Here is a 72,089-nt window from a genome sequence, read left to right on the forward strand (position 1 = left end):
ACCACATTACCTAATTGGAGAGGCGTCACGGTAGACTCTCTTAGGGAGTCTGCTGTGGAGCATGAAAAAAACCTTTTTAGAAAAAGGGAGGAGAAAAGTGATAGGTTAATGACGGTAAGTATACAGGCTCTAGAAAGGGTGCATACATGACCACCAGCATACAACCCATATAACAAGAAACCTAAAGTGATCAGGTGTTTCAACTGTAATGAGGAAGGACATTACATGAGAGATTGTAAAAAGGAAATACTCAATACACAGAAGGGTGGGTCACATAGATATTCTCCAAGGAGGGGATTCACATAGACTAGAATACTTACATCTACCCGCGCATATTACAGGAGCAAATGCTGCGCAGGAAATCAATAGTCAGCGCTAGGGGTCAGGTCATACCTGTAGTCTACAGCCAGTGAGGTTAACTGAGAGTCAGAGTGAAGAACCAAGAATGATAGTTGACATAGCTGGTAGGAAACAAACTTTTCTCGTAGATACAGGGGCGGCCCGATCTGTGATAACCTCTCCTTTCAATCTACAGGTGACCAGTAAAACCATTCCAGCTATGGGGGTAACGGGAAAAGTGTTACATTATCCTCTAACTAAACCTGCTGAAGTTACTATCGGGCCTCTGCATACTAAGCATTTGTTTCTCTTGGCTGCAGAGGCTCCTACTAACTTGCTAGGGAGAGACTTGTTATGTAAAATGGGATGTGTCATATACTGTACTTCTGATGGTGTATTCTTAGATATACCGGAGAAGGTCGCACATGAGGTACAGGATATATTGGACACCCCTCAAAGGTTAATGTTACACTCTCCTGTTATAGAACAAAGTCCATCTCAAGTAAAGGGGATGTTGCTGGAAATACCAGGTTCCCTATGGACCAGAGATGGACAGGACACTGGACTGATGGCAAACGTAGCCCCTGTCATGGTCAATCTAAAAAGTGGTAGGATAGCTCCAAAAATCCCACAGTATCCATTAAAACCGGAGGTGGAACTAGGGGTATATCCTATTATTGAGAGGCAGTTACAACAAGGGATTTTAATTCGTACAGCCAGTACAGCAAATAGTCCCATTTTCCCTGTGAAGAAGAATGGGGGGAGGGGCTATAGATTAGTCCAGGACTTAAGGGGAATTAATAAAGTTGTTGAGAGCCAATTCCCCGTAGTGCCAAATCCAGCTGTCATGCTCATGCAGATTCCACCGTCTGCCAGTCATTATACTGTCATTGAGCTATGTTCTGCTTTCTTCTCAGTCCCTCTTCACCCTGACTGCCAATACCTTTTTGCATTCTTCTACAGGGGAGTGCAATACACATGGACCAGACTACCCCAGGGGTTCATTGACAGACCCAGTATTTTCTCCCAAGCCTTACATGACTGTTTGCAATCCTTTCAACCCCACAATGGGTCTGTTCTAATTCAATATGTGGACGATTTGTCGTTGTGCTCTGATTCTTTTATGTCATGTTCACATGATACTAAATTGTTGTTGCTTCATCTTTCACAAACAGGGCACAAAGTGGCAAAGGATAAATTACAGCCATGTCAGACTAAGGTCAAATACTTAGGACACTGCCTCACTAAGGGGCTAAGACACCTGACAACCGACAGAATTGAGGCCATACAACACATGACTCTGCCGCAGAGCCAGAAGCAGATTCGTACTTTCTTGGGGATGTGTGGATACTGTAGATCCTGGATCCCAGGTTTTTCTATTCTGGCATTACCATTGCAGGAGCTAGTCTCTTCCTCGAAACCAGAACGTGTTGTACACACAGAAGAGTCAGAGCAAGCGTTCTTTAATCTAAAAGATAGTCTGACTAAAGCTCCTGCGGTGGGAATACCTGATTATGAAAAGCCTTTTGAGCTATTTTGTACAGAAGCTGATGGTTGTGCAGCAGGTGTCCTCGCACAGAAACATGGTGACGCTAGCAGACCGGTAGCATACTACAGTGCACAATTAGACAATGTGGCAAGATCACTCCCAACATGTCTCAGAAGTGTAGCAGCAACGGCTCTTCTAGTGAGTAAGAGCGGGGACGTAGTATTAGGACTCAATTCAGCTATCTATACACCCCATGCTGTATCAGCTCTGTTAAATTCAGCCCAAACCAGACATGTTTCTTCAGCTAGATTCACAAAGTGGGAACTAGCTCTGATGGCACCCTCAAACATCACCATCAAACGATGTAGCACCTTAAATCCAGCTACATACCTTCCGTATGTGTCTCTAGAGACACAAAGGGTGGGAAGTGAGGAGACCCTGGTTCATGATGAGTTAGGCAAGAATACTGACACGCATGATTGTATGGAACACCTGAATCAGACCTTTACTGCAAGGCCCGACATACGTGACACCCCCTTAGAAAATGTAGATTTTACGTTTTATACAGACGGAAGTTGCCATAGACAGACAGAGACAGGAGAGCTATGTACTGGTTACGCTGTTATAGACGATCAGGATGTGGTAGAAGCTGAACCCCTTGGCCCACCTCACTCAGCCCAGGTGGCGGAACTAGTAGCACTAAGGAGAGCGTGTGAATTGACAGAGGGTAAATCAGCCAATATATATACTGACTCTAGGTACGCCTTCGGGGTAGTGCACGATTTTGGGGCCCTTTGGCATCTTAGAAACTTTACGACAGCAGCAGGTACGCAAGTGGCACACTCACAACACATAAAAGGACTTCTGACAGCGATACAGTTACCCAGAACAGTAGCGTCATAAAGTGCAAAGCCCATACCTTTGAAGAAGACCCAGTGTCATTGGGCAACAACAGGGCAGACGAAGCTGCTAAATGGGCAGCAGGGCAACCTATGACTGTATCGACCGAGACTATGATGGTTTTTCAGACATTAGACATGCAGAAATTAATTGAAATGCAAGACTTGTGTTCCCTGCAGGAAAAGGCGGTCTGGAAGGCGAAGGGATGTGGTCAAGAGTCCTCAGGACTCTGGAGGTATGGACAAGGTAAGCCTGTAGCTCCCCGAACATACTATCCAAGCCTGGCTGAAGCAGCACACGGCCTGACTCACCTGGGTAAAGAAGGTATGTGCAAACTGGTGAGAGCATACTGGTGTGCTCCCGGATTTTCCTCTCAGGCTGGTAAGAAAGCAATGTCATATCTTACTTGTTTGAGGAAAAATGTTGGGAAAACTATTCCAACTGAGCCATCCCACATCCCTCCTACAGACGGACCTTTTCAGGTAATACAAATTGACTATATCCAATTACCACCGTGCAGGAATTTAAAGTATGTGTTAGTGTGTATTGATGTGTTTTCCGGTTGGATAGAAGCATATCCGGCAGCCACTAATACTGCTGTGTTCACTGCAAAGAAAATTGTACAAGACTTTGTGTGTAGGTTCGGTATCCCTAGAATCATTGAAAGTGATACTATAAAGAACAAGCTGGGTAAGATAATGGCTGAAACTGGGTTGGCATGGCCTGAGGCTTTGCCGTTGGTCCTCCATAGCATTCGAACCACTCCTAGACCTCCTCTTAATCTGTCCCCCTTTGAGATACTGTTCGGACGACAACCTCATTTGATCGTGAGTCCACAAGACGACTTGAAGTGTAATAATGAAGTGACTGTACAATATCTTATAAGAATGAGTAGACAGCTAAAACAACAACAACAAAAACTAAAAATGCTGTCACCTGGTATGCCAGAAACGAACTGTCATGATGTTGAACCTGGAGACTATGTTATGATCCGCAATTTCTTACGTTCAGGTTGTTTAACAGACCGTTGGGAAGGCCCGTACCAAGTGCTGCTGACCAGTACTACATCACTGAAGGTTGCAGAGAGAGACACTTGGGTCCATTCCCCCACTGCAGGAGAGTCCATAATCCGGAGAAAGTGCAAGATAAAACTAAGACCGACGACATAGAGCTGTCACTTGTGAGCCTGTTCCGGGAGACCTAAAACCTGCAGTCGAGACACCTGAACCAGAGATGTTGCCTCAGAATTATCTTTCCAGCGATGGAGTGGCGGTTTTTCTTTTTCTTTTGTTCCAGGATTTTCCTTGTTTTTACTCTTTCTAGGACATTCTATTTTTGTGAAGGAGGATGGAGGACGGAGGAGAGTTCTAGGAGTGATACGGATGAAATGGAGGCCGAAGAAAAGTTAATAGGATACTCAGAGCAGCCCATTATCAAACTTGGTCCAGGGGTTATGAAAAGGTCTGCTAGCTCAGGAACTCGGAGGCAGTATGAGGGGCTATTGTCTGATGAGTATTGTATCTGCAAGTTCTGCGACTCCCTAGTTGAAGAGAGATGCATCCAACGATGCCAGTCCCCCAGTACTCTGAATATAGGCGGGCATCCTTTGGAGGATTATCACTCCCTGGTGGGTAAGGTGCTAAACCAAACCGAGTGTTGGGTGTGCTCTCACGTGCCTCAAGGGCAGCATAATATAGGACTAGTGCCATTCCCTCTAAACATATCTGAAATATTCGAATTGAGGGGTGGGAGGCCCATAGAAGGGAGGTACAATAACACTAGGTCCCCTAGTCTGATGCTTCGACAATACTCCATAGGCAGATCTTTGCTGTGCCTAAACATATCTCATGCAAAGCGCCTGGAGAATTGGGAGGCTCACCTATCAGATCAGACAATGGCTCGCCACACTCATTTTAGAGGGAGACTCACAAGGTCACTACTAGGCAGGAATATTGATGGAAGTCACAGATTAGGGCGTATAACCAAGCATAAGAAGGTATCCATTGGAAAAGTCTCTACAGATAAATGTAAAAATGTCATTAATGCCGACACGTGTCTAGAACAAATGGAGACACTGGGCATGGGTAGTTTTATCAAAACTCTGTGTGATATAATTCATGGGCATACTGCTCCTTATGTTCTCCCTGATGATGTGTATTTTGTCTGTGGGAGGAAAGCTTATTCCTGGGTGACTCCGAGTTCCAAGGGCTTGTGTTTCTTAGCTAAACTGGTTCCTAAAATCATGACTATTACTCATGAAGAAATGGTTGATATTCACAAGACTACATCACCACCATACATACACACACAGTATGAACACCGTGGCAAGAGAAATATGATTCCTGGTGAGGAACCCATAGCTACAAAATTGATTAGCGAAACTGCTGGTTTCCAAGTTATGGTTGCTCTAGATCTCACCAGGACCGCTCGGGGAACATTAAACTTTAAATATATCCAAGACCTAGCCAAATTAATAGATAATATCACCGAGATGTATGATGACACTTTCAGGTATACTGGAAGGGAGCTACAAGCGTACAAGAAGGAGTTGGTGCAACATAGACTGGTACTAAATTATCTCACCTCTATTACTGGTGGGTACTGTGTGACACTGGCCACCCAGTTCGGTGTCAAATGTTGCACGTACATTACTAATAATACTGATGACCCTAAAGAGGTTATAGACCGGAAGATGGATGAAATTCTGCAGCTGAAATGGGAATTTCGAAAGAGTCACAATTCTTCGTTATATGAGGTCGGGGAAAAGGTGGCGGGTTGGTTCTCGTGGTTGAACCCTGTGAAATGGTTCTCTGGTCTGGGGGAGTGGGTACAGGAAATGGTTGCTAGTGTAGGTAAGCTCCTTCTCCTTATACTGGGTGTCATCTTAGCAATTGGTTTAGTTGTCAAATGTGTTCCTACCGTGTTGAAGTGTGGAAAACGGTCTCATAGGAGTAACACTGAGAAAGAGACTGAAAGGGTGGTACCAGATACCGAGATCATGGTCTGTGAAGAAGTATTGTATAATCCTGAACTTGAAACGGTGATTGGGTGATAGTTTATTACACTATCAAAGGGTGGAGCTGTGGAAGTCAGCAAATTGGATAAAGTCATTTCAATTAAAGTCTAGCAAACTTGGTTGTCTTTGTCTGAAAAGATGCGTACGGTACGCATCGACGTACAAGGGCACGCTATGGCGTGAAAGGGCGTACGCATCCACTACACGTGGCAGCAACAGTAATTGGTCTTTTACCATACATTCGCACAAACACGCATACTTGTAAAATAGTACACATTAATGGTAGTTGCAACACATAGTCAGTTATGTCGAAATATAGTAGTATTTATATGTTATATCAGAGTTACATACATATTAGTGAAATACACGGAACGGGTTGAAGGAATAACATCATGAGTGGTATCATACTGAACCTTGTTACATATCCTACTGTTTGATTCACTCTGCGAGGGAATCGCAGAGTGCATACACAAGTTATGAATGATAGGGAATTATGAACTACTTAAGACTAAGGAATCTTGGCGGGAAGAGCAGAGCATGCCCCCTGCAGAGATGACCCCCTCCTTTGGATTCCTTAGGATGAACCAGCCAATGATTGACAACCCCTTGGACACTCCTGAGACCTGGACCAATAGATGCAAGCTATACCATCTTCATTGTATTACTGTATTTGATTGTGTATATAAGCAGCAGCTTGTGATCCAGCATGCAGACATCTTGTCCCCAGACTTCAGGATTGAATGACTGCACTGGATCCAGAGCGCCTGCGATAAGTAACGGCTGTATTTACTAGTACTTCGCTTGAGCATATTATTCTACTTATTGCGAATAAATCTTTGTGCTTTGGAAACACAAATCGAGGTTCGACAATCGTTATTGGTTAGCGACAATACGCACATAACAAAGATAACCCATATGTTGAAGCTGCGTAGGATATTTCAATTGTAACAAATGTCAAATTGAATACGTCAAAAAAAATAGTAAATCTGTTAACCCTGATTTCACTGTCATACAACAATTGTCTCCCACAGCAAAGTATTCCCCTGTCATAATGGCAACCAGCCCTAAGTAGTCAGCATTCCCTAGGGAGTTATGACACCCCCACCCATCCCAACATAGGGGTTTCCACCCATGGGCAGAAAATAATATATCCCTTCATTAAGCATTGTGTGTGTGTTTGGGGGGGAGGGGGTAATAATCTTATCAGAATGAAACTTGACACTTGTCCAGTATAGGTCCAAGGATAGCCAGATTGACCCTAAGTAGCACTAGTGCTACAAGGTCAACAATACGCCATGCCTGCCTGGCCATGCTGTGACCTAGAGGGCCGGCTTCCTGAAGGAAAGCCCAACCAATGTGTCACTTGGAATCTTTGCTAAACCATGTCACAAAGCAAGGGGTAGCAAATAGTGTATTATTTGAAACATAAGGAAAATACTTTATTTTTTTCATGGTAAGCCCCCAAAAATTTACACCTTTGTGTATACACTGACATATCCAGAGCTAGGACAAGCACTACCCCAATTATAACTCTGTGTCACGTTATCACAGGAATTCCCATAGACTGATGTTAGCACTACTAAACTAAGAGGCGTGGAGTCTAACGCAGCCCCGGTGTTCGTTAGGGACCCAGGGATTAGGCAACGGGACGGGAGAGACTGCCCGAAGGTGACCGTCTCCGGCACCTATGTGGGGTGCGGAGGCGGTGCCTGACACTCTGTCCCCACATTGTACATTTACCCCCCCCCCCCCCCCTTCAATGCTACATGGTTTGGCCAAACTGAATAATGACTCATTCTTTACAATTACTTTCCTTAAGGAATTAGGGCTATAGGGTATCAAAGAAACCTGCACATTCAACACAGACACCAGTTCAAAAATCCTTAGACTGATATAAATTATGAAGTACACACATTAATGGTCACCACATTAAGGAACATTCATCTATAATTGTGTCTTTATTTCTCAAAATATGCACCAACTATTTCATGTCAAGCACAAACCCAATTAAGCATCCATGCTTCTCACTATCCAAAGTACTAGTGTACTCTTAGGTTACAAACCTGCATCCGTTCTTTAAACTGTTTTTAGGCAAACATTTTAGAGTAGCATTTTGAAATTTCATTTCAGATAAGTGTTATTGTGTGTATGGGGGAGGGGTGGAGATGGTTGTGTATGTGTCTGGTTTAACTCACCCAAAAACCATCAAATGATATAACCCTTATATCTTTGAGGCTGAAATGCTGCTTCATTTTACTCCTAAACACATATTTGGGGGCTTGTATATTTCTGCTTAAACTTATGTTGAGTCTGTGTACGAAGTTTTGGGGAACTTGCCAAAATCAATCTGTTGCCAATGTCCATTTTTGAATAGTATTTGGTCAATAGACCACATTTTTATAACAATCTCCAATTTTATTTGCAATTGGCAATCTAAAAATAATATTTTACAAATATATCTGCAAATAAAATAATACTAGTTGTCTCTTGGCGGGTGATTTTTTTCTTGGCGGGTGATTTTTTTGTACTTTGGGATTAGCTTCTGGTGACCCGTGATGTGGAGGGCTTGGAAAAAGCAACAAAGGTCAATTAGTCAGCAGGGTGTGACCAAGGGTGTGCCGAAGGGGCAGGAGGGTAACCAGGTAGGAAAGCAGGGTCATAGCCATGGTGATAGGCATGGGGGTAGCCAGGGGTGTAGGCATAGGGGTGGTAAGGGTGTGCTGAGGGGTGGCCAGGAACCAGATAAGGGTCAAGAGGCGGAGAAGGGGCAGGAGCCATTTAAGGGACAAGAGTTGGAGAAGAGGCAGGAGGCAGAGAAGTCTTGAGGTCTGATTATTTGCTTGGTGATGATGATTGAGAGACAGCAGTAAAAAAGTGGGGACTAGAAATGGGAGATAAATGTGTATGATGGGACTGAGGGTCTGTGGTTGCAAAATTAGCCTGTTGGTTGAGAGTGTAGATTGGGCCTTGGGATGAAGGAGTGTAATTTATTGGAGGACGTTGTGAAATGTGAAGCTGCTCTACGAATAGTGAAACCAGGTTGCAGATATTTGTATGGGTAGAATTTATATTGTGGAGGTTCGAATTCATTGTTTCAAGGTGTATGTCAAATTTGTGGTTGAGGATAGTAGAGATATCACAGGTGTGGGATCTAAGGGCATGAGTGGTGGTTTGCAAGTTGTCTGCTAAGTGAGAGAGTCTGCTGCCTTTCTACCTATGCATCCTCCCTCTGAGTACCCTTCACATCACGGGCAACCTCCCCACTGTCTGTGGGTTTGCTGGGTCACTTGACTTATCCACCTCCTTATCCTCTCGAGCTGAAAAAAACATGTAGACAGATGTTTAGTTATTAAAAATATTACCTACAGGTTGCCTATTTTAAATAATGCCAATTGTGAGGCATGCATGTAGATGACTATTACTTGTGAAAATGAAACTAATAGCATACATAGAAAAAATTACAAAACACACTGTATAAATCAGCATATACGAGTTTGCTATTATCAAAGAGGCATAATTATTTGTAGGTTTTAAATTTGAAAAATATTTAAACAAAATACTATATATTGGGAAATTATTGTACTTTATGATGTGGCGGACGAACTGAGTATTATTGCCAAAGTATCATTAAGCCACATACTGATAGAGGTGGCACAAGTTCCAAGACACAACAGAAACATTACCAGAGACGATTATTATAGCGTTACCATGTACCTAGATAATGGCTGTGTTAGAGGTGGGACGCGGCCGGTATCAATTCGCCCCACCCCAACCACACTGTCATCCGACAAACAGGCCACTGCTCTTAGTTCCAGTGGAATGAGGTCAAGTGGAGTGGGGGGGCACCTCTGGTCACTTGGCTGTGGAGCCTCTGGTCCCTGAGTTTTTGCTTTAAATTTTGGTTATAGCCAAACCAGTTGTACAAGATAGAGAAATATATTAAGTTGTTGCCATCTATAAATGTGTACATGCCCCTTATCAATTTCCATTTTTAAGCTACAGACATTAAGCACACTCACACACACAATTCAAAATGTGTGTGCCTTGCTCTGGGTGGATAATTGTAAGAAAGGAACAAGTAAATGTTGCTTAAAACACTTTCCAACTGATGTAAAAAGTGCAAAGTTCAAATAATGCTTTCCACATTTAATACACACACATGCATCTAATGTGCCATGTTAACAGTCACCTGACCTGTACTATGTTTCCAGTAAATCAATATGTTAATTAGTGTAACAAAGTTTACAATGTTATAATTTTTTTTACTTCATTGGCCATCCGCCGACATAGACCCACTGCGTTCACCTGTTTGGTGATTTCATCCCAGATGGCAGTTTTCACTGCAGCGGACAGCTGTCGGTTACTGGAATGAAGCTTTTTCACCAAAATTTCCACAATTATATCAACCTCCCTGTTTGAAAAATTTTGGCGCCGGCATGTGGCTCTTGTATTGTGGGAAGGCTGACTTGGGCCAGCATCCTCATCTGACATATTTAGATGTAATCTAAAGAGAGGCAAAAAGCAAGACCTTAGTCACCTGCATTCAATGGTCTTAAAGGGACAGACAGAGGCCTAAATACTCACTAATATTTCTGATATCACTCTGGTCCACAAATAATAGAAAACTATGGGTCGATTTATACTTCACCAGATTCTGAAGAGAGGTAAAAAAAAAAAAAAAATAGAGGCATAAGGAACAAATGTAAATAAAATGATTGTTGTATTTGAAACTCCCCTAGAAAAAAAAATATATTTCCATGCTTAAGGAAAAAAATGCATTCCTCTGGCTCCTACAGAGTTTTGCAGTGCATGCACTTTAGTATAGAATTGCTATTAATGTTCAACTGCATACCTGCAGAGACAGACAAACTATACCCCTAGAAAGTATATAGAATTTCAAAGTGGCATCTCTAAACTAAGAGCTTTTCATTTTTTCAAACACCTCTGGAGCACATTTTGAGGCATTTTAAATTGTACTCACCCCAATAATGTAGTTGAAACCTAAATGTGTTCTTATTTTCAATCTCAAGTCCAAGGGCTCCAGCACAAAGCCTAAAATAGCAGGAGTGAATGACCTGTAGAGCAGTTTGTAAATGTAAATACTCCATGCAGGTCAGTTTTAATTAAATTAGTCTGTAATTGCATAGATCCGTGACTACCCCCTTCCCCCCACTTTGATAGGAAATGAGGAATGAATGTCAAGCTGACATTTTTTAGACGAGTATGGAAAATATTCGCGAGTGACGTGAGCTTGCCCACACGCGCTCTGAGAACCAATGATAGAGCAGAGCATTGGAAAGTATAGCATTTCCAAAATGAGAGCCAGCACATTCACAAGGCGAGAGCTGTGAGTCCTAGCAGAGGTCATGGACAGAATGCCCACAGGCCGTTACATCTCTAATTATATGAAGGTTTCGAGCGCACCAGAGGGTGCACCGCCGCTGCTCCATTGTTCAGCTACAGCGGCGCTGGAGCAATTTGCACCGACGCCAGCCACAGCTTTTGCAGAAGCGAAGGCAGAAGATTATTATGAGACGTGAGTTCTCTATTAATCGGCTAAAATACTGTAATAAAAATACTTCAAAATTTTGCGAGGACATGCCCTACCCCAATTATTAATGTGTTCCAAGATTTGAAATGTAACTACCTCTCCAATGCAACATGCTTTTGGCCATGTGACAAGTTAATTTGTTAAAGGCATGTTTGGGATTCTAACTCATGACCCCAGTGCTCTGAGGCAGAAGTGCTAACCACTAAGGCAACATGCTGATTTTAACTCCCATACATTTTTAATATAACACTGGTAGGTGTAAGGAAATTTTTGGCCAACGCTCAAAGTTGTGCCAACCTGATTTTACCATATTTCAAGGCCTTAAACAAATTCCTCCTGTAATATGTCTCCCTAATCTATCATTAATTAGATTATATAGTTATTTCTCAGGAAAAATAAAATATTAATTTAGTACTTATTTATACATTTAAAAAATGTAATTTCAACATCCCTATGTCACCTAAGCCAAATCCAATAATTGTTACAAGCCATCTGAAAGTGGTGTGTGTCTTCAATTTTTAAACTTTTTGTTATTAAGACACTCAATTATCTGTTTGTTAATGTATGTTTTACAATGTCAGCTCACATTATTATATGGCTACATGTACGTAACTGTGAAACAGGGAGAACATTTAAAAAGAAACGTATGTGTTATATTTATTATACAGATCCAGCACAGTGGAAGATGGGAGCAGGAGGAGGCCAGGGAGTAACATGAGGAGGAGAATGAGAAGAAGGAGGCAATGGTGGAAGGGCCGCCAAAAGAGGAGCAGGAAGAGAAGGAAGAGGAGGAGGAGTCACCAAGAGAGGAGGAGGAGAAGGAGAAGGAGCAAGAGAAGGAGGAGTCATCAAGAGAGAAGGAGGAGGAGCAAGAGGAGGAGGAGGCAATGGCGGAGGGGCCACCAAGAGAGGAGAAAGAGGAGGAAGAGGCAATGGTGGAGGAGCTGGCAAGAGAGAAGGAGGAGCCGCTTAGGGAAGAGGATGAGGAGGAGTGGCAGGAGGAGGATTTAGGAGAATGTAAGTATTTTTCAAAAAGATTTTGGGGAATTTTTTGGGTTAAGTAGAGCCATTGTACTCATCAGACAGCCTAGCTTTCCCACATGGCATTCATCTCAGACGTTATCCATTCCACAGGTTCCGAACATGATGGGCCTAATAAGTGTTTTAGGAAAATGAAGTCAATGTCACGAGCCGCGGCGGTACTCACAGCCGCCGCGGCTCGCTTCTGGCTCCCCCTGGCGTCCTGGCCGTCACCTTGACGACCGGGACGTCATTTCTTATTCCTGCCCGGCTGTCACCATGGCAACGGCCGGACGCCTCTACTATAGCGCTGCGTCCCGGCGGTAGGCGGGCGCATGCGCATGACAGGCAGCCTGTGGGCTGATTAATCGGAGGTCTGATTTACAGGCATTAGCCTGCATCTGTGTATTTCAGGGACAAGCCCTGATTGGCCCTGCTCTGTATGAGCAATTAGTCTGCAGCAGTGTATCCTACTCCTGATTGGTCTGTATTTGTATTTAAGGCAATGAGGTCTGCTGCCTCATTTCCGGTTATAGTCTCTGTATCCAGTCTGCTGTACCTGCTCTCTGCCCTGTTCCTGTCTATTGGACTTGCTGTTGTTTACCCGTGTATGACCCTTGGCTTGGATTTGGACTTTGCTTGTGAATCTCGTGACCCTGACCTCTGGCTTGAATACCAACCTCCCTGTCTGCTCGTGACCCTTTGACCTCAGCTTGTATACTGGTACTGTTGTCTGCTGCCGGCCCCTGACCTCTGCTTGGATTCCACTCCGCTTGCTTGGGTTCTCCCCAGCCGGTACACACTTCACGACCCTCTGTCAGTCTGCAGCCCAGTCTGTCCCCACCATCAGGGGCTCCAGTGAACACCTGACTGGCAGAGTACATTCCGGGTTGTGTTGTGCCGGCTGGAAGGGTTCCTAACAGTCAACCCCCCCTGGCCAACAAACAAATGTGTATATATATATATATATATATATATATATATATATATATATATGCCACCAAAAAGTATTACTTTGCTTAGCGTTGTACATTGTCTATGGCCGCATACTTACATTTCCACCTTAACAGCAAGGAGAAGACTGTCGCGGTCGGGATTGACGTCATGCAGAGTGGCCGGATTCTTCATTGGTCACGAGCCTTGGCAGTTGCCGTCACAGCAGTTGCCCTGGAGCCAGGACGTGAAGTAGCCGTTAGGGGTCACCGCATCGGGGTAAGTATTGTCGGGGTAGTCATGCTGACTACCACCTCTGTGTATGTGTGTATGTTAGGGAATTTAGACTGTAAGCTCCAATGGGGCAGGAACTGATGTGAGTTCTCTGTGCAGCGCTGCTGAATTAGTGATGCTATATAAATAGCTGCTGATGAAATGATAATTGGCTTGAAGTTTATTAATGTAAATGGCTTAATGTTTGTTAATACAATTGATAGATAAATGACGTTATGCTTATTAGGGGCAGGTTGGGCTGGAGGAGCAGCTACGCATCTGTCCCCCAGCTTGTACCATAGTGGGCTAATTTGGGCTGGGTCACTGGGCCACCTGCATATTTTTCAATTTAAAATAAGTAGCTGAGTTGAGCCTTGTACCCGTGCTAAAATTTGCCAGCCCTCCCCTGATGTTTATTATATATTGTATTACCCTCTAAGATAGCTATAATCAAATATTCTGCTTACACTTTGATTCTAATACTTCTCTTACCACTTTTGAGGATACTCTCCAAAATAAAGTCCTCGGTCTAAGAAAGCTACATAGAGGTCTTTTAGGCTGTATTTTGCAAACTGGTCAATTCAGTTTCTAAAGATAGTGTCATGACAACCGCACAAAGAAACACTATTCAAAGAAACTCTAATCATATTTATTTTGAGGACTATAAGCTGAACTTGGGTTGACAAAATATTGGCCATCTTCTAGTCTATTTCTGCCAAAAGGAAGTTTAACGCTTCCTCTGGCACTGTATCAGCTACGCCCCCCCAGTGACTGCAGGAGGGGGTCACTAGGAGGGCAAGTTAGTGCTGAGATGCAGGCTGAGCTAGAAGTGGTTATACAGGTGGCCGTGTCACTAATTGAGGAGGGCCAATTGGCAAGGCGCACAAATGCCCATTCAGTCGATTGACTGGTCACATGGGGACCTGTATCTATAAATTACTCAGATTTCTTATGTCTAGAAGCTGTATCACAGCTGGGAACCTGAGACGGAGGAAAGGAAGTCTCGGGATCACCCAGCACGAGCAATTTAGGCCAAAGAATGACTCCTATAGAGAAGGGGGACCCCAGAGAAATAGGGGAGGGTTACTCAGCATCGATGCACTAAAGATCCTTAAGAGAGGGATCAGAGATAGACAGACTTTAAAGAGTGGGAGCGCTGCCTCATGCAGTGTGGTATAAGTGAAGTGACTCAGTTAGGGCTGAGAACACACAGAGTAAGAGTATCAGAGCCTAGGGCTGAGAATCCACCAGAGAGAGGGTGTCAGAACCTAAGCTCAGCCAAACGATTGATATCATGATAGTAGAGGAGGTGTCAGAGCTTTGTGTATTGGAGTGGGGGTTTTCAAATCTGGAACTCAGGACCCCCTAACGGTGCTTTTTTTCTATATCTCCTTGCTGGAGCACAGGTCTATTCATTACTGACTGACATAAAACATCCACACATGGTACTAATTATTTTACTTGTGACCTGGAAAACCTGCACTCTTAGGGCTCCCTGAGCACTGGATTTGAGAAACCCTGCATTGGAGAGTTTACATATCAGCATCAAAGCGAGAAATGAAAGGGAGAGACCCAGCAGACTTCTGGACTGTATGGAGCCTGTATGTGTTTGTGGTAAGAGCAAAAGCCTAAACTGTGCCTGCAGAAATGGAGCAGGGGGATGCTGAAATGTAAGTGAATGTGGAACCACTGTGTCCAGGGGAATCTGGTATGTGCTGTACCTTTCATAGACTGCAACCCAGTCATCAAAGTGGGGGTGTATACGATGCAATGCCATACCACCACTTCTCCTACTACCTTTATTATAAAATTATCAAATTCCATTCACTTACATTCCCATTCCATTTTTCATACCTATTCTTCTAATGTCCGCTTTGACCACTTTCACCACTGATGCAACCGTATTGCTTACTGTGATAAGGATTGTGTAGGAGGAAGGACAAATACATATACTATGCCATATACGTATTAACCACTTAAGAAGATGCAACCGTATTGCTTACTGTGATAAGGATTGTGTAGGAGGAAGGAGAAATACATATACTATGCCATATAAGTATTAACCACTTAAGAAGACAAGTAAAGATTTGTATATATCTGTGTTATTATTTGCAACTCAAGTGGATGACTAATGTGAATAAAGAGTTTATATTGTGTGTGGAGGTGGTCAGGCAGTAGAGGTACAGGGAAGGCACAAGGCATGACTGCAGCAGGAGTCAGTAACCTACAAGTTGCTCTGACACTGAACAAGTGTCAGAGTGAGGTTTAAATACACTTGCAGATATGAATTCAATCGCCCCGAAAGCGTGGCTCCGACGGAGAAGGTAGGTAGGGCGCTGGAGCGAGGAGAGATGATTTTTGTAACACAAACACTCTGTAGTATAAATGATGATCATTTGAGGCAGGTATGCAGGTTGTTGGTAACACAGTCCAAAAAGCATACACAGTTGAGCACTTAGAAAGAACAATGGCACTACTGAGATGGGCCAAGAGCCCCTCAGTGTGGATGGAAGAAATACTGAACCAAGAGTAAGTATTCTAGCATGGACCTGTAGTAGAGCTACCTATGAGTAGATGTTCGTAAACCAAACCGTGTAGTCTGTGTCAGGAAATCACTGTAATTAAAAGCCAGGAACCAGTACCAATGGAGATGCAGAGCCAGGGATCAGGAGCGAGAGGTCACCAGCCTGATTCCCAGCTGTGCATTACTATAATGCACAGCCATAAATTAATGTAATATAGAGGCAGAAATCACAGAACCAGTATTAAGAAGCCATGAATCAACTGGAGGAGAAGATACAGGACCAGAAAGCTAGTGTGTTACTGTTATAACCAGCAATATGATGCCAAACAGGTGAGAACCTACCTCAAAGAGACTCCCTGTAGGATTAGGGAGAGGGCCCACTTTCAGCAGTAACTGATCCAATGATCACCCCCAGATGTAAAGAAAGCAACTAATATGAACCAAAATACAGTTACAACATGCATATGAGTGCAAAAGATTGGGAAATGACAAAAATGATCACATTCAAATGACATGCAAAACCTAACAATACTTCACTCCCAACAAGCTAGCTATTATGTAACATTCTTCCTCTTCTGATTGCTGGTGGGAATGTGGTCACCCAGGCTCATTTCTGTATATATTATTGACCTTGTGTAACGGCTCCCACTGGATGACAAATAAACTCCAACAAGGTATGTGAGAGGTCTTCAATTGTAGCAAGTCTTCATTCCCATAGAGTAAGATATGCTCACAGGTACTTGGATGCCCCCAGGACTTGTACTCAGAGTAGTAATAGTTTATCTAGGGTGTCACATAGCTATGGTGTATTGAGACAGGAAGTAATCATGTAGTAGTGGTACACCAGGCGGTATACAAAAGTTTTACCAGAGAGAATGCAAATTGTGAAGGGCAGGCATCGAACAGGGATAACAGGAGACAAGCTTAAGGTTGGGGCAGGCAGGAGGTCCAGAAACAAAGCCAAGTGTCTAAGGCAGGCAGCAGACAGAGAATACATAGGAAGAAGCAAAGGTCGGGCACTAATTAATCAGTAGACAAAGGTTTCAGCAAAACAGCAGGCTTCACTCATTTAGGGCATAGATGCTATCACCAATAGGTATGCTAAGTCCTCCTTGGTATTTAAAGTAATTAGACCTAATCAGAATGCTCTCTAGGAAAGAGACCCCTGCAAGCCAATAGAGCAATTTGCGATCATATAATCGTCTAATACAGAAACAAAATCTGAGTTACCTACAACTAGCTGGGATGGAGGAGGCAGTGTGAGCGGTGCTGGCAAGCAGAAAGTAGCATCACGGGTGAGATAAAAGAAAAGAGCAGTCACCATGAGAAGCGAGGTGGCTCATGACACCTTGTCCCAATATTTATTCTTTCTGGGACTGTCAGGTATCTCCTGTTTTTAAATAAGTCTCTATCAACTTTTGCATACCTATCCTGGCAATTATATCCCCCTCTTCCATGCAAAGAAATTCAAGCTCCATCAAATTGTGAGAGGACCTCATGTACACAGCCCTTTTTAGGTCATTCCACAGGTTTTCAATGGGATCAAGATCTGGGTTCTGACTGAGCCATTTGATCTTCCTTTTCTGAAGCTTTTCCTTGGTTGACTAGGATGTGTGCTTTGGATCGTTATCATGTAGGAAGGTGACATTCCTCTTCATCTTCAGATTTCTGGAGGCTAGTATGTTTCATGCAAAATATCTTGATATTTTGAGCTATTCATTAAAACCCCTATAATAAATAAAGCTCCTGTTCCAGATGAAGAGAAGCAGTGCTAAAAGCATTATTCAACCACCACCATACTTTATAACAAGTATGGAGTTCTTTGAGTAATCAGTTGTGTTGTCTTTGTGCAAAACATATCTTTTAGAATTAAGGCCAAAAATTTCAACCTTGGTCTCATGGGATCATATAGCATCTTACCACATTGAATGTACTTTTTTTTTCCAAATTTAGCATGTATATTTTTTTTGTGAGAAATTACTTCCCTCTTGCCACCCTATCCCAGACATGTGCAAAATACGGAGACAGTTTCCAGATGCAGGAATTGACAGAAATTCCTGCAGCTCTTTAAATTGTGCTGTAAGCCTCATGGTAGCCCCCTATCAGGTCTGGGGTTGTGGACACAACATCAGCTAAGATTGACACAGCCAGAGAGCGGTGGTGTGGAGTCTAAGTTATTACCAGTATTCATCAGTACCCACCACAAAGCAGGATGAATTTGGCTATGTGTAGTAACCAGGTTGCAGTCCACCAAACTGACCCTTAGCGTGATGGGTGGAGCCACTACAGGTATGTAGCTCTGGGGACAGAGTGGTCAGACAAGCTGAGGTCAAAACCAATCTGTAAGCACAGTACGAAGTCAGGATCCAAGTATCATGAAGTCAGCAACAAGCTGGGTCAATAATCAGGAATCAAGTAATAAACAGGATAGCAGGCTCAGTAGCTCAGAACAGCACAGCTGATACTTTGGCAGAGCAGGTTTATATACTGTTTAGAAGTTCAGCTCTCCGCTTCTGTGATGTCAACAATCATCTTATTTCAATTCGGTAAATTTACATCAGTTGGGTTTGCCATGCTGGTCAGTAAGAGTTGAATACTAAGTCCTGCACCTAAATACAGGATTCCTGAAACCTCCATGATAAGTTTTCTCTTATTGCTGTAAACAACTTTGGATCTTGGCAATGTCCCTGTTGTACCACATTTCCACCACTTATTAAAGATAGTCTTCACAGTTTTTCACGGTACATGTAATGCCTTTGAAATTCCTTTAAACCCCTCTTCTGTTTAGTACCTTTCAACAATAAATCCTGTAGATGTTTTGAAAGTTCTTTGTGGACCATGGCTATCCCAGTAGGATGCAACCAAGAAATCTGCTAGGAAATCCTACAGGAACAGTTGATCTTCATTTGGGATTATTCTCAAATATTATTATTATTATTATTATTATTATTATTATTATTATTATTATGATTATGGTTATTATTGTTGTTATTATTATTATTATTATTATTATTATTATTATGTTTTCAGTGCTAAATGTTCTAACAAAATATTGTTTTGCTAGGCTGCACATGGGTGTAATATGTATGTATCAAAATGTTTTCTAATGCATATAAATTGTTCTTTGATACTGAAAGCTTTTTTGAAACATGACTGTATATGTTTATTTTGTTATATTTTTTGATATAAGGATGAAGCTGATCATTTACATAATTGACTACTTAATGAAAACAGGAAAAGTGGTGGTGTTGCCCATACTAACTAATCAGATTCTAGCTATCATTCTGCACTAGATAAATAATAGCTAGAATCTGATTGGTTGCTATGGGCAACACCTCCACTTTTCCTTTTTAGAAGGTTTAATTCATTTAACCCCTGGTGTTTTTCCACTTTACTCCCCACCTATACTTCAATATCTTAAGAGGATATTTTAAAGCTGTACACACAGTTCTGCAGGCCTGAACCAGAATCTGATTATAAGCAGAGTTCTCTTTCAGCTCTGGTGCACCTCAATTGACCAAGGTGAGTTGATATAATATTTTGGGAAGCCACATTATACACCTTTATTGGTACCTGACTTTATTTTTTCAACTACAGCATGACTGATTCAATTTACCACTGCCACTGAACAAACAGTAATATTTCTACTCAGTTGGCCAATTCTACAGCGTTTTTATCTTACTTGTTGGACAGCAATACAATGCCAATGCATCTTGTAGCATCACTGTCCCAAGCAACAAAATAGCTCATCATATTCTAAAAGCTTAATATGCTTTCTTTCATTTTCACATAGTGTCTTCCAATTGTTTTTTGGTGAAATAACTAATAGATAATCCCATGATCTATGTTTATTGTTGCATACTTAAGAGTTTATTGACTATGGATAATCACAAATTATATTAGTGCTCTAATGTTTTTTGTACTTTGGCATACTATTTTTTATAGTGTGTTCATTATACAACTGATTTGGCCCTGTAATCTTCAATTAGATAGTCTGGTTTTACTCTTCAGATTAGAACAACCAGGTTAAAAGGTAACATTGACATCCTTACGTGTAACCTGCTAAGAGGATTCTTAAACGGAAAATCCTTGTTAAAACCAAACTACTATTGGCAGTGATGGTTTCATCACTGTAATTAATATATAGTTGTCAGAATATACAGGTGAGGTTATATAAAGCTATCTGAGTAGCTGACAATTTCAGCTGTTTGGAACATGTATTTAGAAGAGGAGCATGCTTAACAAGGGCACTCAGTAATAATCATTTTCCACATTAAAATATACCTTTTATTAATTACATTTAAAATATAATATTCCCATCATAAACCTAAATGTCGTAGGCAGCGAAATAATAAAAAAAGAGAACAAGTTATGAAAATACAGATTTAAAATAAAGATCTTAATGAAATGGCATTTGATGCCAAGCCTCGCTATGTTATGTTATTATTGTGTATAGAAGTGAATATCGTTTATTAATAGTTCTCATGTAATATAAATCCAAAATTTACCAGAGTATCAGTAAATAAATTCAGATTGCTGGATGACAAGGTTAGTATCCATGCTGTTGACCATTGATGGAACTCATTTCTCCATTCTTATCATCGTCAATAACACTTTTAGTATACCTGTTATGAGGAATTAGTTAATAGAACTTATATTATTTATTCTATAACAAGTTCTCCTTAAAGGATAATGTAGGTTATTTCCATTTATTCATTATGAGTTGTTACTAAGTAACTAAGACATTTAGTCTAGAGAGAACTAGATTTCTCTTTTCCACTTGTATAGTGCTGGTTATCACTGGGTAAATATCAGGCCCAATTAACACTCTAACTTTGGATAATATAAATTTCTATTATAGTTATCTCTTAATTCATAAGGTTTGCAATTCAGAGTGTCTCTATACAATAGGAATGGTATTCCTCTAATAATAGGATTATAATTTATTTCTCCATTCTTAACATCAGTGGTGATATTAATCAATCATTAAAAGTTGTGTTGAATCAATTGATACAATAACTAATTATCCTCTAAAATTAGTATAGGTTTAGTGCTATTGATTAGGTATAAGCTGTTACTATTTACACAGCAAACTCGAAGTTATTGTAGCCTAGGGAGATAAATTTCCTATTGTGTCACTAATCCGATGCCAGATTTAGTTATATGAACGCCATGGCTTAATCAACATTCTAGCATCAGGTGATCAAATTCTTATTTCTAGTTATCCCTTGGTTAATAGGATTGTATATCAATGCGTCTCTATATACAGGTGTATATAGAATATACAGGTGAGGTTATATAAAGCTATCTGAGTAGCTGACAATTTCAGCTGTTTGCCTGTCTATATGTAGAAACACACTAGAAGAGTTGTATAAGTAAAAGGACCAATAAATCACTATCTTTTTCTACAGTTACAAGATTTTCATCATATTCTTATTCCTTTATTCTTAATAATGAAAACCATAATGGCCAAAAGTCAACCACACATAATAATTGTTTGATGATTGTATGATTTTTGCACATAAAAGAATCAATGGTTGATTTACATTTTGCTCCTGGACAAAACTGAACAAAGTCTTATGCATGGAGCACATGGTTTCAGGCATGCCATAAAATTAACTTTAGTTCTTCGATAGATAAGATGGATTCCAGAACTAAGAATACCAGTGTGAGAAGTGTATGTGAAAATTTACCATTTCTAAATATAACCATAAGATGAAGACATATACTTACAAACCAAACATGAAAACATTGGCAGCCCACCACACATGAGGGACATATTCAATTAGCTGGTATGTTCAGCTGCGCACAATGTCAAGTACTACAGTACCTCAAGATCACAGATTATTCCTGGCATCCATATGGAGGGTGAAGATAAATCCGCAATGTTTCATCACCTCGAAGTACCTTTGCAACCATTCTGGAGGCACTCCACGGCTAATTGACTAGCCCTTAAGTGTTATGTATAGTTAGTTCTTCTGATGAGGTGGCACTTAGTCAGGTAATATGTATCAAACATGCTTGAATATTAGATTGTGAAAAATCATATTAAGGCTTGTATACACAGGTGCTTTATCTGCACTTGCAGTAAGTTTTGTCTACAGCTGGGTACACACCTATGCAATTATCATGCAGATCACACGATTCACGACCGTTTGGTCAGATATTGCAAGAGTGTGTATGCTCCCACGATCAAGTTTAATCATACCAAAACATATCACATCTGTTGATTTGGTTTTACAAGCTTCCAAAAAATCACAATCGACGATGAAACAATGACATGCAAAAGTAAAAGTGTGTACACACTCTTGACCTGCAGTGTAGGCAGATATCTACAAAAAGAACTGCAGATCTAATTTACAATTTATTATATTGAATTAAAAAATAAATAAAAAAATAAAAACATCACATATGTATAATTAATATAAAAAATCACATTGAAATGATAATGTTACATGATAAAACATACAAGTAGATAAATGAGAAAACCACCACTCTGTTTAGAAATGTAGAGTTCGATTTGCATGCAAACACACCAAATAGATGGATGTGAGAATCTGTATCTCTCTCTCTGGAATATGTTCCTTTTATATATTTGTGTTATCTCCAATCGTTATTAGCTGTGGTGAAGCAAATATTGTATAAAAATCCACAAGAACGTGTTATATTGTCACACTGTATAGAGGATAAGGAGCGATAGCATAATGGTCAAAGAATGTTCAACGCAGATGAATATACATGTCCCCAGGTCCTGGATCCTACCCAGCTTCCTGGTAAAAGAACAGTTGTCTTACCGGACCTTTAGAAGACGGCACCTGCAATCTGTCTCATCAGGCTGTGATTGCTGAGCCAGCTGGCTCCGTAGAGTTCGTGGGAGTCAGTAATGCAGCAGAAAAAGCAGTCCCTCATGAAACGAGGAGATAAAAGCAACCAGAGTTCTTTGTGCAGAGTGGTAGATAATCTCAGTAAAAGTGATTTAAAGGAAGCTGATGCATTCCATTGCCTCAGGGCAATATGTCTTTGCGGAAATTGCCCTAAGACAATGAAACGCGTCAGCCTACTTTAAATCACTTTGGAAGCATTTTGGAACAACTGCAACTCAGCCATGAAGCAGAAGACCACATAAAGTAATAGCGCTAATGTGCATGGTGTATAAAAGTCGCCAACGCTCTGCTAGTTTCATAGCTAAAGAGTTCCAAACTTCCACTGGCATTAATGTAAGCACAAAAACTGTGCAGCAGGAGCTTAATGGAATGGGCTTCAATGGCTGAGCAGCTGCATGCAAGCCTCACATCACCAAGACCAATGCCAAGTGTCAGAAGGTATGGGTATGGACTATCTAGTAGTGGAAACATGTTCTGTGGAGTGACGAATAACGCTTCTCTGTTTGGCAGTCTAGGTTTGGTGGATGCCAGGAGAACGTTACCTGCCTGACTGCATTATGTCAACTGTGAAGGTTGGTGGAGGAGGGATAATGGTATGGGGCTGTTTTTCAGGGTCTGAGCTAGGCCTCTTATCTCCAGTGAAGGGCAATCTTAATGCTTCCGCATATGAAGTCATTTTGGACAATGCTATGCTAGGCCCTTTTCTATTCAACATGACTGTACCCCAGTGTTCCAAGTAAGGATTACAAAGACATGGTTTGATGAGTTCGGTGTGGAAGAACTTGACTGGCCCGCACAGAGCCCTAACCTCAACCCCATCGAACACCTTTGGGATGAACTGGATGGAAGATTGTGAGCCAGGCCTTTTTCAGTGCCTGACCTCATAAATGCTCTACAGCAGTGGCTCCCAAACTGTGTGCCTAGGCCCCTGGGGTGTCTCGCCGATCTCACAAGGGTGCCTTGCCAGGGCCAGTGGTAAGCAAGGTGGGGGACTACTTGGTAATTATTTTGGCTTAGGGGTGCCTTGAAAAAATTATGCAGGCCCTAAGGGTGCCTTGAACTGAAAAAGTTTGGAATCCACTGCTCTAGAGAATAAATGGGCACACATTCCCACAGAAACACTCCAGCATCTTGTGGAAAGCCTTCTAAGAAGAGTGGAAGCTGTTTTTCCTGCAAAAGAGAGACCAACTCCATATTAAAGTATATGTACTTGAATACAATGTTATTACAGTCCCTGTTGGGTTAATGGTCATACTTTTGTCCATAGAGTGTATGTGCCAAATAAAGATAAAGTGTGACAATCCTACCCATGTTTGTTACCTTTCCCTGTACCTCTGCATTCCTGCGTGGATCACATGACTCATCCACAAGGCGGGTCATTCAATCCTGCTCTATTTAAACCTGGTGCTGCCACCTGTTCAGTGTCAGTGCAACTTGTTTGAGCTTTGAAAAAGCATGTAGTGAAACGCGGGTTGGCGTTTACCCTGCTACTGCTCCCATTCACTCTCTGTTATAAATTGTTTAAACTTAATAATTCTCAGGATACATCAACCCTATATGGGTGATAGATATTATAGATGTGTGTGTGTATGCGTGTGACGGCTAAACGATATGGCTGTAACTTAGAAGGACATTTACTTAACATATAGGTGACTGACCTACAATAACAAAACTAATCCACTTAATGATAAATGGAACAATACATTATCAGTATTACCAGCATATACTGCTAGATCAGAGAGCACATGCTAACTCTGTAGTCTGCTTAGTCCTTGGTATATTACCATATACAGATAGAACGGTCTAAACTTGTGGATTAACAGCTGGGTCTGAGCATATTAAAGTTTAACCCTCACTGGGCTTTACAAGATAATATGTATATGTACTGGATAGGTCAACAATAACGGACACATTTCAAATCTATATGTAGTCTTTATTACATCAGTGGTATGAACAGTGATTAATTAACCACTCTAAAAGACCAAAGTGACAATACATTGTGTCATTTATAAATTAACTGCTTCAGAGTGAATTGAAGCAATGTAAAGGTCCTTATTGAACAACCGTCACCGCAATAATCAATTCACACCACATATATCTTTATTAATGAATGTTACCTCAGAATAACAAAACGTTTTCAATAAGAGAGTGACTAATAATATCATACATTGACAATTTATATATGTTGGTATAAAGTAGCAGGGCATAGCAAATTTTGCTATTTTAACTCACAATTATAGTCACAATTATTTTAATATTTCGCTATCTGAACTAGGAGGGATTATTTTAATGTATATTAATAAAGACATACATATTTTAGTAACTATGATCGCTGAGTGCCTCCAATTACACAATTCTTCCCTATCCTTCTCCTTTTTGTCTCTACATTAGTGTTGGTGTAGGAGTGCACCCACCAGTAAAGATACAATTTTCAATCTTAGAAGTTATAGATATTAAACTGGTAGCGATACCTAGTGCAGCGGTATTTTCTTCTAAAATCAACTTGTTTGCTGGCCTGACTTCATGGACCCCTGTGTAGTCTCTGATCCTTGTGTATTCCTGAACTCTCCTGTTGGATTCCCTGTGGGTGAACCTGCATCATCAACCAATTGCTGGTAGCACTATCATTGGGACTCTCCTGTTTGCAAGTATCTCTATGCATCATTTTACAAGACTTTGTGTCACACGCCAGGTGATCGCACTGCACACCCGATCCCCAGCACTCTTACCTGCCTCAGCCGACCGCTCGCTCCTTCCTGGGTGGCGCCATCTTCACTCCGAGTCTGCGCATGCGCAGACCCGTTCCATTCATTTACTTTGCTCCTCTCCTATTGGCTAGCGATTTTGGCTCCAAAGTTTAAAATGCACCTCCTCTGAATACTCAGTGCCTGTTCTCTTAGTTAACTTCCTGGTATTAGATGTGGCTCCTGTCCAGTGTAACTTACTTGTCCACAGAGCTGACACTCTACGCTACTCTCATCTTCATTCCAGTGTGGTAAACCTGCTGACTTCAGTATTTACACTTCCTAGTGTATCTGCCGCCATCCCATTGGTAACCTGTTTGTCTGCAGAACTGACTACCCAACGCTTCACATCCGTTTCAGTGGTAACCTGCCGACTTCAGGACTGACACTTACCAGTGTATCTGCCGTTCCAAATGGTAACCTGCTTATCCGCAGAGCTGACACTCTACAATACTCTCATGTCCATTCCAGTGTGGCAACCTGCTGACTTCAGTATCTACACTTCCCAGTGTACCTGCCGCTATCCCAGTGGAAACTTGCTTGTCTGCAGTGCTGACACTCTACTCGCTTCTCCTCTGTTCCAGTGGTAACCTGCTAACTTCAGGACTGACAGGTCCTAGTGTATCTACACCTATCCCAGTGGTAACCTGTTTGTCCACAGAGATAACACTTCACGCTATGCTTTTTTGCTGACCATCCCTGCTGATTCCCCCCTAAAGGGCTTCGTCCTGTACTCCTAGTAGGGGCCGCGACATGCAAGACAGACGCAGTTAGGGCCAAACCGCCTTGCGGAAGTCCCAGGTGAATAACGTCTCCTCGTTAGACTCCACGTCCTACCTGAGTAGTGCTAATCTGGACAAACCTTAGAATCTAATCTTCGAAACCGTGACTTTGTTTATATGCCAAGTGTGCAGATTCTCATCATTGTGATACTGAACTGCCATCTCACCAATACTACTGTACAAGAACTTATGTGATACCTTTCAGGCTGTTCCCCTGACGCTGCTATTCCTACACACTGCGGTGATCAGACCCTTACCTTGCATATATGTTGTAGTGCTAATCTCTACTAATTACCCCTGTGGTATCCTGAACATCGTTACTCACCATCTCTACTGTGTACAGAACTTTGCTAGTCTCTATCCTTGTCATGTCTTGTCACAGCTAATCACCATCCAGACTGCATACAGACAGCTGCCAAGTACAAAACCATTGCCACGCTCTGCCATGGCTAATTAACATATACTGCAGTGCATAGAATCCTGTTGTCATCTCCATTACTGTGTCTTGTCGTGGCACCCACTACTTGCTGTGTATTCATCAGTGCTGCGCTCTGGCGTGGCTAAGTCTATTCCGAGCTGGAACAGAACTCTGTTGCCTATTGTCATCTCTCAGTGTCCTGTTGTGGCAATCTACCAACTCTCGTTATACAGAACCCTGCTAGTATTCAGCCGTGAACTCCTTCTGTGCTCAGAGGGTGCAATACATATTCTCTGTGTTTCATTGATACTTGCATTTATGTCCCTTATATATATTCCTTGTGATTTGCAGCACTGCGGTTCCCTGAGAATAACTAACCTTTTTTTCCTTGTGATGTTGTTGCATTTGTGTTCCATTACTGCCCTGTGTAATGCTTAACCATTCTTTGTATTGTTTATATCTGCTTATCTCTAACATCTTATTACAATTGCACTTTATTTATTGTTTATCATGTGACAATATGTACTTATGTTCATATTCATTGAAGTACTTATTAGGCAGACCTATTGTCTTGTGTTCTTATTCTCTAAGCATTGTATGATCCTCACTCAGCTAAGTCACATGCACAGGCCTTCGTGGGAACCGCCCACTAGGCCTGATATTATTCCAGTTCATAACATAAAGAAGCAGAAAAACACAAATATAGTGTAGTACATTCAAAAATATGTTAGCGACACAACCTTTCACCAGACACCCTTAGATTTTACATCTGTTGGATAATTTTGATTGGCATAGTGGATACATTTAGGTTACAATTGTAAAAATGACCAATATGTGTGAAGGGATTAGGATGCTCAGTAATGTGGATAGATGGCTCTGATTAGTGTTGGTTGGTTTAGTCAGTGGTGTAGAATATAGTGTCCTATTGTGGTTCTAATAGAGAATCCTTGTTCATCATCTATATGTTTGGGTGTGTTCGGAATGATGGCATGATCACCAATTCTATATGTGTGGTAAGATCATGTAGACATCCAACTTTAAAGGATTATATGGCTAATTTCTCATATTCTAGACTTTGTTCACTATATACTGAAAAATGTATCTGCAGTATTCGTGATAGTATTTGTGATGTCCTCATTGATACCGAGGGTTATCATGGGCATGGCTTTTTTATTTTGATGTATTAAAGTCATTTATTGTTGATAAGTCAATCCTAATTTCTTGTATGGCATATCAGTACTAGATCTTAATTCTTTAGTTGTAAATGGCTTTTTGTCCATGCCTGCCCATGGTGGGGCTTTGTTGGACCTACATTTAGTGCCAAACTTTTCCCACATATATTTGGATTTCTTGGTGTGTGTAATATATAGTTTAACACTATGTGATTTTAACATTAATTGTGCATACATAAGGTCTATAGTGGTTATAGAAGAGTCATCTACAAGCCTATCAGTCGATTACACATATTAGACTGTATTTCTATATCTAGCCAATGAGATGCAAGACTTGCAAGTGGGAGCACTATATATATATATCGACATAGAATCCACCAGCTCATTCTTCCCTTAAGAAAGTCCTCTTCAGGACGAAACGCATTTCGACATGCCTTCTAACTACCCATTGACTGTATATGAATATCTGAAGTAATGTATGCGGTCCACAGTTAGGGCCTGATTAAGGGTTCCAGCCACCCCAGGCTAACACACCGGCATGTTGCATTGGTGGGGGGTGTAAATTAAAATGTGAGGCCAGGTTTATAGTTAGGGTAGGTCATGTCCTAGGTCAACTTTAAATTGCAGTGTAAACATTTAGCTAGCAAGTATTTGTGTGTAACATTAAAAAACAGCCAGTATTTAACTTATGTGCAAAATAATAAACTAATATGTACCACTTGTATTGTAACATGGTTTTCTTCAAGTGAAAACTTACTTATTTTTTTAATTCCTTAAATTAATGAATCAGGCCTACAGTTTAAAAACACATTAAAATGTCACTTAAGTAAAAATCCACATTCAATGTTAGACAGATTTTGCTGTTCTCTCTTACCTGATCTTGCAGCGTAGACTACCTGATGTCCTCTCTTGCTTGTTCTTGGCGTATTGTTGTCAGTTGGCTTCTGGAACCTTGGGGTCCTGTATTGAAAATGTGCAAAAATGCAAAATGTTAACAAACCCTGAATGATTACAACACAACACTCCATTATGATAAAATAAAACAACCCCTTAGTACAGGCATATATAGATAATAAAAAATATGAAAATTATTTAAAATCATATACTAACATCTATGAACCCCTGACAGTCAGTTCATTAAACCCCCAGCCCTTAGCCAATTTTTAATTTTTCTGCCCTCTGCAGCTTATTAACCCCCCCTCTCCGAGTCATGATCTCACCTCTGGTCCCCATACAGAGAAAAATATTTATCCCCCTGCAGCTTCCCCCCCTGTAATTATTTGTGCCTGTGCTGTCCCCCCCAGCAATTATTTGTGCCTGTGCTGCCCCCCCTCCCAAGTAATTATTGGTGCCTGTGCTGCCCCCCCAGTAATTATTTGTGCCTGTGCTGACCCCCCAATAATTATTTCTGCCTGTGCTGCCCCCCCCAGTAATTATTTGTGCCTGTGCTGCCCCCCCCACACCAGTAGTTATTTGTGCCTGTGCTGCCCCCCACCCCAGTAGTTATTTGTGCCTGTGCTGCCCCCCCACCCCAGTAGTTACTTGTGCCTGTGCTGCCCCCCCACCACCCCAGTAGTTATTTGTGCCTGTGCTGCCCCCCACAGCCTAGTAGTTATTTGTGCCTGTGCTGCCCCCCCCCCCCCACCGCAGTAGTTATTTGTGCCTGTGCTGCCCCCCCACCCCAATAGTTATTTGTGCCTGTGCTGCCCCCCCCACCCCAGTAGTTATTTGTGCCTGTGCTGCATCCCCCGAGTCCCCCCCCACCCGTAGTTATTTGTGCCTGTGCCTGCAAATGCATTACTCCCCCCCCCCCAGGTATTATCACTCCCTGGGCAGCCATTCAATCTTTTACTTACCTGCTGAGAAATGTGATCTGATCTTCTGCTCTTCTCCGGCGGTGACTGTTGTTTCAGTGCGGGTGCGGTCTGTCTGCTTAGGGTGGTCACGTGAGATGTTAACATCTCACGTGACCACACTGAACAGTGCACCGCGCACAGCACTGATGGCAGCTGACAGCTTTTGATTAGCTGTCATCTGCCGTCTTTTGCTTACTGGAGCTGAGCATAAGGTAGGAATTTGGGGGCGGGGCGGGAGGGGACGGGTGGGTTGATTCAACTAAACAGTGCTGCTGCGCCCCCCCCCCCCCCAACCCAGCGCCCCCCCCCCCCCCAACCCAGCGCCCCCCCCCCCCCCAACCCAGCGCCCCAGGCTGCAGCCTGGTCAGCCTGTTGGCTGATCAGGCCCTGTCCACAGTGGAACGCGTCTTCCTACTTCCGGAACCCCAAACATTGCTTGAAGATGCACATCTCCAGGTTAAAGACTCGCTGGGTACCTGGCCACCATCAGGACTCAGGACACAGTAAGTATTTATATCATACAAATAGCACATCACATTAATAATGCTGGAAATAGTCGGGACGCCAGTTTGTCTGTTAAGGCTATACCGTCATTGGTCCAAAACCATACAGGATATTTATTCTTTGCTTAACCCCACTATGGAAGTAACAGACATTGATATCTCTCTATATTGCAATTTTTCGGTGAACTGTGTCATATCTGGAGAATACATTGGATCTAAACCCATTGGAACTTGCCTTTATAATTGGTCAGACCATAACTAAGCAAACCACAAATACTGAGTGGATTCTGTCTATATATGACATTTTTTCATATCTACATTTACTATTTATCCATTATGCATATCTATATATCAATCATTTTAGAGTATTGCAGTACAGGTATTCCTCGACTAGGTCGTTAAGCGAATTGGTCGCTAAGTGAGTACAGTACTTTAATATGCACCTACATGTATTGTAATCATTTATATGGATTCTGAATAAAGAAATGGACTAAAGAAAACTGTATTTTGATAGGTTTGCTTTACTTTGCATAACAGAAAATAAATGTGTACAGTAAAGCTGTACAAACAGCAACAATTATAACAAAGAGGGCCCAGGGAGATCACGGCAAGGATATCTAAGGATCTGTAGATGAATGAGTGGAGGTCCTAGGTGTAGGTTTTGGGAAGTATTCTGTTAGTGTGGTTTGCTTTGTAATTTTGTTCTTTACTTCATAAATTTCACGATAGCATAGTAAAACTTCATTTGTTTTCCGCTCCACTTTTATGAACCGTTCGACATTCGGGTCCATAGCCTGTAGTTCTAACATAGCCGCATTCACTTTTAAAAACATTCCAGCTAACTCTTTTAAAGTGAACTTCTTTTGTACTTCTTCCATTTTTTGCTCTTCTTCATTTTTTTCCAAGTGTTGCTGAGCTTCCAACTACATTAAGTCTTCGTTGCTCAGCTCTCCCTCAACATATTCCACTAATTCTTCAATATCTTTTACTTCAACCTCCAAATTAAGATTGCTAGCTAGTTGCACAGATGTTTTATTTATGACATGTCTACATCAAATACTTCAAAATTATTTGCAAATCTTTTTAGGCATTTTTTCCATATGCCTTGCATATATTTTTCTCCCACTTCCTTCCAAGATGAATCAACATTCTGAATGCAGTAATGTTGTACGACTTCCAAAATTCTCGAAAGGTTACCTCATTACTTTCAGTCTCTGCTACAGCTTTGAAAAAAGTTGTGCGCAAATAGTGCGCCTTGAACGTGGCTATAGCCCCCTGATCCATTGGCTGTAGAATGGCAGTTGTTTTTTTAGGCAGATAAACCACCTTTACATCCAGGTGCAGATCATCAAGATGTTGTGGATGACCTGGGACATTATCAAGGAGGAGTATAATTGTAAAGGCAACTTCCTTCCCCAGACAATATTGCTTGACTTGGGGTATGAAGCAGTTGAGGAACCATTCCTCAAATAAAGCTTGTGTCATCCATGCCTTGTTATTTGAACGGTAGTAAATGGGCAATGTGTGCTTATTAATCTGTTTAAATGCACGTGGGTTCTCAGAGCAATAGATGAGGAGAGGCTTTAACTTGAACCCGGCGATATTTCCTCCCAACAACAGGGTGATCCTATCTTGAAAAGCCTTGAAACCGGGCATTGTCTTTACTTCCTTGTGAATGTAAGACCTTTCCAAAAAAGTCCGGTCTCATCTACATTAAATTAAATATCTGTTCCATACAGTAGCCACTTTTCTCAATGATTTCATCCAATTCGTGAACAAATTTTTCCGCTGCTTCGAAGTCAGCGCTTGCCGCCTCACCACAGGTACTTCATTTATGCAAATTGAATCTTCGACAAAAACGTTGAAATCATCCATTGCTTGCCATAAATGTTTACGTTGATTCCTCTCCTTCACGCTCTTTCAAAGTATCAAAGATACTGCGTGCCTTAGCTTGAATCATGAAAAGGCTCATCAGCATTCTTTTTTGTATCTGGTCATCAAACCAGATTGCCTGTGACTACTCCATTTCATGAATGAGGCCTTTCCGCTGCCTTGTTATAATGGCTTTAAATCCTGTTGAGGCTTTCACTGCCTCTTTCACTCTATCTTTGTCCTCCAGAATTGTTGAAATGGTCGAATGTGCCAGCTCCAAATCCTGTGCTATAACTTTCCCTTTTTTTACCAGCTTCATAGTCTTTAATGATCTTCATTTTCATCTCAAGGTCGATAGCCTTTTTTTTCTTCTTTGACATTTTGTATCTAGGAGTGCACATAAGGGTTCAATTTAGAAACCAAATAATGTACGTACAGTACTGTATGTACTAATTGCAGAAATTGTGAATGCGAGCGAACTTACCGCACGTTGGAGACTGCAAGGGTAATAGATGCGTCTTGTCCTGTCTTGTTCAGCTCAGAAAGACATATCCCGCACTAGGCGGGTAGTACGGGTGTGGTTACATCCCATCGCAAGGGCAGAGGTCATTAGAGCACTAATTTCCCCTGTTGATGAGTGGCAGGGTGCCGGTCATAAAACCGGGTCGTGAATCTGAATGGTTGATAAATAGGTAGGTTAAGTGAGGAGTACCTGTAGTACTAACCTGAGTATCACATTGATAAGACATTTGACACTAGTCAATGAGCACTTAACTTTCTTATATAATATTATGACAGTGGAACCCCCATGGTGTATTTACCTGTAATAGTGTCATCAGCCCAGTCTGTCATAGCCTAGTGCTCGTAACAGCTTTTCAGGGGAGTCCAATGCAGCAGAGAGTTCGAGGACAATTATAAGTCAATAGAAATTAATAGTGGCTTTTAGAATTAGCAGTAATCAAATCATTAACTACCTTAATGCAGTCTTTGTGGAGTGTTGAGAACTATAGTCTTATTGAAGAGGGTTCAATACATTGTGTGAGGGAAAACAAGTATGTAAAGCAAGTGTAGCCATATCTCTCTGGAAGCTTTGAAGACATAGTAGTTGAAACATGGGACAGTAATATGAGAATTTGACTCAAAATACTTCAGAATAGAAGTAATTATCACGTTTGAATAATAATGTAGATACCAATGCAGAGGGAGAGCTTCCATTAAAAATATGTTAGTTACGGTTGTGATGAGCACAGGACACAGAGAACGGCTGATTTGTGAGGAAATACAGGTGCATACTTATGGGGGAGATTCCAGTTGCCCAGAACCCCCCTCACCCCCCCTCCACAACCAAAACTTGCTCTTTAAGGCAGGGATCGACAACTGTAGCACATGTCCCAGATGTGCATGCGGACCAATTTTGTCTGGCACACAGACACTCCACAGCTTCCTCACTGCAGCAGCCGAAGATTACTGAAACAATACGCAGCAGCTCCGTTTCAGCCATCATCGGCTGCTTTAGTTAAACAGCTCCCAGGTTTCGTTAAGGAATGGAAGACTTGTGTGCTAACTCCAAAGTTTGAAGCACACTATGAACTGGTAGCACAACTATGTGGTATACTATGAATTGGGAGCGAATCTAATTGGCATAATATAAATTGGGGGCACAGCTATGTGACATACTATGAATTGGGGGCACAACAATGTGGCATAATATGAATTGAGGACACATCTAATTGCCATAATATGAATTGGGGCACAACTATGTGGCATACTATGATTTGGGGGAACATCTATATGGCATATGAATTGGGGGTACAATTATGAGACATGATATGAATTGAGGGCACTACTGTGGTATAATATGAATTGAGGCTACTACTCTGTGGCATAAATTGAATTGAGGGTACTACTATGTGGCATAACATGAATGTTTATTTATTGGAACCATTACTATTGATATTATGATATAAGCATCATAAAATGGCTATTCGGCAGTCGGCTCTTGAAACCCAGCAGAGTCCTATTATGATAGGAAAAACAATTGTTTCCTCTATTAGAACATGCACTATGTGAGCACGACAGCCAGCAGTGTGTGTGTTAGACCACTGACCACCAGTCTGACCACTCTTGGCAAGTGTGAGCAATAACCACCAACATTTTCGCAAAGTATTTGAACTGCCCCCACCTGGCTGCTTCTTAATGCCATCCGGTTGGCAAAATTTTCTGGGGAAAACACTGTATATACACACACACATCTCTCTCCACTGAGGCAGCCACAATACACATCAGCATAGCCGAAATGGAGCTACTCCGCATGTACAACTATGTGGTATACTGTGAATTGGGAGCGAATCTAATTGGCAGTGGTGGGTGTACTTGGATTAACACTATCAGTGCCTATTCATGGCTTTCAGACTATGTCATTGGTCCTGAATGTCTCAGCTTTAACATCATACTTATCTGACAATCGTGTCTCAGAATGTACTTATGGAAGTGACATATTTCTCCAGATTGGTTGATCTGGAGTATTTGGTTCTTAGTAATTTAGTTTTCGTTAAACAATTTCCTGTTTCAAGGGGGTTGCGAAGGACTTGAATTGTTGCACATTCCCTGACTATGCTAAAACATTTTGAAAAGGCACCAAGGTCTGAAACCATTACCCAAGCTAACTCATTATTTAGGAAATAATTTGGAAACATCCCTTTAAAATTCCCATTTGCCCCTGGGATAGGCTAGTAAAGACAGATAGTAAAGTGGAAGGAAAAGGGTAGAGACGTCAACTTAATTTGAGTACAGGAAGATGTAGGAATAGGGGAAAGAAGTTGTTGTAGAGCACTGGAAAGTTGGTGAAAATTTATATAACGAAGACCTAAGGCTAGGTACACACTACGGAATTTTCAGACTTATGTGTTATGTACAATGATTGTACCTATGAGTGAAGTTCCGATCAGTTGGTCGATTCATGTGCATACACTATATACACATTTTAAGCAATTTTTGCACGACTAACTGTCCGGGCTGTGACTTTTGTCAGTCATAATGTCATCTCAAAATATTGTGACTCCATATACATGGAAACAAAATATGTGGCCTCCCTGCAGCAATATGCCAAACAAATTTAAATAAAGGGCTCAACATCACTGGCAAAAAGCCATGAAAATGAAAGACGTCATTGTCATTCATTCTTTAGCATATCTTTGTGTATACTGTACGTTTTAGTTCGCAACTGCACATTTATTACAATTTAATTTGGACACGTTACATAAGGAAATAAATGAAACTTTAATGAGAATATGTATTTTCACATGTGATAAGAATACATGTTGTATACACTTGCATATAGGAACACATAAATGACATATGAAGCACGTAAAACAGGTTTATTATTGCTTCTCCATTAAAAGCACATTATTCCCATTTGATTGACATTCTGACACCGCACCTCGTGGGAGATGTAGAGACAACATCATAAATTTGTATATACATATATACATGCCCAGAAAAGAGTCGCTGTTTGAGGAACTATCGGCAGTTGGTCGAGCAATTGGTCGTGATTTCGTACACACTGTAGAATTGGAAGGAGGCTGGAACGAGATTTATAGTTCTGCTGCACAAACAAGTGAAACGATGATCGGTACATTGGAACGATTGTCGGTTATCGTTCAAGTATACACACTTATGCGATATTGACCTGAACGGTCGTTTATCGCTCGACTGACACAGTCGGCTGAAAAACCTGTAGTGTGCACTCAGCCTAAGATATGAGGTTTGGTTGAGTTAAAATGCAAATAGATTACTGTGGCAGAGGAGAGATTAGGTGATCAGGTGATAGTATGAGAGAGAGAAAGTTTTAAAGAAATCAGAAACTAATTCAAGAAATAAAGATTAAGGCAGTGACCGTCATGATGCGTAGAAGAGCCAGTCTACTAGAAGAGGCTAACAAACATGAGGTTAGAGCAGTGATTCCCAAACTTTTGCAGTTCGCGGCACCCCTTAGAGTCTCCATAATTTTTTCAAGGCACCCCTCCAAAATAATAACCGAGCAGTCCCGTTTTATAAGCAGTTGGGGCAAAAAAAACGTAATAAGTATTTAGTTCAGGACAGAAATACTTATTTAGTTGTATGCAAAAACAATACACATAAATCCAAGAGAAAAGAATATTTTTATATATTTTTTTCAATTATATTTCTGTCAAAGAATAATTTACAGCTAACTCACACTGTGCCCCCTCTGCCTCTCCACACACTCTGTGCCCCCTCTGCATCTCCACACTCTGTGCACCCTCTGCATCTCCACACACTTTGTGCCCCCTCGGCATCTCCCCTTACTCTGTGCACCCTCTGCATCGCCACAAACGCTGTGCCCCCTCTGCATCTCCACACACTCTGTGCTCCCTCTGCATCTCCCCTTACTCTGTGCCCCCTCGGCATCTCCCCTCACTCTGTGCCCCCTCGGCATCTCCACACACTCTGTGCTCCCTCTGCATCTCCCCTTACTCTGTGCCCCCTCGGCATCTCCCCTCACTCTGTGCCCCCTCTGCAAATCTCCTAGCTCTGTGCCCCCTCTGCAACTCCCCTCACTCTGTGCTCCCTCTACAAATACCCTCACTCTGTGCCCCCTCTGCATCTCCGCTGCCTCTGTGCAACCTCTGCATCCCGGGGGCCAGGAAGAAAAAAAAACAGCAAAAAAACTTACCAATCCGGCGGCGCCCGGGACCCAGCATCCTCCTCTCTCCTGCCGCTTGTCACTGAATGTCGGGCGTGATGACGTCACGCCCAACATTCAGTGAGAAGCGAGGAGGGAGGAGGATGCGAGTCCCGGGCACCACCGGATTGGTACTTTTTTTGCAGTTTTTTTTTCTTCTTCCTTGCCGACGGATTGGTAAGTTTGTGTTTTTTTTCCCTCTTCCCCTGGCCGTGGCACCCCTGGGAGCCGCGGCGCACACTTTGGGAACCACCGGGTTAGAGAGCAGTTTGGAGGCAGGAGAAGGTGGATAGTCAATTAGGATGTTTAAATAACCCAAGATGATGGTGAGGATGTTAGGTGATAAGACATGAATTAAGACAGATGGTTAAACTGTTTAATTGTATTTAGCTGTTCTGTGCTTTCACATTTTGTACATTACATCTACTGTTTGCCAATGGTTAAATGTACAGAATTTGTTTTTGTTTTTTTAAAATATCACTGTTCATTATGCTACTGAAAAATCTAAATTGACTAGTCTCCAGAAAGTTGTCATGTTTGCTCTTTTAACTAAGCAGGCAGCATTTAAGTGCCAGCTTTGCAGACTTGCTGTACATATTGTGGATTGGTTGATTCATACATGGACAGAGTCAGTGATAACTCTGCATAATAAGCATTATGACCTATACGAGGTCACATCAGGATGCTGTCTTAAATATATGTGAGTGTTTCCAACATACACTAACAGTTGCATGTATCAATCACTATAGTTGTAATAAATTAGGCTGCATATTAAGGACAGAGACCACTTTCTCATGTTTTTTCTCTATAGCAATGGCTATAGTTAAAATGCCTCTACATTTTTTCCAAGTGGGGGGAGGGGGTCTCTACAAATATATAAGGCTTATCAAATATGTAATGTGCTGCATCTGGACTGCAGAGATAGACCTCCATGCTAATTAAGGTAAAAGTACCCAACACAGCACTGTTTGTGTCCCCAGTTTATGGATGTGATACTGTCTCTAATTATGTTTTGAAGAGCATCGCAATAATAACAACATATTCCACACAAACAGAAACAGCAGTTTCACCTTTGTTCAGCATAAGATTTGTGTAATCATCCAGGTCAATGAAACAAGTAACAACCGTAACCACACAATGACCTCATCTCCCATATACTGCAACATAGCTGCTTTATGATGAGTGGCTGGAAGCGGAGGCTACGTGCTGACGTCACTAGGCACACCCTCGCAGCTTGCTGGCTCTCAATAAATGAAAGGCGGCCGCGAGGGGCGGGCTTCCGGCGGGAGGGGTAGGGAAGTGACGTGCGGAGCGGGAGAAAGGGTCGAGCCCAGGGAGGCGGCGAGGGCGATAAAGGAGGGGGGTGTGACGTCACGGCGGCCATTACATACAACAGGAGAGGCTAGGAGGCACCGAGCCGGCGCGCTGAGGAAAACCTGCAAAATATAAAAATATCCACGAATATCCGTTCATTTCGTGGGCTTTTTTTTTTTTTTTGGATCCGTGAATTTACGGGATTGGTCAAAATATCGCTTGGGAATTCGTGTAATTTGTTTTTATCACGCCTGTCAAGGATTCGGGCTGGTCCGTTGCCGGCTTGATTAGATCTCCTCCCCCGTGACAGCAGCAAGTGCGGCCTTTCCAATCCATCTCCTCAGTCTCTCCCGGCCGGCCTAGCAGGCCTCCCGGTGCCCGCCTCTGACTACTTCTCAGCATGGACGAAAAGTCGTTTACCAAGGAGCTGGATCAGTGGATCGAGCAGCTCAATGAGTGCAAGCAGCTGACCGAGAGCCAGGTCAAGACTCTGTGTGAGAAGGTATGTGCTAATGTGCCGTGTCTCTGGGTCCACACGGTATAAGGGGCTGCCAAGCTGCGTATACGCGAGATATATATATATATATATATATATATATATATATATATTAGTGTGTGGGCATCTACCAGGCTGTTTCAATGTTATATGTAGGGATCTGCCAGGTTGTGTGTATGTGGTATAGGGTATGTATGTGTATATATACATTTTTAGGTATCTACCTGGATGCTTGTATATCTGGTATGGTATATTACATGTAGGTATTTCCCAGGCTGTACATACATGGTACATTATATCTGACAGGGTGTGTTTGCACCGTATATTAGGTGGTGGTTATGCAGTACCATATATATGACACTATGTGGTTATCATTGTTGCAGAGTGGTCTGGCCCCTGGAATGACTTGGAGGTCCAGTGACAGTAGGGACAGCCCTGTGGCGGATGCATGGACACCAGTACATACTAGCTGGCTCTCCTGGCATGCCCGGGTTACACATTAACCGATCCCAGCTCTTCGTAGTGACGGCAGTAAGGTTGTGGGATATATAAGCCCTCCGTTTTATGGGTTCCATCAAGTCCCAGCATGGCCAGCAGCTGTGTATAGCGTGGGGTCATAGCTATGCCTACGTCGGGGCATTTAGGGTCTGTCCGGGTCACCCTGTGAGCGGTCCCTTCTCCGGGAAGGTAACACCGAAACTATCTGCGACTTAACGTGTACAGGAAAGTGACTTATGATGGAGGAGAGGTCTTCCATGATCTCAGACTGACGGGGCAATGCTGGGGTCTGTTATACGCCTGCCGGCTCATGGCGGCTGCTCTTCTCCTAAGATGGCGTTCGCTCTCCCTCGCCCCCTCCGCAGGAATGTCCTGGTGCGCGCTCACGGCGCATGCGTAGCTTCCTCTTCTGTGATGTGTTTGGGCAGTGTTCCCTGTATGCCCCATGAGTGGTTCAGTAACTACGTTGTCATGGTCTCTAGAAGTGGACCATTCTGTGGTCACATTGAACCCACATGGCTTTCAGTTGTTTGGCAATCTTCAGCCAGTGGAGGTCAACATGACTCTGTTTTTGGACTATTGTAGATTAAATCGGTCAAGAAAATCTGCATTGATGATGATGATGATGATGATGATTGGCCTGTTCTATCTTATTGTGAGTGTCAGGTTTACATTCCAGTGCTTCCAGTACGCTGCTGTTTATAGTGCAGTGGGGTAGTTTGTGTGAATTTTGGACCAGTTTTGTCCTTTTATCTACCTAAAACAGTTTATTTTCCACTTTAGTGCACAATGTTTACTTTAGGGTGCGGAGGGTGCTGTAGCAGGTACTCATTGAAACGGCTTGGCTCCCTCTGTACTCCAAAAATAGCTGATAAGTGTTTTGTTTGTTGTTTATTATAAAGTACCATGGAGATTAAGGTGTTAAAAAAATGAATGCTTTACTTTGGATGTGCTCTTAGCTGAATCCACCAGGGTCCATGAAGACTGGTAAAACTGTTGTCTCTGATCATAGTCTTGATTGGGTTAAGTAAAATATGGGGTTATTTTGGATAGTTTGAAGATAGATTTGTGCTTTAACTCCTGTTTTTGTTGGCAAGTGTAGAAAATTCATTGTATGTAGTTGGTCAATCTGAGCTATTCTCCATAGGTTGAAATAATGTTTGCAGTAAGTCGTCATTTAACTTGCTGTGTAAGCTTTGGGAGTCATCCTTCCTCTGGACACTTGCAGCTGCCCATTGTCTGTAATTATAAGACTGCTGGTTGTGCAAGAGGGTTATCTGGTTTTTGTCCTGTTACAATTGGTGTTCTCTCTGCATATAACTTGTCCCAACCCCCCCTCCCCCCCGGAGTTTAAGGATAGCTCCACACAGAATCTATAATTCTGTGTTTTGTTTGGAATATGCCTTGTTAAAAGTATTTAACACTCACTCATGTCAACTACAGAATCCTCTCTCCTATTTGCTACAGTGAGCCTGTTTTTTGCGTCCTCAGACATGCTGTCAGGACATGTCACAGGGGAGTTGGATTTTTTTTTTTACTGATTATATTGCTGGTGCTTCATAGTAACATAAGTTGTCAGCCATGACCTACTCACCGCAGCTAGGAACAGGGAAGCTGTGTAACACAAGCTTGGGTGGAGCAGCTAGCAAGCCTGCTTGATTTCAAGAAATAGCTCACGTATACATGCAATTTTTTCTCAATTTACCTTATTTCGATTTATACACTGCGATTTTAGGGTTGCTAATGCTTAGACTGAAGGAAGACATTTATTTGCGCTCAATCCACTTGCTGGTTATGCCTCAATGTATCCATGTCCTGTTGTGCAAGGAGTTTTCTATTTCCCCCAGATTACTGGAACTAGACTCATTGTTACTTATTAGAATTGCCTTAGAATCCCAGAAACTTAGTGATATTACTGGCTTGCATCTTGAGAGGGCTGAATATGGGGTTTGATCTAAGGTCCCTTTATCCACAAGCCATTAGAAATGACTTGTGATAGTGCTCTATTGTTAGACTATAAAGAGAACCTGACTCCGGATCTTCATGAAAGTTCTCTTAAAGTTGAATTAAAAAAAATAAAATAGATATGCCCTGCTCCAAAAGTTTGTCCGCATGATTCTTTTGTAAGCATACCATGCAGTCCTACAAAATGTGTGAATGTCACAATTCACTTTGCACCAAATGTTGACCACACAGAGCTGCATCCATCTGTCCTATATCTCACCATAAGACTTTTGCACCTACATAATGTTGCAGCATATCTTGCATGTAAAGGCAATTCATTTTTTTATAAAAGGCCCTATAACTCTGCCAGACACACTGTTTTGTCATTACTAGACTGCTAGATTTAGGACGCTTTATAAACAACACAACTTCTCCACTAATGTAAAAACCCCTCCAGCCTAAAACCTAAACAAAAACATCAATATATCAAAAGCAACCCCATTTTTCATATATCACTGGCAGGCTACAAGAAGCTTGGCATTAAAAAAAAAAAACTTCAGGCTGCTATATATGGTTTAATTTTTCATTGTTTGCACAATACCATGTGACAACCATGGCAACCACAGTCATGACATAGTAAGGGGAGAAGCTTTCAAATGCCCCTCTGCGCTCAGTGTCCCTTCTGCCATCACATTTCTTTTAAACTGTTCTTGCCTTATATTATAAAGTAAAATCAGTACAATATGAATAGTATTTAATAGGCAAGATGAAACTTTTTAAAAAGCTGTAAATACTTACTGTGGTTAGAATTAGCAGTACAGAGAATAAGACTGAAGACATACAACATTAATGTGTAGAAGTGTAATTTACTGACACACAAATGCCTTCCAGCTGAGATTGTGTGTGACTGGCAGCCAGAATTGTCATTCCAGAGAGCATTTGAAAAAATTAATTTGTAGGACAGTTATGGAGAGTGCGCCAGACACATGCTTTAAAGGTACTTCACATTTTGTTCCTTTAACTAGTTATGGGGAATGCTGCTTTAAATTAAGGCAAACCTTTCACTCTGGCTCACATGTTTATCCTCCTGCGGTCTGGATATGTTGCATCTGATGGAAATGATGGATTATTTTTTTTTCATTTTATTTTTTTTAACCAATATGAATTGTCTGGGAGCAAACTGCATGTTTTTTATCCAAAAATCTGGCTTTGTTGGATATTTGAATACTGCTGTTCTAGTGAGACTGATGGGAGCTTCAGCATGTTCAGGCTTGAATAGGCAAGACACTGGCATATGGTTTTTGTGATTCCTGTAAGTGTCACACTTCATGGGTAGTTCACAAACCTTTATAATCCAACCTTTAAGGCTTGTGAAACTTCAACACATGAAAATCTAACCCATTTTACTTTTGTAGTAATTGTCACTGTCAATGATGTGGGTCAGCCTAAATAATGTAAATATGTAAACACCAAGTAGATATTGCTGATTCATATATTCTTTATTGTGAAATAATGGTTCTTTTTCTTAAGGTTTGAGACATGTTTTGTGTCATCCTTGTAACTTTAGTAAAATAAGTGGTTCCTTTTTATTTTGTTTGCTTACAATAAATCATGTTTAAGTAGCCATTATCGTTCATAAGGCAGCAAAGATCATCATTTATTTATATAGCACCAGCAAATTCTGTAGTGCTTTACAATTGGGAGCAAACGGTAATAAAATACTTGGTAATACATACAGACAGAGAGGTAAGAGGGCCCTGCTCGTAAGCTTAGAATTTGTGGAAGATCAATTGATAGTGTTTACATAAGATGAAGTTGCAAATTAAATTCCAACATATGGAAAGCACTTAGTAATGTTTTCTAATTTATTAGCTTAGTTGTTCAATCTCTGGATTTTGCCTAAAGTGACAGGTGGTATAGTTCCGTATGCCGGTTCCAACAGTTGATATTCTCTGCAAATGAATTGCATACTTGCCATTCCAGTTTTAGCAAACCATAGGGGCTCAGGTTGTGCTAAATGTGTTCTGTATGCAAATGTGTTGAAAGCAAAGCTAATTGTACTTCTTGGAGCAGCTAAGCACACTTGCATTTACTTGATGTTGCAAGATGTACCTTTTTTTTCTTTAAAACGCAAAGACTAGAATTCAAGTTACTTTATACATTCTCAAAAGCTTTTTTATAATTGACATGACTATTTGAGAAAGCGACACGTTTGTTTTTCCTTTTGAAAGAGCTTCTTGGCCATTGAAATTGGAAGCAACATAACACATTGACTTTTCATTACATTTTGCTGCTTAGCAAATATTCCAATTTTTATATTTGGACTTCCTACGTTAGAGCACATGAAGTCTTATCACATGATCTACCATGCTATGTACTGTAGATATCCTGCTAGGGTATAGTGTGTTAAAAGAAGCCGTTCATTTAGCCGTTCATTTGTTTTGCCTGTGTAGAAAGAAAACATACATTAAATAGTTTGGCCTTTACAATCTGCGTAGTATTTTTGAGACTATTGGTTTGTGACTTGAAACAATAGAACTTGCATGGCAACTTTGCCTTGTGTTGTAGCAACTCTAAAGTACTCACTCAAGCACTACTGCACATTGTTGCTATGATTCACATGTCTCGTGTTTTTATATATAAATATATTTCTGATTTTCACACACTATGCTTTTTGTTTCTGTGCATTTTTGGTTGGTTTGGAACTTGCTGTTTAACAGAGGCACTCCTGTATGTCACTGTCCTGTGTGTACATTTTAATAAAAGCTCCATTAACCCATAGATCATGTCTTGCAGGCAAAAGAAATCTTGACAAAAGAATCAAACGTCCAAGAAGTGCGATGCCCGGTCACAGTGTGTGGAGATGTTCATGGGCAGTTTCATGACCTCATGGAGTTGTTCAGAATTGGAGGCAAATCACCAGATACAAATTATTTATTCATGGGAGATTATGTTGACAGAGGCTATTACTCAGTAGAAACTGTAACACTACTAGTTGCACTGAAGGTAAGGGTAATTTGTGGGTATTTAGGTGGGGGGTTGCTTCCACTTTTGTAATTTCTCATGACTCTAGTCACCCAAATGCCCAATGGGGAAATTCACTGATTTGGAAGTAACTTTATTTAGATTTTTTTTTTCCATAAGGTTTCTAAATCTGCATGAAACTGTTACAATTTTGAAGCAGGCAAGTACAATAATGTAAATAGAGTTCATGACTTGCTATTTTGTCAATAGGTACACATTTTTTTTTTTTACCCCAAACTCTTACCATTGTAGCTATTTAATTTCACTTGTAGACTTTTTCTCACTTAACTATTGACAACTTTTCTTTTTATACAGGTTCGCTATCGTGAACGTATAACAATTCTAAGAGGCAATCATGAAAGCAGACAAATTACACAAGTATATGGTTTTTATGATGAATGTTTGAGAAAATATGGAAACGCAAATGTATGGAAATACTTCACCGATCTGTTTGATTACCTTCCGTTAACTGCCTTAGTGGATGGTCAGGTATGTTTATCCATAAGTAACCTCAAACTATCCAACTATGGAAATTTCATTTTTTTTTAGTCTGACTACATTGAGTGTAACTCGAGGTTTCCAGTTATATCTAGGATGAAGCCAAAAACCCAAATAAATAAATATATATATATCTATATCTATCATGTCAGATCAGTGGTGGAGTTAGTAATGCCATGCCTTTAGCGCAAGTTAACCAAAGAAAATCATGTTTGTATATGTCGGACAAGAAATTATCCTGCAACAGTGTACATTCATATTAATGAACCCTTTTGGTGCTTATATTATAATTTACACATCTGACACATGAGTGTGCAATTTTTGTGTTGTGGATTGTATAGTTCTGTCTTGTATTAAACAGTTGGCTAACTACAATAAGCTGCTTATACAGACTTGCCTAATTGCATATTCTGTAGAGATACAGGCGAAGTATGATGGTGCAATTGGAAACCTTGTGGGGAGCTTCATTTTTATTTAGGTGATAAGTAGATCAGAAACCGAAAAGGCAAAAATGTCTGACAATTTCCCAAAAATTTGCAGACTATAAATCTTCCCCCTGTGCTTACGGTCAGGTCTGAAGAGGTGTAGGAGCCACTAGTTTGTCACAGGCATTGCTTGGCTCTAAATGTTGGACTGCTGGTCCTGCATACAAGATCTGCTTTTGTTTGTGAAACATTCTTTGTAATCTGCTTCATAAATACTGTACTCTATTGAGCACTTATTAAAGCAAATTAATTCGAAAAATACTTCATGTTTGGACGTATATTTGCGTAGCAAGTCCAAATCCAAATGACCCAATAGTCCACACCTTGAGGGGAGTGCAGGGACAGGCTAACATTGGCAATCTGTAGCCAACTCAAACCTTGGGTTTATTGCAAATACATTTGGTTTCAGCGTTTATCGTATGCAGCAGCTACAGAAGTGCAGAATGTACACTGCATTGTCTTGTCTACAAACTAGACATGGATGCAACTAGCTAGCACATAATATGTATGCTAAATGCATTGTATGTACCATACGTATTGAAAGCCTCTTGATTTATGTAGTGAATGTAAACTCTTTGAAAATCTATTAATGATTATACAATTGTTTTTATAATTCAATATGTAATCTGGTGTTATCTATTACTTAGATGTGTGCTAATACTGTATTTTATTCTGTCTGTATACATAAGGCTAGTACCAGTTAGGCAGAACATACTTGCACCCAGATTCAAATCAAAATGCATTTTGAGATCCTTTGATTTGAATATGGTTGAAACTACGCAAGTTCTCAGTTGGGCCCATAGTCTCTCCCCATCCAAATGTGTAAAGCCAGTACACAATTGTATTGGTGTGAATCTCTCTAGACACCACGTAATTTTACACTTGGTGTTACAACTGTACAGGAGAAACTAAAAATAACCTTATTACACGCATAAAGTTGGTCATCTAAGGCAGCCTTGAATATTAAGTATTGTGTACAGGCAGGATCATGCTTGCTATGCTCTTAAAAACATTGTGTGACATCATGCAGCCTTTCTGTTGGCTCTGAATGATCATGTTATCAGTGCAACTGGAATTTCTGGTCACATAAACAGCTATTTTAAATAATGGCCAATGCATTTATAATGGGTAGAGCAGTTCTATAGTAGATTTTCTCTGTGGTATGTTATTGACAAGATGTTGTAATTACAGGCTGTACTGTTTATCTATTTAACTCCATGACTGATGCATTCAATATTTATGTTGCCTTTCAGATGCAACTTGCATTTAAAGAGGCTTTATTAAGATGTACTACTAACGATTTACTATTAATGTGGAAGTGAATAATGATTTGTAATTCTAAGGAAACAATAACTTGATATTTTGAGGAAGGAGCGTACTGCTGTTTCCAAGTATTCAGTGTAAAATATATGCAGAATGGAAAACATAATTTCACTTTTTTTTCTCCACAAACAGATATTCTGTTTACATGGCGGATTGTCACCTTCAATAGATACACTTGATCATATTCGGGCTCTTGATCGTCTGCAAGAAGTTCCACATGAGGTAATGTTTCATGGTCTTCCTGCTTTTGTAACACAAGCATATTATACTTTTTTGTGGGTGGAAAAATGTAAACTTCAATGCTGCATAAATTACCCCCCCCCCTTAAATTACAGTGGTGAAAGCACTGCTTTTATTGATCAATGTAAACAACTCTAGCATTGTCCTTCATGTTCTGGATAAATTGCTTCAGTAGTTGTCATTGATCTTAAAGTCAAACTACTACACTGTATCTTCTGTTTGAAAATATTAAGTTTTGTCATTCATTGGTAAATTGTGTATAACCCAATAGGTCAGTCTGAAGCACCAGAACATAATGCATGTTTCTTGCTCTGTCCCAATATTTAAACTGCATTTTTCTTGCATGATTACCAGAATGCTTTCTATTTTTTTTTATTTTTTTTTTCGAGTTCTGCAAAAATATCTAAATGAGCTGTTTAAAAATGGTTTGACAAGCAAACTGGCTATTTACACTTGCTAGTATAAATAGGAGATGTAGAAATTAGTAGTCTGGAACTTAAAGGCATACTTGGCACTTACGGGGAATTCAGTTGGTACACGGGCCACATTACTTTCACAAGTAGAGGCCCGTGCACTATTGCCATTCAGAGCGGCAAGCAACATTCATTGTTGAAATTACCGTACTAACTGTAATAATGCGCCCTATTACTGTAGTAATGTTGCACAGGCCACGTTACTTTTACAAGACATGCAGCCAATGGAATTTTCCCCTTAGTCATGGAACAATCTATTGAAGTTTTATGTGAAAGCGTTTTAGCTGCTTTAACATCTCACTTTTCTTTTTTAAGCCTGTACTTGGACATAGTTATGTGCATTGAACAGTTTTGCTCTTGGTTTCATACATTGGTGAATTTTCTAGGTTCATACAAGTAATGGGGTGTATTGGTATTTACCATCACTGAGCAATGAGTAAACTAGCTGACCCTTGTTGCAAAAAGGTTTTCTTTCTGACAAGCTTAATATGAGTACTTTGCCTTGGGCTTTATAATCTTTTAGCTGTAAGAATGTTATACACTTACATGATATTTGGAATATTGTTACATTGCTTTCCAAGCTAACTTTTTTTTTTTAAACCTGTTACAGGGTCCAATGTGTGACTTGCTGTGGTCTGACCCAGATGACCGTGGTGGCTGGGGTATTTCACCTAGGGGTGCTGGTTACACATTTGGACAGGACATCTCTGAAACTTTCAACCATGCCAATGGCCTTACCTTGGTTTCTAGGGCCCATCAGTTGGTGATGGAGGTAAACGTTTAATCCTTTGATTGTTAAACTTGCAATAAAGCTGAAAATCCTGTAATACTTTGACATATGAAAATAAGTAAAGGCCAATTCAAGGAGATTGAAATGCCACCAGACATAACAGCAAAGTTTGGCTTTGCTCATTTATAGATTCTATGGTACCCCAACGTCGCAGGTGCAAGAAAAGATTTGTGGTGCTGCATAGGGCAACCATTCTGGAGGCTGTCTGTGACTCGTTGCATTTAATTGAATCTGGCTCATAGGATTCATTACGACAAGCTGTCTGTTTTATCTATATTGGTTCTATCTGTATCTGATCAAAATGAAGATCTGCCTTGTTCTTTAATTTAAAGATGGTAATTTTGTGTTTTAGGGGTACAACTGGTGCCATGACCGGAATGTAGTCACAATTTTTAGTGCTCCAAACTATTGTTATCGCTGTGGCAATCAGGCTGCAATAATGGAGCTTGACGACACCTTGAAATATTCATTGTAAGTATGAAGGTTAGCAGTGTTTGTCATTGCTATTGCAAGTAAGAATTTAATTATGGTGGTCTGGACTTCTACACTGCCCTAAAAAGCGAGCCATCTTTGGCAACAGGTCAGGTGGTGTAAGTCTTGGCAGATATCTTGTATGAATGTCCCAATACTAACTGGTACTGAAGTAGTAATACATCCTGCATGGCACTTGTCAGTGTGCAACAATAACCATAATTTCAAGAATTAGAAAACAGCCTAAAAGCTACCTCTATGCCACCACATGCCACTTGGATTTTCCACTTGCCATAATGCCCACACAAATGGTACCAAATTTGGCATAAAATGATGTCCGGACTCGCATGCCACTCAGACCTCACCATGCTGATCTTTCCTACATGCCACGAATTTGTGAGTGTTATAATTGAGTTTATTCAAAGAACTTCCCCATGTAGCTATTCAATACTAATGTATAATTTATATTTTCAGCTTGCAGTTTGACCCAGCACCACGCAGAGGAGAACCACACGTGACCCGTCGCACCCCAGATTACTTCCTCTGAACAGAATTTTACACTTGTACAGTATTGCCACAAGCAGGATTTTGATTTGGGAGCCGAGAAGAGAAGCAGTAACTTCAGTCAGGAGAGAGCATTTGTCACACACATGTACTGTTCTCAAACGGACCAAAAGATGTGCCATATATAAAAGCAAAGCATCTCCTCTCAACAGCCCGTGACCACATTAGAAAAAAGACCCTGTTCATTGCATGTTGAAGTGACATTGTTTATCAAAGAGAAAAAAATCCCAGTTTTCTGGCATAGCACTACCTGTAGTTACTTTTGCTTTCTCAGAGACTGCAAAAAAACATAAACATTAACACCTTGTGATTACAAATTAACTTTCCATTTAGCAATAGCTTTACTCGGCATGATTGTAGATAAGGATAGAAACAGTCTGGGAAACCCATTTTAGCTCCTTAGGAGGACTGCAACCCTTTGCAGCCGCCTCCATCGTTGTGAAGGGATTTAAGGACCTTTTTAAAGAATAAATACCAAGGCCTACATTGCCTCTTTTGTGACTTCAGAAATGTTTATTTTCAGGGAATACAGTTTAATTTAATTTTATTTTTTTCACCTATACCCATTTTTTGTTTTTCTTCCGGTTTGTTATTTCTGCCTCTCCGTCACTATTCATTGTTTCAAGTTAGTTTTGACCAGAACATTTTCTGTAAATGTTGCAGTCCAATGCATCAAATTTTTTTTTTTATTTTTTTTTTCATAATAAACTTGTGAATGAGCGTACAAATGTGGAAACTTTTAATTAGCATTTTTCATGTAGGAATAAACATGAAAAACAAAGTACTGGTGTGTGTAATTTTAAATGTCTATAATATGAAGATGGTTTAGTCTGACTCTACAGTAATGAGTCCCTATATTTATGATCTAAGTATAAAAGAAACTGGTAACCATACAGTAATTAGATGAAGGAGATTGCACAATGTACAGACATTATATGTAACAAATGTAACATTCAAAGAGAAGTCTACATGTGTATAAAGAATGCAACTTGCTAAATAAACCTTTATCATGTTACCTTAAAGTAGCAATAATCACTACACTGCTGGAACAAAATGGATTGCAGGTGCCTGCAAGTTTCAGTCCGGAGACAAATCATGGTCTGCAAGTCCTGTCACCTATCGTGTGTAGAACCACTTGTCTCATATTTGTTAAAATTTTAGATTGTTACGGCTAGTGTACATAAGTTTCTTGTGCCCCACCATATCATTTACTAGTGTGATCCAGTCTCCTAGTTTCAAGAGTGCTACTTGCCATCCAATTTCTAACTATGCACGCTTTGGCTAGCTTTATTTCATTTATTAAGTGGTTCTGTTTACCATCCTTCCGATAGACTAAAGACCCAGAGACTAAAGTGGGATAAGGATGCCATTTCTAGCAATGCACCTTTAGACTTTTTGCCAGAATTTTTGTTCTATATGCCAGAATAAACCTGACATTTAGGGCAGAGTGGGCTCATTCCCCAAATTTGACCAGGCTTGTAGTGGTATGCATTGTTCTCCTGCGAAAATCTTACCAGCTCGGTGGGGGCAGTTGTAATACTTTGCAATAATGAAAATGTTGAAGTTTATTGCTCGCACCAACCAGGACTGGTCAGGCTGGTGGTCCATGGTCTTAACACACCGCTGGTTGTAGTGCTCACATTGTGTCTGTTTATAATAGGAGAAAAAAAAATGGTTTTGTTCTGTTATAATAGGACTGTTAGGCTCCAAGAGCTGGGTGGAGCACACCTGGGAGATGGGTATTGGGGAGAACATGGCTTATGCAAAATGTGAAACTTAATCTGTTTAAATGTAATGGATGTGGTAGACTCTGTATGACTACATACTTTGTCCTGCAGGGCTCCAAAATCTAATACCTGACAGATTAATTTTGTGGATGTCTCCAGATGCGAGGAATACAGATTATTTTTTTTCATGAACTCAAGGATTGCAGGAGTCTAGATACCTTTAAAACCACACAACCCTGTTTAGCAAGGCTACGGAAGACTTATTGCAGAAATCTTTATTATAACAGAGAGAATGCAAATGTCTTGCCGCTCTTTGCTACAACTCAATTCTGTAACCTTATCCCTCCCTGGTACCGGTGCTGAAAACCCCAGCTGCAGCAGTGACCCCTTGCTGGCGTTCCGAGGTGAGGTGATCGGGATCCTTGCTCTGACGACTGGCCTGCTGTATAACAGCCTATGATTCAGAAGGGCTGGCGGGAATCCCCCCTCTAGTGCTCCGCTTATCACACCGTCGCCCGGAGAATATACATACCCGGGAAGAGTGTCCCTGCAGCAGACATGTCAAGTCATCGGAGAGGGACAGGACTGTGGTGAAGGTGGCGCCCGCCATTTTGTGCGCTCACTGGCCGCAGGTGAAGGGAGAGGTGGCAGTGATATTGGATCATCAGTCTCCTGCATCGCACGAGTGCCTGCGTGTCAGACCCGCCTGAAGCAGATATACGGGGTAACACTTAATACTGTGCAGCTACATCGGTACTTGTATCAGGCGGGGAACGGAGGGAGACACCTGTCAGTGGGAGTGCCCACATATGAAGGTGCTAGGAAACAGTGCAGCACACTAAAGTTGCCCAACAAATGTAATACAGGAGCGCTGATCTGGTAGTAGTGTCTGGTGAATGGTGCTTTAGGACACAGTCCTGTTTATTCATTTGTACGTAGGGAGAGCACTGTGGGACCTCTGCCCACCATTTTAGGTGTCCACAGGCTGAACCTCGTGGCAAGTGACATTTGCATTCTCTCTGTTATAATAAAGATTTCTGCAATCTGATTTACAAGAACATATAGCTGTACCATACAAAGCCATATCTGCTGTTCAGCTCAGCAAATAATTTTGTAAGAGTGACTGTGGGATATTCTCTGTGGGGTTCTAACCCTGTACTATTACACTGGTTCTGTGCCTTGGGCGAAGGGTCAAAACAAGAGGAGGGGGAAAAAGGAAAGAATAATTCTGGACATATACTGTTACTCTGATATAATATATCTGCAACACTATGGGAAAGCACAACCCCGCAACAGCTGCGGCAGCTAAGTTGGAACGTTACTCGCCAATCTACATCAGCTGCTCCTAAAGATACTGGGCAATCGGATACAGCGCCAGATATTCCACCTACTCAGATTACGCAGCCCACTGAGACTCCACCGTCCTTACAGCAGATACGTCCGGCTATAAATACTAGTGAAAAGAAGGTCACGGATAGGATAGGTGAGGTGCAGGCCGACCTCTCCCTCATCCGACATGAAAGGCTGGGAGAAGGGGAGCACAGAATTTCATCCTTTGAAAACGCTGGCGCTCCTGTACTGAGGCAAATTGCGGATTAGGCGACTCAGTTAAGCCAGTGCAAGCAGAAATTCTCTGACATGGAGGGGTGTTTAAGGCGTAGTAACTTGAGATTTGTGGGTCTTCCAGAAAAATCAGAGGGTCAGAACCCCGAAGCTTTCTTGGAGAACTGGTTGACTCAAGAATTTGGGAAGGAAGCCGTCTCCTCTCTCTTCTCCGTTGAAAGAGCACATTGTCTGTCTCCTCAGGCACCATCGTCTGGAGCTCCGCCTCGTACATTTATTGCAAAGATCTTACATTTCAAGGACAGAGATGCTGTCCTTCGCCTGGTGCGACAACAAGGTCCTTTAAAGTATAACAACCATATTGTTTCAGTTTTTCCGGATTTTGCTGTGGATGTACAAAAATCCAGGTCCCAGTTTGGCGCTGTTAAAAGAATATTGAGAGATCTACAGTTGCCATATGCCATGTTGTACCCAGCAAGGCTGCGCATATCAGCAGACAGGAAACAACACTTCTTCACGACACCTAAGGATGCTGTCGACTGGTTGGATCGTAGAATGCCGGTGGCAGATTTGGACACTTGATAGCCTAAGTTTTCAAAAATTCAATTCTTTCTATTTTGTCTTCAACTTTACAATTGATATTTCTAATATTGATTATGCTTTCTTACTATTTGCTTAGAAAGGCTTTGTATTCGAAGGTTCACCAATGCAGAATTGGTTGGAGGATTTTAAATAAGGGAGACCTCCTGCTAGTTATAGTCACTCCCAATTTTGGGTAATTAGATAGTGAGTTGGTTAATTCGGGGAAATTGTTTCTAGTTTAGGGATCCAAGTATACTCTAATGGTTAGTGTTGTGCAGAGTATGCGGGGTGGGAAGGAAGGGTTTGAAATGTGTGTTTTGCTTTACAAGTGTATATTATTCTTATTTAAGTTAATTTCATTATGTTCATTTAATGTCAGCAGTAGAAATCTGTTACACTTTAATACTGAAGCTTTATGAGATCGGTGCGGGGCAGGTTCGGATTATATTGCGATGCATAATGTGATAATGTATACTTGCTATGCTAGTGCTATGCTTCAATTATATTGGGATTGTGCTAGTGGGGCCTTGCCATCCTCAAATATACATTACCTAATGTATCATGGTTGGGACTAACTGTGGGGTGGGGGGGGTTCCGTCTGCTCACCTGGAATGTAAGAGGTTTGAATGAAAGGATTAAGCGTAACTTAGTACTTTCTCAGCTCAAAAAATATGCACCGGATGTTGTGTGTTTGGTGGAAACTCACTTGCATGGTGGTAAAGTATTGGCACTTAAAAAACACTGGGTGGGGTGGGTGTACCACTCTGTTCACACGCCTAGTTCTAGGGAAGTGTCCTTGTTGATAAAGAAAAATACGCATTTCTCTCTGGAAAGTTTACAATTAGACTCCTATGGTAGATACGTTTTTATAAGAGCAATAATTGATTTTTCTCCAATAATAATCCTGGCAATATATATTCCTCCCCCATATGGTCTGGAAGTGTTTGGAAAGGCGGCAACTTTTATATCCCAATCACCAGATACTCCCGTCGTCTGTATGGGAGACTTTAACAATGTCCCTGACCCTAGCCTAAATAGATGGAGAGAGACTCCTGTTACTAGACCTTTGGGTCCTACGCGTCCAACTGCATTCTCTAAACTTCTTCAGGAAATGGGGCTTGTGGATGTGTGGCGAGTTCGTAATCCAGAGGCGCAGCAATTCTCTTGTCATTCTACTACTCACAATACACTTTCCAGGAAAGATCTTAACCTTCTGTCGCCCGTTTTGTCACCTCTTGTTTCCAAGATCGAATACCTGCCAAGAGGTATATCAGATCATTCTCCTGTTATGGTGCAGGTGGACACTATGGTAGACAGGGGAGCTCGTTTTTGGAAATTGCACCCTGCGTGGTTGCAGCCAATGGCAGGCGGTGCTGATCTCATAGTACTGTGGGAGGGTTATTTTGGAGATAATTCTAATGCTAATCCAGCCATGTTATGGGATACATTTAAGGCCTTTTTGAGGGGAAAACTTATAAAGAAGGTGGCAGATACCAAAAAATTTAATCGCTCAAAGGAGATTGAATTGGAACAGTCCTGTAGAAATTAAGAATCCACATATTTATTGTCGCGATCAATGGATGATAGAATCCAATGGTTGGATGCACAGCAAAAATGGTCAGATTTTCTTTTGGACAAATCAAAAAGGAGGTTGCTATTTGCTAGACATGCACAATATTCTGTGGCTGATATGGGTGGCAGTTATCTGGCCTGTTTGTCTAGGGAAGAAAGGGATAGCAGAGTAATTACAGCTATTTACGATCAAAGTGGAGTGAAACAATATGCTGGGGTGGATGTCGCCAATTCCTTTTTGCAATATTACAAAGAAATATACGCTTCTAAAGAGTCTTTTTCGAACTCAGAGCTTCATTCATACTTAGACACTATCCAGCTCCCCAGTCTGACCAGTGAATCTGCTGCCTTATTGGATGCCCCTCTCACAGCTGAAGAAGTTGAATTAGCAATTAAATCCTTTCCTAACGGGAAATCCCCGGGGTCAGATGGCATTCCTGTGGAATTGTATAAAAAATTTGATAAGTTTTTTGTCCCGCAATCACATGCACACTATGCTAGAATATTGGAGTCGGAGGTAATGCCTGCTACAATGTCAGAAGCTTTAATTGTTGTATTGCCAAAACCTGGGAAAAATCCTTTGTACACAGATTCATATCGTCCAATTTCTCTATTGGGCTCTGATGTTAAAATCCTTGCTAAAATCCTCGCCACTAGACACAATTCGATAATTACTGAGATTGTTCATCCTGATCAGACGGGATTCATGCTAGCCAGATCTACTACGGTTAATTTGAGACGTTTGTTCACACATCTGCAGATGGCTCACATTGCTGATCCGGGGGCTGCGGTGGTATCTCTGGATGCTGCCAAGGCCTTCGACTTGGTAGAGTGGATTTATCTGTGGGAGGTGCTGAAAAGGTTTGGCTTTGGTCCGACATTTATCCGTTGGCTTCAACTGCTGTATAGCGCTCCTGTTGCGCGGGTGTGTGTGAATGGATATACCTCTGTCCCGTTTGAGTTGGGTTGGGGCACTCGTCAGGGGTGTCCTTTATCTCCGGCTCTATTCGCCATAGCCATTGAACCATTAGCATGTTTGATTCGTGCCCATCCGGGTATACTGGGTCTCCCTGCTGGGGAGGCTACAGATACTATTGCTTTATATGCGGATGACATGCTGTTGTTTCTGTCTGAGGCGGATGGTTCCCTTTAATAACCTATTGGAGACTGTTGATAATTATAGCCACTACTCAGGAGTTAAAATTAATTTGGACAAATCTATCATCTTTCTATTACATGGTATTCTTCCAGCTCAACCTGCACAGGGCCACCGTCTTAAGTGGACTCTCTGTTTTAAATACCTTGGCATCTGGGTCTCCTCCAAGCCCGCTGACTATGATAGGTTAAATGTTGATCCTATTACTGACTACTTTAAACTTAGGTCCCACACCTGGAGGCGCCTGCCACTGACTGTGACTGGACGGATTAATCTCTTTAAAATGATAATGAAATCTAAATATCTTTACATGCTGCAACAATCTCCCATATATATCCCTAACAAAAATTTCCAAGTTATAAACTCAATACTTTCCTCATTTATCTGGGGTGACAAAAGGGCCAGAATAAAACTTAGTACTTTAAGTAAATCCAAGTTTGATGGTGGTTTGGCATTACCCAACCTCAGATTATATTATATGGCAGCCCAGTTGTCACATCTGATTGAGTGGATGAGTTGACGTAATGTTGGCTCCTTGTTGGGCCTTATTGGTGAGCGGGCGGGGCCCCAGTTCACTCCCCTGCAAGTGCTTTTGATGGATCGGACGCGTAAAATGGACGCTCCTATCATTACACAAGCCATTAGGATCTGGAATACGGCACATAAAATCCTTGGGGGAAAAGGAGTGGATGCAAATACTCCAATCTGGTATAATGACGCTCTACCTGAATTATGTAAATTGAGTGGGGACTGTTTCTGGTGGCGTTTGGTAGTGTATTCGGTCGGTCAGCTCTACGAAACAAATTCGTTCAAATCATTTGAGCAATTTAAAAGAGATTTCCAGATCCCTCAGAGGGCTTTCTTTCGATATTTGCAAATTAGGCATGCCACTCAGTCTCAGTTTGGGAACACCCCTCTTATATTGGCTGCCGCCCCTGCTAGATCTCTGCTTGAGAATATGAAGGGCCGTAGAGTTATCTCTTCTGTTTATGCGGAGCTAAACCATCATCAGACATGCAATAGTCTAATACCTCTCAGGGTAAAATGGGAATCCAATATTGGTACAATCGATGAGGAGGAGTGGTGCGATATCCTAAAGAGCATTAAAATTGCTACATCCTCGGTTCGCTTTCAACAAATTCACTTTTATATTCTACATAGGGTTTATCACACTCCATTGTCTATGGCAACCATTGATAAGGCTCGGAACGCTGATTGCCCTAAATGCTCTCAGCCTAGATGTGATTTCTGGCATCTGCTTTGGAAATGTCAGGAAGTCCATGCCTTCTGGGAAAAAATATGGAAATTTATTGTAGGGTTGATACCAGGTATCCCTCCTCTGGAACCTAATGTATGTCTATTTGGGATATCACTAGAGGAAAAACTAAGTACGCCTCTTTATAAGTTTGTCTTCATAGCACTTATCATGAGATATACACCTATACATTGCGAAGGGCCGAGGCCGAGCACAAATATCATGAAGTTTGGTCCTCTTGGTATGAGTCCAAGCATAGGAAAAAAAGGGCGGTCCAGGATGTTGGATAGTTAAATGTGTGAGTCTTGTTTGGTCTGGGCTAAATTAAATTAAATTAAATTGAATAAATTAATTCGATTTCACTAATTTGGCGTTGTTAAACTGCTATTTTATGTGATATTTCAGACAAGGTTACACGCAGGATATTTATGCACTCAAACAAAATCGTATGTAACGTTTCTGTTAAAATCTGAATCTGCTTCATTTTCTGTATATATTAGCTGGTATTATTTATATACTTAAATTCTTCACCTGCATTGATCTCATCTGTGTGACCATGGAGTTCTGCTAAATTGCTGACACAGTTAAAGTAATGTTTGTTTTGTCTTTTTTCTGTTATATGTACTTAAATTCAATAAAAAAAGTACCTGATTTAAAAAAAAAAAAGGATCAAACTGAGACATTTCTTTGAATTTGATCCAGTTGTACGATATGCAGTAGTCTTGAAATTTGTCTTCAGAGGATAGATGATATACTGTTTATTTGGTAGGGATGTACAGAAAAACTTAATTAATTTTGCAGACATCTCAATTCTAATTAACAGAATATCGCATTTCTTTTGATATTAGCAAAGTGAGTGTCAACTTCCTTGATCTTACCATTTATATTAAAGATAATGCATTACAAACCAAACTATTTAAAAAAATCTACTGATTCAAACTACCTCATTCCATTCTCAAGTGGACATCACTCGAGATGGTTAAAAAACATTCCGTATGGTCAGTTTCTTAGATATAAAAGAAATTGTACAGAAACTATTGAATTTAACAGTCAAGTCGATATAATGTCGGAAGATTTTAGACAAAAGGGTTACTCCGATTCCCTGATTGAAGAGGCTAAAGAAAAAGTTCATGTTCTTTAAAAACATGCATGTTTGAACATTTATATAACATCAAAAAGGGATGTTCTACCCATTCTCGGTCGTTGGTGGGGGGAGCAGGGTAAAAAAACAAAAAACAAAACCATACTCGCGTGATTGCGGCGCCGGCGTCCCTCCTCCCTGCTGCTCTGTGCTCCATTGCTCCAGACTGACTGAATGCCGGGTGTGATGTCATCATGTCACGCCCAGCATTCAGTCAGTCTGGAGCACAGAGCAGCAGAGAAGACAAGAAAGAAGAGAGAAGTAAAGGTAAGTGAAGGGAGGAAAACGGGGGGGGGGCAGCATGACACAGGTTGTTAAAGAAAGGTGGGACAATAGCAGCATGACACAGAGGGGTTAAAGAAAGGAGGGACAAGACAAGCAGCATGACAGAGGGGTTAAAAAAAGAGGGACAATAGCAGCATGACACAGAGGGGTTAAAAAAAAAGAGGGACAATAGCAGCATGACACAGAGAGGTTAAAGAAAGGAGGGACAAGACAAGCAGCATGACACAGAGGGGTTAAAAAAAAGAGGGACAATAGCAGCATGACACAGAGGGGTTAAAAAAAAGAGTCACAATAGCAGCATGACACAGAGAGGTTAAAGAAAGGAGGGACAAGACAAGCAGCATGACACAGAGGGGTTAAAGAAAGGAGGGACACGACAAGCAGCATGACTCGGGTTAAAAAAAGAGGGACAATAGCAGCATGACACAGAGGGGTTAAAAAAGAGGGACAAGCAGCATGACACAGAGGGATTAAAAAAAGAGGGACAATAGCAGCATGACACAGAGGGGTTAAAGAAAGGAGGGACAAGACAAGCAGCATGACACAGAGGGGTTAAAAAAAGAGGGACAATAGCAGCATGACACAGAGGGGTTAAAAAAAAGAGGGACAATAGCAGCATGACACAGAGGGGTAAAAAAAAGAGGGACAATAGCAGCATGACACAGAGGGGTTAAAGAAAGGAGGGACAATAGCAGCATGACACAGAGGGGTTAAAAAAAGAGGGACAAGCAGCATGACACAGAGGGGTTAAAGAAAAGAGGGACAAGACAAGCAGCATGGCACAGGGGGTTAAAGAAAGGAGGGACAAGCAGCATGGCACGGGGTTAAAGAAAGGAGGGACAATAGCAGCATGGCACAGGGGGTTAAAGAAAAGAGGGACAAGCAGCATGGCACAGGGGGTTAAAAAAAGGGACAAGCAGCATGGCACTGGGGTTAAAGAATAGAGGGACAAAAGCAGCATGGCACAGGAGGTTAAAGAAAAGAGGGACAAGCAGCATGGCACAGGGGGTTAAAGAAAAGAGGGACAAGCAGCATGGCACAGAGGGTTAAAGAAAGGGGCAAAGGCAGCATGGAGGGCGCAGTGTGATCATAAGGGGGGGGCATAGCGTGGTGATGATAAAGGGGCACAGTGATGTGTGTGTGATGGCACGGAGCTTTTGGCAATGTAGTGTGTGTGAGGTAGATGGTGGCTAATTAATGGCTGCTATTTTGTTTGCGGGGTAATGGGAATACTATTTTAATGTTGGGGCTGGAGAAAGGCCTAATTATTAATCATGGATGTTATTGATTTAACGGTGGGGCTGGCTGTAATTTTCTAAATGTAGCCATTTTTTTTCCAAATAGGTCCTCCAACATTCCAGGATCCAGACAAGCCGCAACTAAAGAAACCAGCAGCCACATGTGGTAAAAGTGAGAAGAACAGGTAGGACAGAGCAGCATAGTGTGTGAAATGTTGTGATTCTAGTAGGTACAATGCCAATGTTTGGTGAGCCCAGTGGGCGCAGGCCAAGACTGAACTCTTTCTGTACACACTGCATTCTTCCTATACTACACAAGGGTGCTAGATGTCCTGAAAGTCAGGAGTGCTTGGACAAATGTCACGCTCCGCGGAATTCAGGACCTAGTGATTTTATTGTGCTAGCCACGCCCCAACGGCGCATTGCCACGCCCTCAATTGTGTGACCATGCCCAAGATAAAAAATTTTGCTTACTCAACTATAAGGGGGGGCCCCATGAATTTGCTGTACCGGGGCCCTGAATTCCTCTTGGCAGCCCTGTTGACATCACATAACTGGGACATCAAACACTTGTAATTTTGAGTTTTGTTTCAGGAGAGGTTTTAAATATGCAAATAGTGTCTGGTGGACTATCTCTCCAAACCCTGTAATTTTGGATTTATATAAGACTAAGGTGTGACTGGATCACTGATAAATAACTTCTAGTATAAATTTACTTAAAGGAAATAGCGCAGGGCGCTTATTTATATAATTGCACATGCACTTATTTTTTATATTGTGTATATTTTGAGATAGGAAATAGTTATTTCTGATACCAGGGTAGAAAATTAGTTTTTCTGTTTTAGCCTTTCTAAAGGAAATGCCTTATTTATAATGTATATACCTGATACAATGAGCCTTTTTGGATGGAGATCTTTTGTGTATTGGGATGTGTTTTGTATGGAAGTGTCATTGTTTGGGGTTTGTAAGGTTGCTAGTGGAAACCTCCAATTAGGCATATGGGAAGGGGAGTCCGATAGCAGGAAATGCCTGCTCTGGCCAAAGGCCCAGCAGGGAGTTGTTACTGTGTGGCCTTTTGTCAGAGTGTTCAAATCTTTCTGAACATTGCGAACAGCATGTGATGCATAACATCACAGCGTTTCTAGAATTTCACAGATATGTGTAAATATTGTTAGTTTTGGAGTGCATGTAAATCTATGTTTTGGTAAACAGGTTACATCCTGATTCTAGCATGTGTCTAAACTGTATAAAAGGCACTGGTTTGTATTGAAAACTTGTTATTCTTGTTTCTGACCTGATCACTGGTACCTCCAACCAGTGTGAGAGCAAATAAACATCTTGTTTCAAAGACCTGCTTGGAAACATCTTCAATATTGCTGTATTCCTGTGACCTGCAGATTAGACCCTAAATCTAATCCGTTCTCTGTCTGTTTCTGAGGTTGGACCCAGCTTTTCCGGTACCACCGCTCTGCCTGCTAACCTGCAGCCCTGGTCAGTGTGATAGGCCAGGGGGAATCCATCCACAGCATCCCTGATCCATAGTAAGAGGTCAGGAGTACCAGTCCAGGTACACCAGTAACGGGGTACACTAGCAGCGTCAGTTACCCAGAAGAAACCCCGTTCTGGATGCCGGTATAGGAGTCCAGTGGTAGTAGCCTTTGTAAGCCCCTCCTACTGCAGCAAGAGGGCGCATTTGTGATAACGAAAGGGAACAGTGGCAAAGTAAGCCCAGCAGGTTCCCAGCAACAACAGACAGGGTGGTATAGGCGGTCCATCTTGTCACATATGGCTTGATATATTATTATTTAAAAATGTTTAAAAATATACAATCATCCCCTGGAGAATTACTTCCTCCTCTTATTATTGTCATTTTTGCCTACCCATTGGGTTGTTACACCAGAATTCATGTATGGATCTGTCACTGAATGTTTCAGACTGAAGATCACCTGCAGGTATTAGAGCTGCTACACAGGGAGACGCGGAGTCTAACACACCTCTGGTCTTCACCACATGGGAGTTTGGGTTTCGCCGCAAGTGGCGTGCAGGTCGCGGCCCTCCCTGGAAGCTACCAGTGAGGTGGGTTGGTGAACACTCGTAGTTGTACAGGCAGAAGTTGTAACCATGTGGGCAAGTAAGGTACAAGGGAACAGACAAACCAGAGTCAGAAGGCCAGGGTTAAAAACCAGAAACCACAAAAAATACCAGAGGAGGATCCAAAGCAAAGTCAGGACAAGCCGGTTCGCTACACAGGGAGTCAGTCAGGATGCAGAAAGAACTACAACAGTGCTGGAGCATAGGATACCTAGTTACTCTGGCACCATTGTGCCAGAGTCTACTTAATAAAGAGGTAAGTGTGTATTCATTGGTGGACAGGGGATCTACACCGCTGTCAGGGAGCGCGTTCCGTTGCCGTAGCAATGGCCGCGCATGCGCCCAGGGCCCGGCCGGAGGAGGTTTCCCGTTGCCTAGCAACGGGCCGCATAGTAAGTAGAGAGCGGCGTCTGTCCCCGGCAGGAGAGGAGAAGCGGGGACGGCGCCTGACAAGATCATTGTATCTGTTTATATATGTATATTTTTATGTATTGTATCTATTTATATATGTATGTTTTATTAAAGTAATTCTATCGTTTTAAAATAAGCATTGCCCAATCAATTGTATGTGTGTCCAAAGCACAAAGTAATTTATTTTAGCAGATGTAAATAGTCAACAATTCAATACATTATTATATAATGATAAAGTACAGTACAGCACAGCCAATACCAAAAGATAAATACATACATACCGCTGCAATTGCATGCGCTCGCTGCGCACCCACGGGACCCGATGGACAATATTCTGTATAGAATATTGTGTCAGAGTTGACTGAGGCCCCAGTGAGATGCAGCTAATATATATACAGTCAGTGTTTCATTGTGAACAATAGAGATGACGTAGATTGTTTCTATAGGTCCAGACGTTGGGTGGGTCCAGGCCAGACAGGTAATAGGTTGATTCAATCTAAGGAATCCAAAGGTGGGGGTCTTCTCTCCAGGGGGTCTGCTCCTTTTCATAGCCAGTATCATACAAAGGTTTACTCTCTAATATCAATAACTAAAGTATGCAATGTGCGATCTCTTCGCCAACTGCACCGGACAGCTGCTGATGATTAGGGCTTCAATATATCAGGCATGACACCTTTCCTATTACCTAAACCTTTAATAACACTACAATGTACATATAATCAACATATATATATATATAGACTAATAATAAACCGAATACTATCTGCTCCTGAATTACAGTGTAGCAGAACCAATATGAAATTATATAAATAACTAACTGTTGTAATGCGAGTGTGTGCATGCGTATTTTACCGTGCGAACGCACCACGTCACGTAACACGTGGCGTACGCTTCGCAATACGCACGGCAAACCAATATTAAACCAATATACTTTCGTTCATCCAATTATACGACTTTGACAGTCCACCCTTTGATAATACAATAAACTATCACCTTAAAGATGTAATATGCAGGATCTCAGTACCACGTTTCATTGTTATGTAATACAAATCCCCCTTGGTGTATGTCCACGCTGTTTGTAGATCTAAACAAGTTATCATAATAGAAAGTCTTAATCCTCTAAACGACTTCTTCTTTTACTATAAACCGTACACTTCTGGAGCTTGGAGATAACCTTTTGTATGCCCTTCAAGGGTGCAATAAAACACTTAATACATAATTTGGAAAGGTACAAGGTACAGTAGAACGTGTATCAGCTATACAGAATTCTTTACTACAGTTCTTCAAGTTTAACAGGTTCTTCTGTCCAACGCATGTCTTTAAGCTCAGAATACATTTAAACACTTCATGTTCATCAATAGCATCATCCTATGTCTATCAATAATGTCATATGCAATTCTCCTTCAGCTTGCGTTAATATACACACGTCTAATAATGTCATCAGTTCTTTTCATCAACACTTGTGGGCGGGCTATTGTCTGTTTGTTCTTCCCAGTCTCTCAATACTCAGATTTAACAGTGATCGGCTTGCAAAGCATTGAGAGACTTCAGACTAAGGGACCTAGGTGTCCTACTTTTTCCCCTAGTGACCTCCCACCCATAGTTCGGGTACCTCAAGAATATTTAGTGGAAAGAGAACTAATCCTACTTGATATAATTACTGAGGCACGTGTGAGCACGCCCAGCACTTTGTTTGGTCTAAAACCTTACCCTCCCAAGAATGATAATCATTCTCAAGGATGCCTGCTCAAGTCCGAATATTACTGGACTGGCATCGCTGGGTGTATCTCTTTTCTAACCATGGAGTCGCCGTACTTACGGACGTAATGCTACTCAGACAATAGCCCCTCGCACTTTCTCCAAGCTCCGAGGTTTCCAAATTTTCCTGTACCCCTGAATTGAATGGAGTAATTGACTGGACTGATTATGCTACTAACTTCTTCCTCCCCAATACCTCCTTATCATTACCTGAACCAGTCTCTGTCACCTGCTAATAATCAAAAGAATTAACCGTCCCGAGAAGAGAGTGAAATGAGAGAACACAAAAGAGGAAAAACTACAACTTCATGCTGGACAACAGTCTTAGCCTTTGGCTCAGTTGCTACTAACTGCATTCGAGGCCTTCCAGTACAAACTCATGAGTGCCCTTGGACCCTTCTCTGAGTGTTGGCCCCTCTGCAGTGGGTGGTATGGGCACCAGTGTTTCTCTGCTACCCTTGAAGCCGTGAGGCTGGTAGCCTACACCTGGTACCTGTCTGGCAAATAACCTAAGCTTAAGAGATTTCTGCTCCACAACTTACTCTCCCGATCCAACATCCTGACAGTTAGTGTGACCTTTCAGTGAACAGTGTTTTGGACGTTCTTGGTTACTGTCTCACTATTTACCTTCTCTCAAGGTCTAACCTAGCCTCCCAGTTACAATCTCATCTCACGAAGGTTCAAGAACATTTCAAAAACTGACAGGTTAGGAGTCTGCCCAGGGATGATCTCTTGGTAGCAGGAAAGGACTAGTGGCACTTCAATCAAGTTCCAACTCTTATTCTATTCAATTCATTCTACCGAGTACCACTACTTTATGTTCACACTGGTTTATGGCTAATTGAAAGTATGTCATTTGTTACCACTACTCATACATTATACATCTATTATCAATAACATGAATACCCCTATCATCTATTATAACTCTAGGACTATCACATTGAATAACAAAAGCTTTGAGTATGATACAGTAATACATTAGACACATTTCAATACACCTCTACCTAGACATTTTTCATTGGTACACCTGTGTATACTTGAGGATCCTGCATGGTGGTAATTGGATGATGTGTATTTTTTTTACCTGGAGGAAAACCCATCAGCAGGAGGGATATGGGATGGCTCTATTGGTCTACCTTGTCCATCTCTCCAGAGTCCACCAGACTCCTCACCACATCTCTTCACCTTCCAGACAGTTTATCCCTCGGGTAACACAAATCTTCCTATATTAACCAATATGTGTATGCGTGCATGTGTGTGTGTGTGTTCACCTTTTTAAAACTAAAACAATACAACGAAAGACAAACAAAACATAGATTTGTTAGCTGTCACATAAAACCCTGCTGTCTATTTGACAGCTATGTTCTCCCTGGTGTGACAGCCATGTATGGTTGTGTGTGTAAGTGTGGACTTTACTAGCAGCTACTTCAGTTGGTAACTGTGTCACTGTATAAAGTCCTCTATGTAGTGTCCTAATCATGTGCTGTTATTGCTTTAAAACGATTTCTCAGTCACCTCAACATCGCCCTCTAGACTAGAAAAATGCTAAAGACCAATGTATATCAATCGATTTTCCCTCTGCTAACTCACATGTCATTCTCAGTACCTCATATTCAGCTACTTGACTAAGTGGGAAAGGCAAAGGGGTCTCTTTCTATAACACTTTCTTCAAATATAACAGTATCCAGTACATGCCTGACTAACAGTGAAAAAATATAAAACATGAAAATTCTACATTTTCTAGGGTTTCACATTATGTCGTATCTTGTGGTAAAAATCCTACTCCAATGTTCTATACAGAGATGCATATCTGTATGCCTAACCTCCAGCAATCTCCTATCCACCCTTTGTGCCTCCATATAAAGGCACATTTTTGTACAGGAGGCACGAATCTTAAAACAAAAAAAACAAAACAGATATGCAATCTATAAAACATGAATCGTATTTCCACAACAGAACCTTTCTGCTTAAAATCAGCAGTTTCTATACACATGAAAACAAAACCCCTGACTGTTTCTGTAACTCATGTCAATCTAGTGTGTGTATTTGTGAATTTGTCTTATGTAAAAACATAAAAATATGTTTTAGCCCCATTGTTGAGACTGTGTCTGATTTTATCTCTACCAATGCAGAGAGAGAGAGAGAGAGAGAGAGAGAGAGACTAGCATTTGTGTAAAGAATGGGAAATAGGAAAGCCCCATTGTTGAGACTGTGTCTGATTTTATCTCTACCAGAGCAGAGAGAGAGAGGGTAGAGAGAGAGAGAGAGAGGGTAGAGAGAGAGAGAGAGGAGAGAGAGAGGGTAGAGAGAGAGAGAGAGAGGAGAGAGAGACTAGCATTTGTGTAAAGAATGGGAAATAGGAAAGCAATGAATGATGGGACTACAAAGGTTTGAATACAAACATACATGTAGAAAGGGAGATTTTTACAACAAAATGACAGCTGGATTGGACTCTGACTCTATGGGGAAATGGCTGTATTCATTCCACTGTTCCCCTTAGCTATTTGCTAACTATGACCCCTCCCCATACTTGACTAGGGGGTCTTAACAGTGCAATCCAGTGTCGTCCGTCATTTGTTCATTAAGAACTCGGTATCTCATTGACTACATACCTTTTCAACGGACTTTTCTAACTTATGATAGAGAAATGTAAAAATGTACTCTTAGTGACTCATATTTTCTCTGAAATACATAAAACGATATTTTGGAGCAAAGTATGTACATACTTCATTGTTGGATAATGATTCTCAGCCAAACAAATTATCATGAGACACTGCAGCCTAAAACAAAAGAGTGTTCTAATTGTCTATTGTTAATTTGTCTTCAAGAGTGATTCTTCTATTTCTCTATCTCCCCTTTTGATCACTAAATCTATACTCCTTTTGTGTCCCATTTACCTGTGAGAAGAAAAACAAGATAGTTATCTTAAAACAGCAAACAAAACAAACATTTCTATTCTTTGCCATCGGCTAGCGATTTAGGGAAACAAACATGTGACAACATAGAATGAACAAACAAAATCAACAAAGGTTACCTTTTAGAAATCAGTTTCCTGCACACTACTACTTACCACAGTTTAAACCCCACCTGGTTGTAGGACTACAGGTCTGACCTAACCTCCAGGGTTGACTATGGTTCTCCCCCAAGGCATTGGCTGCTATGAGGTGCACAGGAAACTGTTGAGAAGTCTCCGAGACTTGTGTGCGCCGTCTCTGTGGGTGTCTATGTGATTCCCCCTTAGATGGGCCAAGTCTCTTTGCTTCCGCTCTTGTTATTGTACAGTCCTGTGCTTGGTGTCCCATTTTAGTGCATCTAAAACACTTTCTCAACTCATGTTGTTTCTCTTCTTTTTTACAATCTCTTGCGAAATGGCCTTCTTCGTTACACTTAAAACACCTGATTTTTCTATGTTTCTTATTATGTGGGTTGTATACTGGTGGTCGTGTGTGCAGTCCCTCTAGTGCTAGGATACCTACTATCATTACCCTATCACTTAGTGCTTTTTCCTCTTTACATATATTTTTATCATGTCCTATAGTTGACTCCCTGAGAACACTTACAGTGATTCCTTTCCAGTTTGGTAATGAAGTTTGCACCCTTCTTTTCAAGTTTTCCCTGAGGCCATCCATTAGAACTTTAACAGCAACCTCCCTGTAATATACATTATCTTTTATGTCTGGTACCCCAGTATATTTGCCCATTGCTATCAAAGCTCTGCAAAAATAGTCTGTTGCATTTTCACTATCTTTTGGCTGGATACTAAAAATTTTACTCCAGTCCACTATCACTGGGAAATATATGGCCAACTGTGTGATTATATGTCTAATATTGTCCTGATTATCATCCTCGGTTTAGGATTCATCCTCCTCCAACATACAATCCTTAATGAACTTTTGTATATCAGTATTGAGAGGAAGACAGGCCTTCAATAATACTCGCCAATCGTAATTAGTTGGCTCATACACATTACCATAATATCTAATAAACTGCTGACATTTGGTCAAATCTTTCCTAGGATCAGGGAAATCAGACAAAATTGAAAATGTTTCAGACCTAGTGCATGGATCATGCTTTGCTACATGTTTTAAGGGAACATCACTATTCCTGTCTGCTTTCCCATTGGGAACTGCTGTTGTGCAGACAGGATGTAAGTCTACCAAATCACTAAAACTAGTTGCTGAAATTGCTGCTGCAGTACAATGGATGTCTCCCCCTGTGTTAACCTTTTCATTATTCTCACCACTTTCAGCAGCTGCCCCTGCTGGTGGGACCGTTCCTCTTCTTTGTCCTGAAACATTACTTTTAACATTACTTAAAACAACATACAACTTACTAGTTACAGTTTTCACATTTTTGGTATTGGCTGTACTATCCGCCCCGACCGAATTTGTCGGGGGCGTGTTTGCGCTCAGTTCGCCACGCTTTGCAACGCACACTTCCGGAATGCTTGTTTCTGGTACGCTTACTTTCGCTGAACACGTGTTTTTCGCTACACTCACTTCTGCTGTGCCTTCGCTGCTCTGCCACGTGTTACCTTCCATTTGCCACAATTTTAAACAGTCATCATGTTCAATTCTCGTTTTTGTTGATTTAATCAACCGCACTTTATCTCTAACATTATTTAACACCTCTGAGTCAAGAGTACCTATGTTTGGGAAAGGTTTCACACACTCCCGGGTCATCATGACCCATTTGTCGCAGTATGCTGTTGCATACGCACCGTATTTATTATACATAACATATTTTGCCGAACCAACCGGCCATTCATTAGGCAGCACAACATGAACTATCTCTAGCGTTTGCTTCGTATCCATTGTGAAAACAACCTATTTCTCAACGCTACACAAAAAGACTTTTACCTGTTCTCCTTTGAAACAGAACTTACTAGAGATTTTTTTATTCATGGACGTTTTCAACAGGCACGTCCCCTTAAGATATCAATGCCCTTCCTAGTTTGAGTACTTTACCACTGTCAGCACCCGATATCAATCAAGAATATCAGTGGTTGCAGCGTATTTCCTCCCACATCTCCCAAGTCGCAATCACGGCTGCACTAAATCAACCATGCGGTCCGATCGCACGGCTTACGGATACTAACTATCGGTAAGCTTTGCGATTAATATTTGGGAATGCAGCGAAAACCTGTTATTTTCGCTTCGAGTATACCTGCCAAGTATACTCTGTGGTGTCTCTTTATCACCTGCTCTTTGTTAGAACAGAACACCACTCACATAAAGGTTTCTTTATATCCTGCTCTGTTTCCAGAACAGAACCTTTGTTGTCAGGTCACCTTTTTTAACATGCCCCGTCAGACACACCTGAACTACAGCGCTATGAATTTTTAAATAGTACCACACTGCCCTCCCAATACTCAATCATGGCCTTGCCATGCGGTCGATCTGCACAGCTCAATGATTCATTATGCGGAACAATACCCTTTATCAGTGAATGTCGTGATTAGTATTGGGTGCACGTGCGAAAACCTATAGTTGCCTATTAGTTACCAGTATATTTTTGCCTTTATGTATTTATTCACATACACACACATAACCTTTGTTTTCTGTACAGAAAATAACTTTCCCAAACAATGGCACTATCTTTTCAGAGACTTTACCAAGTGCTTACAGTATGCATATAACAACTATCAAAACTATTGTTCAACCACGTGGCAAATCTACCGGAAGTTCGCGTACGCACAGCAGGAACTACACATACGCACAGCAATGCAATACAATTTAAAACATAAAATGACAATAAAAAGAAACATTTTTCTTTCTTGTCCCTAGATTCTAATTAGCGTTCCTTCAGTCTATGCAACAACGGTCATTCGGTTTCGCAACACACAGTGAACCACAGGTATTAGACGCATTACGTTCTTTCCTGCTTTATACGACGCGTCCGTCAATCCACCCTTTGTTGAGGAACCGAATATCGTAAGCGTTGCATACCTGCCGGTAACGTAACTCCTAACTCACAAGCCCCCAAATTATTAAAGTAATTCTATCGTTTTAAAATAAGCATTGCCCAATCAATTGTATGTGTGTCCAAAGCACAAAGTAATTTATTTTAGCAGATGTAAATAGTCAACAATTCAATACATTATTATATAATGATAAAGTACAGTACAGCACAGCCAATACCAAAAGATAAATACATACATACCGCTGCAATCGCATGCGCTCGCTGCACACCCACGGGACCCGATGGACAATATTCTGTATAGAATATTGTGTCAGAGTTGACTGAGGCCCCAGTGAGATGCAGCTAATATATATACAGTCAGTGTTTCATTGTGAACAATAGAGATGACGTAGATTGTTTCTATAGGTCCAGACGTTGGGTGGGTCCAGGCCAGACAGGTAATAGGTTGATTCAATCTAAGGAATCCAAAGGTGGGGGTCTTCTCTCCAGGGGGTCTGCTCCTTTTCATAGCCAGTATCATACAAAGGTTTACTCTCTAATATCAATAACTAAAGTATGCAATGTGCGATCTCTTCACCGACTGCACCGGACAGCTGCTGATGATTAGGGCTTCAATATGATATCAGGCATGACACCTTTCCTATTACCTAAACCTTTAATAACACTACAATGTACATATAATCAACATATATATATATATATATATATATAGACTAATAATAAACCGAATACTATCTGCTCCTGAATTACAGTGTAACAGAACCAATATGAAATTATATAAATAACTAACTGTTGTAATGCGAGTGTGTGCGTGCGTATTTTACCGTGCGAACGCACCACGTCACGTAACACGTGGCGTACGCTTCGCAATACGCACGGCAAACCAATATTAAACCAATATACTTTCGTTCATCCAATTATACGACTTTGACAGTTTATATGTATGTTGCCATAGTGATTGAGCTTATGCGATCATGTGACTTAACCTATGTAAACAGGAAGCTTGTAAAAATGATTGAATTTTTGCTCATAGAAATATTATGTTATCATGTTCTTATTGTATGTACGAGTATAAACTACATGGGGGAATGTTCTCTAACTTTGTATGGATGGTATATTTTTTTATATAAAACAAGTGTGTTTTACCTATTGAAATCATGTGACTCTAACTCTAAGTCACATGATAGAGTTTTAAACTATAAATAGTTGCTTTATTGTTATGACTGCATATGCCTTGATAAAGACCTGTGGAAAGTCGCGTTGGATACTGTGGATCTCCAGCCTAGGACTGACTGCCTTGTTTCCGTTAGTTCACAATACACCGAGTGCATTTCCTGGAAAAGAACTTTTGTTATATGGCATTTACATCGGCCATATCTGGTAGGCGGCCATTACCTGGCATAATTTGGAGAGATATATTATTACATGAATACATGTTTTGACATTATGCTATAAGTTTTTATTTTAATCTATTTTTATTTTAAGTTTTAAAGAATAAATCTTATCTTGAAGGTATTGCACTATCCTTCTCTTTTTTCACATATACCACTCCATGAATGCGAGTAACTGCTGGATAATTTCAGCACCATAAAAGTTATATCATCCTTTCTGTGGATTGGACAAAGAATGAACTTATTATTATGAAATTCTTAATCCATCATTGTATTGGATTTGTATATGATTCATTTGAGTTATGACATGTTACTTCTATGTACATTATTTGGTTGCATATAAGGTAGCGCCCAGAGATGTTCATCTATTATTCATCTTACGGTTTAAACTCTTTGGTTTGTGGGTGACAAATCAGATTTATATCTCAGGCAGCCACCTTTTAGGAGTGCTCTAGGTTGCACATTTTTGTTTTTCTGGATAAAATCAAGTCATTCATAGACATATAAAAGTCTAGTCTCGCAAACCGTTTCCTTTATGGATGGTGGCTTTGTGGATCTCTAGTGAACCGATAGCACAGTATTTGCGGCACAGTTGAGCTGTTTCAGTGTAGAATTTTTTGTATTGGCAGTGTCACGGGCACTAGGAGTCTTTGCCCAGGATAACACCAGATGATGGACTTACCAGAGTAATATAGCTGGTACTATGGTTCTCTGGTAGCAAGGTGACAACGGAACAGGAGAAACAGCAGATGGTGAGAGAATGCTCAAGGAAAGTCTATGACTTGCAGCAACTGGTAATGAGTAGATGACTGTACACGAGGAACCAGATGGACAAGGAAACGTGAGAAGAGTCAGTGGTCTGCGTATAGCAAGTTGTACCACTGCTATAGTGAGGAGGA

At 41.1% G+C, this 72,089-nt stretch overlaps 1 protein-coding gene and 1 long non-coding RNA gene across 2 annotated transcripts; one reads left to right on the forward strand and one right to left on the reverse strand.

The window, feature by feature from the left end:
• Nucleotides 1-30,920: 30,920 nt before the first annotated feature.
• LOC142152781 (uncharacterized) lies at nucleotides 30,921-38,325 on the reverse strand. The gene is made up of 3 exons (XR_012691392.1): nucleotides 38,049-38,325; nucleotides 32,761-32,949; nucleotides 30,921-32,663 (listed from the first exon to the last, which is right to left on the reverse strand). It is a non-coding gene; the product is annotated as an uncharacterized LOC142152781 (long non-coding RNA).
• Nucleotides 38,326-38,668: 343 nt separating this feature from the next.
• PPP2CA (protein phosphatase 2 catalytic subunit alpha) lies at nucleotides 38,669-50,113 on the forward strand. Its single transcript, XM_075209771.1, has 7 exons — nucleotides 38,669-38,794; nucleotides 44,027-44,236; nucleotides 44,570-44,743; nucleotides 46,693-46,782; nucleotides 47,884-48,045; nucleotides 48,416-48,534; nucleotides 49,009-50,113. The coding sequence occupies exons 1-7, from the start codon at nucleotides 38,693-38,695 to the stop codon at nucleotides 49,079-49,081; spliced, it is 930 nt and encodes a 309-aa protein (XP_075065872.1). The 5' UTR covers nucleotides 38,669-38,692; the 3' UTR covers nucleotides 49,082-50,113.
• The last annotated feature ends 21,976 nt before the right edge of the window (nucleotides 50,114-72,089 follow it).

Source organism: Mixophyes fleayi, chromosome 4, assembly GCF_038048845.1.
Source record: "Mixophyes fleayi isolate aMixFle1 chromosome 4, aMixFle1.hap1, whole genome shotgun sequence".
NCBI lineage: Eukaryota > Metazoa > Chordata > Amphibia > Anura > Limnodynastidae > Mixophyes > Mixophyes fleayi.

Excerpts from the sequence above, each read along its gene's own strand:
- PPP2CA (XM_075209771.1), top strand. The coding sequence starts at position 38,693 with ATGGACGAAAAGTCGTTTACCAAGGAGCTGGATCAGTGGATCGAGCAG. Across the intron at positions 44,744-46,692 it reads CTGCCTTAGTGGATGGTCAG|ATATTCTGTTTACATGGCGG; the intron begins GTATGTTTATCC and ends CTCCACAAACAG. Across the intron at positions 48,046-48,415 it reads CCCATCAGTTGGTGATGGAG|GGGTACAACTGGTGCCATGA; the intron begins GTAAACGTTTAA and ends TTTGTGTTTTAG.